Source organism: Lytechinus variegatus, chromosome 4 (assembly GCF_018143015.1).
Source record: "Lytechinus variegatus isolate NC3 chromosome 4, Lvar_3.0, whole genome shotgun sequence".
In the NCBI taxonomy this organism is placed as follows: Eukaryota; Metazoa; Echinodermata; class Echinoidea; order Temnopleuroida; family Toxopneustidae; genus Lytechinus; species Lytechinus variegatus.
The window spans coordinates 48,843,523-48,908,517 of NC_054743.1; the positions used below are offsets into that span (position 1 = coordinate 48,843,523).

Genomic DNA, 64,995 nt, shown 5'->3' on the forward strand with positions numbered 1-64,995 from the left:
ATATCGGCCTACTATTTTTGTTTTGTTTGTGATAATCTGACAAGTCTTATGTCAGCTTGGTCAAATTTAACCAAATGTAAAGCCGAATCAGATATATAGAAAACTTTTCTTCTGGACTTTTGTGGTCTAGCTCTATACTGAAGTCGAATTGTTTTTGTAAAAAAAATGCTTACTCTGACTTGGCCAATATACAATTTTATTCTCTAAGATGGGTATATATTATGATTCGATTACGTTGCGATGTTTCAACATGTTAGTTTCACGACTCAATGAATACAGTTTTTAGGTTGACCGTTTTGGCAGATTTAGGTTTCCAGTTCCTCATTTTATATAAGAAGTCTTTCCCACAGATGTATATTTGCAGGAATTTTCATATCTATAATCTGTCTATTTGACTCCATTTTGCTTGTATATTCAAATCCATATTGGTCGTCTGCCCTTCCTTTGACAAACATTTTGGATAAGTCTTTGCAATTTTCTCCTAAAGATGATTAGATGTATGGAAAATATAGTGTCAAATTCAATATGCTGGAAAATTTGATTAATTTTAATTAATTTCAGAATCGTTTCAGTTTGTTTAAGCGATATGAAACCTCATGAAATTTTCATTTTATACTTTCTGTCAGTGGAATTCTTGTAAAACCAAATTCCCCAGAATTACCTAAATTTGGTAGATACTAGAGAGTAATATTGTCATACTTTGACAGTTTATCTTTATCAGTTTAGTATTACATGAACCAAAGTTTCAACAGACAAGTACCATACGATTTCATATTGCATAAAAAAAAACATGTTGGTAGACTTTGATTTCAATGTGCCCATGTTAGTGAATTTGATAACCATACAGCTTTACTTGAACTTAATACACGCTACTCTTTTAATCAAGTATTGTGACCCATGTTCTTAGTGATAAACTCTCAACCATGTCAGCCTATACTCAGCATGTTCAGGGCATTATTGTATGAAGCTCTATTCAAGCCATTATGCAAGCCTCCTTTTGAATATTTGTACAAATCCAAACCCTTTACATTCATATTACTTACGCTGTAATCTAACAAACATTATTTAGATAAGAACCTCTTTCGGATGTTATTTTGATTTCTTCCATGCCTTTTGCTACCAATGTACAAAGCTGCCTGTATTAACTGTCTGCATACTTCAGTACGTTTACCTTTATCACTCACCTTTTGTTAAACAGTTGTTTGTGACCTTACATGTGGTTCCAACTTTAGGGACATTTACAATAGAGAGTCAAATTGCAATTTACAATATGTTGCATTACATACACTCTATAATTATGCCTTGTTGGTAAACTGCCTAGCTAGCTTTTATTAAATCAAACATTCTTTTTTATCGCAGTAATCTACAGAACAGGTTAACAACCTCATCACATGAATCTATCGTGACGCAAATACCTTTTCAAATGTGATTCTTGGCATATCATTGTTGTTTGCAATTTGACTTTCTATAGTCCATCTGTCCATTATGTAATTTTTTTTGCAACTACAATCGTTGCGGGAACAGGTTCATTTGTGCTAATGAGGATATCCATTGTGTAATGTCTGCTTAGAATTTGGATTCTTTTATACAAAGTCAATCTACACGACATATGACTTCACACCCCTGCTCAATATACAAGGTTTAACGAATCCCGGATGACCCCTCCCCCTTTTTTCACTAAAGGGCACACATGAGTATTACAGACCCCCATTCACTCACGTGTTAAATCATGGCTTATCAAAAAATCATTAAAAATCAATCCCTCGATAGATTTTGTTTTAATTCACTGACATGAATCACAATGAACAGTGGAACAAAACTAAATATGTTAATCAGGTACTTGTCCAGCTCAAACAAAAGTTAAATGGCCTGAAATAAGACTAACCATAATTTTGGTCAGTTCACGGCAGAAAAACCGGAACTGCATTGCCGATAATAATAATTAATATAAAATACAAAAATGCAATCTAGCCTCTCAAAACGCTCTAATTGTGAAAGGGTATGGACGTAGCATTATCTCTATCGTTTTTTTTTTGACATACAAACATTTTATCTATTTTTAATGAATTATTTTAATCAACAAAGTCATGTGATCTTTACTTACGCCTGTCCGGCATGCTTTGCGCGCGGATGAATTACTCTCATGTGCCCTATAAGCCCGGAGTCTGTTCGGCACATGTACGCGCTCATGATCGGACTCACTCTTCCATTATGTACATACACCCTCACTTGCACCTGTACACACCTTTCACTACAAGCTTTCAACACCGTATTGCAAAAGTTTATACCTTTCATGAACCTGGATGACGTATTGATTAATGCAGTATTTAGACCTCAGTGTAGATACTATACTGTCAACGAATTTAATTCAGTTTTTAACACTGGATGCACATAAACATTAGAAGCTTGCAAAATAACTTTGATACTTTTAGTGAATTTTTTTTCTATATTGAATACTTTTCCCTTTTCTGTAATCGCAATGTCAGAAACTTGGTTAAACTCAACCACCCCAACGATTTTAAACATTGACAATTATACATTTAAACATAGTGATCGTAATCGTGGAACTGGAGGAGGTGTCGCTTTTTATATCGACAATGATTTAAATTTTAAAATAAGACATGATATTCTTCTCCAAGGTATAGAATCCTTATTCATAGAAATTATTGATGAAAAAAATAAAATAAGATAGTCGGCGTAATCTACAGACCACCAAATAATATCGCCAACATATTTTTGGATAAATTGGAATCTTGTCTCGAATGTATATCACACGAATACAAGGATACGGCGATCTCAATATAGATATATCTATGCCTCATACTCCACTGGGCCAACAGTTTTTTAACTTGTTTTTATCATTTTCATTTAAATCTCTCATCAACAGACCAACACGGATAACAAGTACAACACACACAATCATTGACAATATATTTTCCAATGTAAGTCTATTAAATAATGATAATAAAAATGGAATAATTTACTATGACATTTGAGACCATTTACCAATATTCACAATTTGTAAAGATAATATACATTCACAAAAACAACACAATATAGAAAACATTACCCGTAGAAAAGAGACTAAACGTAACATAGAAACTCTTAAAACTGATTTGATTGCAGAGAGTTGGGAAGATGTATATAGAGAAGACAATGTTAATAAATCATATGATGTATATTTAAATAAACTTAGTCATTACTTCAACATTAGTCAACACCTTCGTCTAATTTGATCGATACTTTACATTTTGAATACATGTCACTGATGACTCTTAAAAAATTAAGAGTCATCCGTGACATGTATTCAAAATGTAACGTTTCGATCAAATTAGACGAAGGTGTTACCCCATACAGGGTGCGTAATTAGTCCAACTTTATTTATTTGTTAATGACATAACTAATTTTGATACATCAGTAAGCGATACAGTATTTAAATACTTTTTGATAAAGAACTAACTTGTATAATGTATGCTGATGATCTCGTTATTGTGTCGAAATCCCCTAAAGGTATGCAACACGGGATGCAACACTGTTAAGATAAATTTACCACATACTGTAAATCCTGGATGCTAAACATAAATGTATCTAAAACTAAGATAATGGTGTGCTCAAAATCAGGGAGATTGAACGAATGGAGAAACACTATGCACTGTTAAGGAAATTAACTATCTTGGTATTGTTTTCGCAAATAATGGATCACATAAAGTGGCAGTAAAGGGATTTAGCTGACAAAGCGAGAAGAGCATTGTTCAAATTGTACAAATATTTTGGTTCCTATGCTCCTAGCACTAAAACCGTGTTGCATCTTTTCGATGCAACGATACAGCCGATATTATTTCATGGATCCGAAATATGGGGTACTAATGTGATAGACATGGAAAAAAATCTACAATTAATTGATGGGAAAACAGGGCTATATTCTAAACATTAATCTGAAAAGGTGCACATTAAATTTTGCAAATATATTCTTGAAAAAAACCGCAAATGCAGTAATTTAACAGCGACGGCTGAAATTGGTAGATATCCAAAAGTCATCCAAATTGCCGTAAATATACTTAAGTATTGGATTCGAATACGTAATATGGACGAAGATAGTTTGGTTTACAAAGCTTTTGTTGAAAATGTAAGTCTATTGAATAACGGAAAAAATTGCTGGCTTAAGACAATTCATGATATCTTTAACATATTAGATATTTGTCGGAAAAATGACACCCCCATACTCGATCCAGAAAATATACCAAACCCCAAAAATAATTTATTACAATATGCAAAAACATCCTTGGAAAGAAGATTTGACGAACAGTTTAAATTGGATTTATTTAACGACAGGGACACTAGGGAAGGAAGTAAACTAAGAACGCTTAGGCAAGTCAAATTCAATATAATGCAAAAAAATTATTTATGTTCAATGCACAATGTCAATTTGAGAAAAAATATAAAGGCATGGTCACACCTCCCAAGCGTTGTTGGAGCAGTCGTGGAGCGGAGAGAAAAAAATCACCACCGCTCGCTAACGTTTACCACTTCGATTGTTGTTTTTTTGTTTTCGATTTTTCCCCCAATTTTGAGAGCGAAATTCGACCCTCTTTCCCTACCGCTCCACGACCGCTCCAACAACGCTCGGCCGGTGTGACCATGCCTTAACCGAGCTCCGACTGAGCGTTCGTAATTTACCAATAGAAACAGGGAGGTACAAAAGACCGGAAAAGATAACATCTAACCTGAGATGTTGTGAGGACTGTAATTTGAATTTGATCGGGGATGAGTTTCACATTATAATGAAATGTAACAAATATAAAGATTTTCGCAAAGATCTTTTTGAAAAGATAATTACCTTCAATATTAGGTTTACTGAAATGGAGTGCCTGGAAAAATTTATCTACTTCATGAAATTGGAAACTGAAGCCTTGATTAAATTGTTTTGTTCTTTTGTCCAAAACATAATTGCTATGAGCACTAAAAATATCAACCGGCAAACACTTTAAAGTATATATTCGCAATATTTTTGCACAATGAGTTTACATGTAATGCCATTCTTCTTACTCTTCCTCTCTCCCGCCCTCTCTATTTTCGAACTTCTTTTCTCTTTATTTCCCTTTCCTCTCCACTTTCTTTATGTTTTCCTTATCCTTTCTTGGACATCAGTTTTTATACTCATTGGTCAAATATCTATCCGAATGATTCCTATGTTTATAGTGTATAGTTGTATATATAAGTTGTTTTGTTATATTTTGTTTTGTTTTTGTTAGTTTTTTGACAAAAAATACTATTTTGTTTTTGTTTATCTGCTTATATTCCTTGCAAAGTATATTTTGTTTTGTATCATTTTGCATTTCTTGTTTTGAAGAAAATGTTAGCAATTGCCAGTGACCGTCTGTAATAAATTCAATTCAAATCAGTACAAGTAATTTAAAAATAATGAATGAATTAATTGATAATTAATAAAAAAAAACTAACTTTAAAATAAATAGAAGTAATAGAAAGTACGATGAAATACATAACGAATGATGTATGAATAAATTAGTGAATGAATAAATAAATGATTATAATAATTAAATAAATAGATTGAAAAAAAAAATTCTAAGTGAAAAAAATTAATAAATGTAAAAAAATGAAAACAAAATACAGAAAGAACATGCAGGGGGCGCGGTAAAAGAAAGAAAAGGCGCCGCTTAAAAAAAGATAAAGGAAAGAAAAGAAAAGAAAAGAAAAGGCGCTGCTTAAATAAATTATGCGCTGATATAATATTAGCAACAGTAAAGGAAAGACTTTCCCCCAGCAAAGCACAATCATATCATCTTCTTTATCTTTTCTTTTAACTACCCTTCTCCCAACAATTTCGCCGGTTAAAAATAATCAGCAGTGCGCTGCTTGCATATAACTGGCGCCATTCAAAGATAATCAGCGCCACGTTAATCCAACTCGGCACCGGACAAGAATAATCGGCGCCATCTGGTTATAAATCGGCGCCGGTAAAGAAAAATCGGCACTGCCTGAGTTCTTAACCGGCGCCGATCAATGATAATCAGCGCCACCTATATCTAAATCGGGGACGGTCAAGAATTTAAAAACAATGATAACGATACCAGTAAAACTGGAGAACTATTTCCAAAGCTCTGTCTTGAAGAATCTCTTTCTGAATTCAGGTCATAAGCATTATATCCAGTTTCATCAGAGTGATTAGATACAAATGATTTATCATAACTTTATTACAAATACAACAGACAAATGACCTTCCATTGTAAATCTTAGAATCTCCTCTTTCATCTGGAATTACTTAGATTATTTCTTATTCACGCATGAGTTAGCAAAAAACAATTTGAAGAGGGGATACCAAAAAAGTCATTTGGCGGGCTGTATCTGGGACTCAAAACATAAACCACATTTTTTTAAAGGTTCAATATCTGCTCTTTAATTTGATTTATCAATTACAGAAAATGGTCGAAAAATAACAAAGTTCTGGTTATTTGAAATAAGGCTTGAATTTCAATAATTTCATAATATGAAGAAGTTTTACAGGCTCGCGTTCAAACTCTCTCGACATTCTGTTTTGTTGGCGATGCAGCCATGCATTAAGTCTTTTGTTAACCGTTCGATTGCTTCTCTGGGAAACCGGTGAAAACATATTTATTTAATGAAATTATGGAAATACAAGCATTGTTTCGAGGGAACATAACTTTTTGTGATTTAGGTATAAAAAAAGGAGCAGATATTGAACTTTTTAAGCATGTGATTTTCTTTCTGAAATTCAGGTACCCCCCTCCCCCGCCAAATGATTTTTTGGTATCCTTTCTTCAAATTGTTTTTGCTCACGCATGCGTGAATGAGGAATAATCTAGGTAACATCAGATGGAAAAGGAGATTCTAAGCTTTACATTGATAGGTCATTTGTCTTTTGTATTTATGATTAAGTTATGATAAATCATCGCTAAATCTCGGTTTCGTTTTTTGGGGGACGCATAGGCCCATACATCATGTAATGAAAATTGAATGATGATATATAAACCTGGATTGGTGATTTATTCCAAATGTTTCATGATGTAGTATCATTGTATATATTGTAAAATAAACCTTGTATCTCAATTAACAAAAGTATTGGCCTCATCGCAATAAAAGGGTTACAACACGAGATTTTGATATCGCACGTAACATGTATATTTTTGGTTACTTTTTGCTTGTTTCTTTCTTTAATAAGTTTTTCAATCTCTCTGTCTCTCTATTTCTTTTTTAAGATTGTATGTTTAAATTGATGTATATTTTCTGTTATAATGAGATGTGTTTAAGTGGACTTCATGGAATGGTCGTACACAGCAAGGGGGAGGGGGGAGGCAAATTCCTGATCAGCTGTTGTGAAAACAAATTTTTTCCTTAACATTTCATGAAAACTATGAAAAATGTGTAAATGTGAGATGTGCACCAAATACTTATATCACACTTATAAACAAGAACAATCGCCCCATTGAGCAGCTCGGTCCGTTTACTCTATCGTTTCATTTTTTTATAAAATATGTTCCAGTCTTTCCATCCCCCCAGAAATATTATCTGCGTGTGGTCATGCAAATGGCATGACTGGAAATCCTACATTTGAAAAGAGCATTTGACAGGGTCAGACTTTACACCTTTTTCAACATTTTCGTTTATGGCGCCGGTGAAGTGCAAAAATATGTGCGCCGCTCGGCAGTACGGCTCGGTATAAAAAATTGCAGAGGTAAAAATGGCAGAGGTAATAATGGCAGAGGTAATAACGGCAGAGGTAAAATGAAAGAGGTAAAAATGGCAGAGGTAAAAGTGCCAGGGGTTATAATGGGAGCGGGGGGGCACTCAGTATATAATGCATAGTGGGTATGTGCCGCGGAGGGACCCCCATTTTTACACTAAAATTTACGTTCAAAAGGCATGGCATTTTTGTGAGAAAAAGAACAAAGAAAGCTGCTCCAAAGCATTGCATTTTCTTCTTATCGAGAAAAAAAAAGAAGAAAGAAATCCGCTCCAAAGCTTCGCATATTTCAGTTACGCCGTTCCAGTCGTAGGCATATTGAGCTCCTATAATGAGCCGCAGTTTTGGTGAAATGCGGCCGCAGAGCGCTGTCCGACCATCGCATCTGCGCTAGCGCACCCGTGCCGCCGGGCTATAGCTGCATGCAAGTATGCCCGTTCCATAGGGATGAATACGCAATCAAACACAGGCGACCCGTTCCAAGGACCCCCGTTTTCACAAACATTTGTCGTTTCGAAGCCCGTTTCGAGGACCCCAATAAGCCCGCTCCATTGCCCCCGTTTTTTGTCTCGCCCTCGGCACATACCCACTACTTTTTTGGTCGAGTGCCCCCCCCCCCGGAATAGGAGAGGTAAAAATGATAGCTCTAGGTAAAACATGGCCAGTCTTAATCCCCCATGCAATGAGTTGTCAAAAATCCCCCGCACTTACATAGATCAAATTAGAAGTGCATGTCACGGTTAAGCATTTCATCATGTCTCCATCGGCCTAACAATGCAATTTACGAATTCGTTGGAGGTGTGCCATGAACGTTTTTTTTTTTAAGAAATCAAGCGACAGATATTTTTTCATTCAATTTATCTGGAGCAAAATGAAACTGCACTATTCTCATTCATCATCTTATAACGTTCTTTTTTGTCTGGCTGTATTATCTAAAGTTTTGCCAGGTTTACAGATGCAAAAAAGGAGGAAGAGTACACATAAGAGAGGTGGAGAGACAGAGAGGGTTAGGGGGTGGGAAAACATACAGAGAATAGAGCTGGGAAAGCTTAGACCTTGAAATTGTCACGCACGAATTATTGTGGTTAAATATTATGCACTTATTTGTAAGGTCGTCTGCACTTTTCTTTTTGAATATTTGAATGACAATGAGCATGTGTATCAAGGCTTGGCACTAAATATGTACCTGATTATGAAAATCAATAATAATCTTGCTTTGACTGGTAAACCAATTCGGTGTCGATCGATCGAGGGGGACCGTCTGGTTAATTCAGATTCTTTGCATAAAAGAAGACCCTGAACCTTAACCACTGCGTCCAATATAATATAAACGGCTGGATGGTCGTAACCACTGGAAGCGGTGCTGTTGGGTATTTTGTACACCATAAGCAGCCAGACGCGCCGGAACATTTTCTTTTTTTTTGGGGGGGGCAAAATTACAAAGGGGGGACAATATTTTGGACAGCGTGAGGTACCAAAACTATCGAGCGGGAGAGAGGGTGTGGGACCCCACGTTAAGGACTTTGTGTAAAAATGGAGAATAAAAGTTGCGTTTCTAAGAGCATCCAACAATACATTTCTTGAGAATTAAACAGTCTTGGAGTTCTTTTTGCTCCTTCTGTTTCCTCCCTTCTAACCCATACTGGTGTTTCTCTCCCCCCCCCCCCCCCCACCGGGGGGAGCACTTATATTGAAGAGTGGATAACATGCGCGACCAAAAAACACGTAAAAAGGATGTCTTTTTCAAGATAGAGCATGTTATGTAACGTGATAAGGGTGTAAAAACACAAAAATATTGTAAAAAGGGTATCTATTTCGCTAAGAAAGATATACGTGTTTAGGGTCAAATATGCAGGGATGATAAAACAAAATCAAAATGTTTCATAAAGGATGTCCTTTTTGCCCCAACACTACGTGTTTAGAGTCCAATTTGCGCGAGGTGTGGAAGGTGGGGCCGTAAACCAAAATAATGGTGTCTATTTAAGGTAAAACCGACGACCGACGGACGCAAGATAAAACAATAAAATATCTCTGTACTTGCTTAGGGGTTCATTTCAGGGAATCTGTTTCTTTTTATGGGGTGCATTTTCAAAATATGGAAAATACTTGTTTAGGGTGCTTTTCAAGAACTCGTGGTCGCGCATGGTATCCACCGTCAATGGAAGTGCCCCCCCCCCCCGGGGGGTTTCTTCATGATCAGGGTAGCAGTTCCAGCAAATGACGAGCCATATTGCAAACAAAATTGTTTCAAACCAATTTTATATAGGCATTTTAAAGACTTTAAGATGACAAACATGACCGTACGCATCCTGGGGCCGCCGATCGAGAGGGCAAAATTCTCAAAAAGTGTGAACAAAATCCTTCAATATCATTCTGGAAAATGCAAAAGCTCCCCCACCACAAACCCCCTTGCTCTAGAGTCCTAAAGTTTCTTCGAAAATTTAGGTCTTGTAGCCCCACCCACCCCAGGGTTTTTTTTTGCACACGTCCATGAATAACAAAAGCTGAGATGAACCAGAGAACATAGCTGCCATCTCGATCTGATTAGTAACAGGTAATGGGAACAAGTTTTGGAATCTAAAATACATAAGTGCTATATCATATCAGCTGAAATAGTATCAGACAAAACGCCTACCAATCATGCCAATGAAAGGAATAGAGGAAAATACGGGGCTTTAAAAATTTCTCAAGATTTGTTTTTATAGAAGTGCAGTACTGTAACGCTTATTTTTTTTTTATATTCTTTATTTACATTTTTTTTCATATCTCGGATAATTTGAGTCGGGTCAAGTAGACACTTTCACAGATGATTTTATTTTTTCATGTCTGAACATTACCTCTAAGTTGTTTTCGAGTGGGATTCACCATTTTCACAAATTATAAATTATAATCCTCTACACATGATTATTCTGTGTGTAATTTCCTGATAACATGTCTATATTGAGTTGAAATGACCTTGGTATTTTCTTTAGGGCATTGACTTGTTATTGTATTAACTCAATTTATATTTAGTTGAAAATGAAATAACTGAAACAAGTTTTCATAATTTAAATCTGTATCTTTATTAAATTAAACTTACTATTTCAGGAATGACTTATTCAGGCAACAAGTATATGAGAAAATGACGATCTCGAGATGTTATGTCATAACATTTATGTCATAGCTTGACAGCTATGACATAAATTCCACATGTTGCTCGAATAACTAGTGTTCACTCGCGTTAGTGATATCCGGTCTGAGCGTTTCTAGGCGACTGCGCGTTTGTTAGCCGACACAGCCAGCATCATAGAGTTATAAACCTAATCACTGGTGGACCACTATCAATTTGCCATTCGGTTTTAGTCTGAAATGTATTTCATTGAAAGGGTAAACGTTATCACACTGTAATAAGATGGAAAAGGGGCTTATCATTTAAGGTATGTTTCACAGTACAGAGGAACATGTTCGTCAAAAGACGCGAGGCTTACTATGTAGTGAATTGCCCCGTCAGGGGCGAAATTTTTTCATTTTTGACAATGGAAATAACAAGTTTTAGGAAGAAAAGTGCCTTCATCGTTTACTTTTGTCCTTAAATAATTTATCATTTTTCTACTTTCAGGGGGGGGGGGGGCACATGGGGGGCAAAATCTCGTTTTGCCCCCCAAATTTTTTATTGGGGGCGAGTGCCCCCCTGCCCCCCCCCTTGTAAGCCTTGTAAACCTTGTAAGCAGCACCCTCTTAGTAATTAGCTTGGTATGCTAATTAATGTATGTATAGAGATTTGATACAAATCTCTTTTATTTTTCATCAAACAGAGGAAAAAACATCGTTTATTATCTAATTGTTATTACTTTTGTTATAATTCTTTTTTTACCTAAAATAACTTTATTTAGTTGAAATAATTTTTGTGTCATTTTCCCTCTTAACCAAATCCCTTTCATCTTGAAGTGAAAACCTTTTTTAACAAACCAGCACCCCATATCTCTTTCATTTTTGCCTCTGCCATCTTTACCTTTGCTGTTTCAACTCCGCCATTTTTTACTTAAAATTTATACTTAAAAATAAAAATATTCCCCGGGGGCCACTTATATTGACGAGTGGATACCATGCGCGACCAATAAAAAGACACTTAAAAACTTAAGGATGTTTTTTTCAAGATAGGGCACGTTACGTACGTAAGGTGATAAGGGTGTTAAAAAGAGAAAACTAATGAAAAAAGGGTATCTATTTCGCTGGGAAAGCTACCTGTATAGGGTTAAATTTTCGGGGATGATAAAAACAAAATTAAAACGTTTTATAAAGGATGTCCTTTTTATCCCAACACTACGTGTTTAGAGTCTGATTTGCGCGAGTTGTGGAAGGTGGCGCCGTACGAAGCCAAATGGTGTGAAAATGTAAATCCGACGACCGACGGACCATGACAACAATCAAAATATCGCTGTACTTGTTTGGGAATTCATTTCAGGAATACTTGCTAAAAGTATCGTTTTGTTTTCAACACTTGTTAAGGGTAGGGTTTGAGACACCAATACTTGTTAAGGGGTGCATTTTCAGAATATGGAAAATACGTGTTGAGGGTGCTTTACGATACCCCATGGTCGCGGATGGTATCAACTCGTCAATGGAAGTGCCCCCCCCCCCCCGGGAAAAATTCCTGCAACAGAATCTGGAGAACATCTGGAATCTTACTGCACTGTGTAATCTGACATGCATTTGTGTAAAATTACAGAAATTGACATTTTGTGGGTGTACCCTTACATTTTCTTTGTAATAAAACTACTTACAATAAGAAGAAAAGAAATATCCAATATCTTCCTGGAGATCTGGTTTGGCTCAACAATCCTGGAAGTAAGTTTGCAGCTAACTGGAAAGGACCCTACAGAATTGTTTCTTCTTCAATGGGGCCCACAGTTCAAATCCATGGTCTAGATGGTGACAGGAAAGAGTTGGTGATACACAAGAATCGCATTAAACCATATCGATCTTCCACAGACCCATCGGATGGTAACTCCTTCAAATATCCTACTTCAGGCAGACATCCTTACTTCAGTCAAAGTCTCCCTGATGGTTATACTCACAATATGACCAATCATCCTTACTTCATGCCTAGTGGTCATAGTCACAATATGACCTATCATCCTTACTTCATGCCTAGTGGTCATACTCACAATATGACCTCTCGTCCTATCTTCACACCTTTGTCTGGCTCCCTCCCACCATCTTGGAGTGGAGACCAGGCAAACCTCCCTAATGGTCGTCTCCATCCCGACGATCGACCCCAAAACTCTTCAGACGTACTACATCCACCCCATAGTCCAGCCACTTGCTCTGAGGGACATCGTCTACCTAATGACCAGTCCTTGGCTCAACCCCTGGATGATGACCAACCCTTGGCTCAACCCCCAAAAGATGACCAACCTTTGGCTCAACCCCTGGATAATGACCAACCCTTGGCTCAACCCCCAGAAGATGACCAACCTTTGGCTCAACCCCTGGATGATGACCAGACCTTGGCTCAACCTCCCCGCGATGACCAACCCTTGGCTCAACCTCCCCGCGATGACCAACCCCTGATGGTACCCACTATAAGAACTAGATCTGGTCGCTATGTTAAGAAACCATTGGGGTATAAAGACTATGAAAAATAACACTGAACCGGATCGATCAGCCAAATTTTACGACATTCGAATGTACAGACTTTAATAACAAATTTGTCATCAACAGAAGAATTATTCTACGCCAGTTGATTACAGACTTTGATAGAACAGTCTTATTTTACTACATTCGAATACAGACTTTAATAGAACATTCATCATCGACGGAAGAATTATGTGATGAGATTTTTGTTTTCATCGATCAGAGAATTTCCTCCCAATGTAATTTTTTTCCCCTTTTGGATATTCTTTAGAAGGAAAATACATATGCAGTCGTACTTGTTTGAAGTTTGGTTTTTAAAATCTTTACTTAAAATTAAACACATTTAATGTTTCAACAAAAACAAAACAATTGCAAGGAATATTAAAGTGGTATATTTTATGGCTTTAAATGGTGTGTTCATAGGACTTAACTCATTTTACCTTGATTGGCAAAAAACCCACCTTGATAAGTAAAAGATTGAAAATTAAATCAGATACAGAAAGCAGCAATCGGATTTCATGATTGTAATGCAATTTTGACTGCACTGTATTTACCCTCCAGGAATGTGTTGATACTGCATTTCAAGATTTTATTTCTTTAAAAAAAAAAGAAAAAGGTCTTGGCAAATTTTGAATGCAAAACAGTTTCTTTGAATGATATATGCATTAATGTCCTTCTCTGATTGAGATAACATCTATATGAAGGTGGCAAAACAATTGGTAAAAAATATCTTTAAATCAAAGGATAAAAGATTTTTGGCAATACTTTTGATTGTCATGTAGATTTCATGAAAATTTACTCTCAGTCACTCTCGAAAAAAAAAATGCAATGATATTGAAGATTGGATTGTTTCGTACAAGAAGGATTCAAATATTGATCTTGAAAGTATTCATTTACAGAATTTATAGTATATTTATGTGAATTGTGAATATTCTTTAAAATATCATTTTTGCAACTAACCATACTATTGATAAACTTGATTTTACACACACACACAAAAGCAAATAATTGTGTTCATTGTATATTAAATATGGATACTTGATTTAGGAAATACAATGAACCCCCCCCCCCCCCAAAAAAAAGAAGATTTTATCTCTATTCCATCAAACACGGCACAGTTTGTTTGGAAAATGGATTGGAAATCAATTTTGTTAAGACAATTGTATTTAAAAAAAAAAATGTTTACGAAACGAAACTTAGATTGGTCACAAAATTGGTAATTTGTTTGTTGATGCATGATCAATTTTCGCTTACGGCAGTTTGTTGTATATATTTTTTCCCCTTTTGGACAAACATAGTTTTTTTAAAGGAGAATGAAACCATTGGAACAAGATAGCTTGTATGAAAACAGAAAAATCAAAGAAACAGATCAACAAAAGTTAGAGAAAAATCAGACAAATAATGAGAAAGTTATGAGCATTTGAATATTGCGATCACTAATGCTATGGAGATAGCAAATTGGCAATGTGACAAAGATGTGTGATGTCACCTGTGAACAACTCTCCCCATTACTTTAGTATATATTTCACTTGAATTGCCTCTTTTATCACATCTATCCATAGATCATGTATTCTTTCTACATGAGGGCATGTATTACATATTTTTTAAGAATACATCATGGATAAAGAGTTTGTATCATCATTAGAAAAAGCAAAAAGAGACATTTTGAGGGTATTTTATAGTCCACCAAAGGGAAAGTTGTTCATCAGTGACATCACACATCCTTGTCGCATTGCCAATGGGAGGATCTCCATAGCATTAGTGATTGCAATATTCAAATGCTCATAACTTTCTCATTATTTGTCCGATTTTTCTCAAACTTTCTTTATTCTTATTCTTTGATTTTTCTGTTTCTACACAAGTCTATTTGTTCCAAAGGTTTCATTCCCCTTTAAGGATATTGGTTTTCAATACTTGTGAAAAAGTGATATTTTATCTAAATTCACAAATATCGCAAGAAATTAATTAAGTTTGGAAATAAAATGAATAAAACTAATTGTGTATTCAAAAATGCACATGCAACAACAATATGCTGATACATGTTGTATTAATATACATGTATACTATTTGTGCTTTTGCAACTAACAGTCAGATGGCCATTGGTAATAGTTAATACTGATTTAAATAATTCTTATTTCTCTTCGAAAGAAATATTGAAGTCGAAATATACATTTTTTTCATTCTTTGAAATCGTCTGTTTAGGGACAACCGCTATAAAAGCTTGGGTTTGGACATTTGGCAGTTCTGCTGATTGTTGTAAAAGTAATGACTTATTGATATTACTGTGAACAGTTGAAACGTAAGGTTCCTTCATTATTTTTTCTTATCCTCTTGAATTTTTGGCCCGTTAAAAAAATCATGCTAGCAAGAAAAAAAATTCGGAAAGAAAACATGAATCGAAACTTAAAACTTGGAGTGTATATTGAAAAATGAGGACATTTTTAATGAAGAGGGAATCTTATGTAATAGTAAATTTTGCTGGGTTTACTTTATTTAATCTGTACTCTTACATTTGGCTTTCCATACTTTATTGTTTACATTCAACTTGTTTATTTCCATTCCAACTCATCTCATCCTTCTTTCCATCCTCTCAATCCACATACATGTACATTGTCATGATCTCATCTTTCACTCCATCTCCACAATACATCTCACATAGCAACACAGGTTCATTGCATTTCATTCATTCATTCAGTTTCCCCTCAGTCATGCTTCCTGGTTTTCCATTAGCTTTCCACTCCACATGGTCTTATTGTTTAATTCTCATTAGGATTCAGTTTAACTCATGATCACCCTTCTCTATTCTCTGATTGGTTCTTATTTTTAAATAGGGTTAGTTCATTTTATAGTTCAGACCATTTTCCTAATATTTGATTGGTTGAATTCTATGATTATCCAATGTGGGTACATTGGCAGAAGATAAGATTGGAAAGTAAAGTCAGTGCTGATCTGGACTTCATCTTGTTAACTTCTAATTTATTCTGTGTTCACCCTATCTTCAGTTTAATAATTTTAGTTTAATTAATGGAGAGCTTAGGAGATTGAATGTACAGGAGAGCATTGGAGACTAAGTTTATGATTTTTACAAGAGTACAAACGGTCATGTTACCGTCATCAGCAGTATCCCAGTCTAGGTAATCGGGGTGGTCAGTGAGACGCTCCTGGACTCTGCGTATGAAGTCTTGGCGGAGGTGACCAAGAGATCGAGGAGCGAAATCCTACAAAGTGTTCTACTTTCTCGTCATATGATCGTATGCTTGGTTTTTACGATTGATTGTACATTGTATAGTCAATGTAATCAACCGTAGAAAAATGTTCTACGATCATTCTAAGTTTTGTGTTACGCGGGCATGATGGGATAGGAGCAACAGTGACAAGTAATTAGTTTCTATTAAAAGTACAAATCCTGCCCAATGTGTTTGTTAATGATTTGCATGATCATGCTATCTCTTTTTAACAACATTATTGTGAACAGTGGCAGATATAGAATTTTAAAATAGACAGCGGTGCAGCTGACAATTTTCCATTCAGCCATATTCATGATTCTCACTGATATAAGACGTCCCCACCTGGATCCACCACTGGTGACATAGCATGTATTTTTAAATAATTTATGAAATGTATTTAAATATATGTCATAATCTCATGAACGGATATTAGAAATTCATTTTTTGATGGCTATGAAACATGGAGTCTAAAGTGGCTATTGCTACTTCAAAAACCAGGAGTGAGTGAGACGTCAATATCGGGGAATATGATTTTCTTTTTTCCAATCCATGGTTAAAAGGGTCAAATAACACTTCAGGACAAGTTAAAAGGACAGTATTTGGGCAAGTATGCCCAAAATAAAAGATGGCTTCCGAAAATGGACTATAAAAAAGCAAGTTAAGTTACTTATAAATTGTCATAGTTCATTAATATCCATCTGGGACATAATGATCTTGATGTCAAAACCTTGGTTCAAAATGCATTGGGAAAGTCAGTGGCCCAGCATGTTCAAATATCAAAGATGCATGGCTTCTAAAAAAAGAATTTAAAATGACTGCTGTTACTTACAAATGGCCATTTTTTGTATTGTACTAGTGAGGGTTTTTTTTATGTTCTGTTCATGGTGTAGTAGTATTTCAGCAGGAGAAGTTCACCCTGACGACAATTTTGTTGTACAAATGGCAAACAAAAATGAATAAATAAAATGATAAAGAATATTGGTGAAGGTTTGAAAAGATCCATTTGAGATTAAGAAAGTTATTAGAATTTCAAGTTTGTTTATTTGTGACGTCATTAACAAGCAGTTGCTCCATATGTTATGTAGTATAAAATGCATGAATTAAATTTTTTCAATGTTTCGTGATGACTTTTTTTTTCTTTTTAGGAGCGGGTGTGAAATGATTTGTGTATATTTGATAAAGTGAAGGTTCATTAAAAGCCATTTACAATTTTCTGAGAAAATGACATTTCATGAATTTTTTTACCATTCAATATCTGGGAAAGCTGTTCGCATATGACGTCAAAAAATCGATTATTTTTTTCTCTGTGATGGATTTTCCCCAAACATTCGCCAATATTTTTTCCATTTTTTTCTATGTTTACAAAAAACTTATTTTCAGGGTGAAGTTCCCCTTTAATTTCATACGGCCCGTAATACATGGAAAACGTCATGGACCGAGAAATTAATACTTTTTTCCACTTCGTCTATTTATTGTCTTGTCGGTATAGGGACGGGATACAATGTAATGATTTTTTTTGTGAAGACACCATTTTAACAATGCTCTGTTTCATTTAAGATGTAAGCATGTCATGTTTTGAATTTCCGGCCCTGATCTGCACAGTTGCGTTATTTTATTTTTGAAGGGGGGGGCATTTAGACCTTTAAAGGTGGTTGTACCAAAGCGAGTGTAATTTTAATGGACAATATTGCATGAGTATTCGAGTTTGAAAACGATCGTTCGTAGACTCACTTGTATCTTTTTTCAAAGGAAATATATAATAGCCCTTCTATCTTGTTGTTTTCATGTTTCTATCAGTTAGCATCGGGACATACATTCATCTCTCAAGAGGCTTCTGTCTGCATTTGTGATGTTCACTTTCCCGCCCAACTGCTTCTAGAACGAGACACGCTCATTATGGCATCTGCATTTGACAATCCTGTGGCGCCCTCTACGTGTGACCAGTGCGGCAACCCTGCAGGGGACACCGTGCGATGCTCTGTCCGAGACAAAAAGAACTTGTGCCAGGATTGCTTTCGGGACCTGCCAAGCCGAGAAGATATCGGGGAACCAGAGTGGGTTTGCGACATCCACGCTACCCGGAAGGTGGAATTTTTTTGCGAACGCTGCAAGGTTGGTTGCTGCAAAGAATGCGCGATCGATGTCCACAATGATCATAAGGTGGTGGATGTTGTCAAGCTTACAGTAGAAATCCGACAGATACTGCAAGCGCAGCTGGAAGAGGTTAACGCCAGTGCAGAGGTGTTGTCAGAACTGCGAAATAAGGTAAACGATACAATGAATAAGATCAAAGAACCTCTTATGGTAGTCGAGAAAGTTGTTCGTGAAATCAAGGAACAAGTGCAACGTAAGTTGGATGAAGAAATACACCGAATCAAAGTCGAGTCACAGCTGAGTATAATGGAGAAAGAGAAGCAAAGGGACCGAAAATTGAAACTTGCGAAAGAAAGGGCAGATCGCGATATCCAGAGAATCCTCGCAATTCAGCATGATATAAATACCGATCCCAATATGCTTGGCAAAGTCGCAGAACGGTCAAATAAGATGGAGAAGATAACAGAGACACTCCTGGACAGAGAGCAGGCTTGCGAAAGCGCAAATCTAGAGATTAAATCAATGTCTGATGCAAGTCCAGAAAAACTTATTCGGCGCGGAAGGCAACTAAACAGCTTGGTAAAGACATCATCGGCGTTAAGGATTGATCAGATGGATATCAATGCCAGTTGCAAAAAAGTTGAGGCTGATATCCCAGAATGTGAAGTGAACATTGAAGATTTTTTCAAAGGACATCGACCATTCCCGGTATATAAACGGTTCGTTTCCTTCACCGCTATTATATTATACTTTGCGTGGATAGCGAGAGAGAATTACAGAAATGAATACAACAAGACTATGCTTTCATCTGAATCATTGTATAGCTTGACTTGGTCATGTTTATTATTTCCTGAATACAACATTTTGAAATTTGTTATGCTTTTTGTAGTATTCGCCCCCTACAATTCAGACTATCCTATCAAAATTAGAAGTAGAAAATTGAAAGTATACGGAGTTATATTATGCATGGGTCTACAATTTTGGCTTTTAATCACTTTTTTAACATTACAATTGTAAACTTCATGTAATTCAGCCTTTGGGCTGCGATATGTTGTTTTTGCCAATAAATACCATTTTACTTACTACTTACTTACTTACTTGTGCTCTTTATTGTGAGTTCTCCTTTTTATCTCTCCCAAGTGAAGAATGTTAGTAGAGATGTGGTATCTGTCATCTCAGTCTTTCACTCATGTTTGTGTATCTTCATCATCCATTATTTACCGTCTTTCAAAACCTTCTGTAGTTATATGAAGGTTACTAAATTTGAAGATCATAAGAATTTCATGTTAATAATATGTGTAATACTTCTTATAGCTTGTGAATATGCAAGGTTTGATAGACCTGAACATGATAGAGTATTCTGTATCTATGATCGCGTCTCTGGTGATCACATCTGTTCCAGATGGCCATGGGTGGAAATCTGTCCCCAAAGGTAGGCGGACCAGGGGCTTGAAACTTTGACAAGCCAAAAAAAAGGTTTTCACCCAAAATGTAAGGTCAATTAGTCCAAAATACATGTATTATTTCGACTGTGAATGACGTATTTTCCCCATCATAAAAGACCAAAAATAGTTGGGGACAATTGATATTGTGTCCCCCTACTATCTTTGGTAGGGTGACACGTCCCCCTGTCCCCTTGGGATTTCCGCCCATGCAGATGGCCATAAACCTAACTGTACTCATTACAACTATTGAAGTTTGAAGTGCAGTGTTTATCATTGCTGTCAATTTATTAAAGGACAAGTCCACCCCAATAAAAAGTTGATTGATTCAAGGAGAAAAATCCAACAAGCAAAACACTGAAAATTTCATCAAAATCGGTTGTAAAGTTTCGCTTAAATTTCACAAAACAGTTATATGCACATCCTGGTCGGTATTCATCCACTAACTATTTCTTTTGTATTTTATTATATGAAATATTCTAATTTTCTCCTCATTGTAAAGGTAAAAAATTATTAATTTCTTCCTGAACATGTGAAACTAGCTTTGTTTACTACTATATGGTTCAGTCAAGTTGGTCCTTATTTTCAAATTTGTATAAAAGGAAATATTGTTTAATTCAAATGATAAGAAACAAAAGAAATAGAAACTCTTATGGAGAAACTGTCCGTTTGCACCAAATTTCTGATTTTATAGTGTCCTCTTTTTTTTTCTTTTTTTTGCTTTGCTCCCCCCCCCCCCCCTCCCCGAGCATACGTTCCGCCGCCCCTGGCCCGAAACGTGATTTTATGTACGAATTCAATGCCAATTTCTGTTTCACTCCAGAGCATCTGCATCTGCACCATTATTTTGTATAAGAATAAGCAGCTCAAATGCTTTATTTATAGAATTTTATACAAAGTTTGTACAATTTGATTAAGTACTACTTTGTATTTCCACTTGTTTGATATGGTATCTGGAGGATATTTTCTTATTGAATTGTTATGTATAGGCTTATTACTATAGCTCATTAATTGTATGTACAATATCATTAACAAATTGTGTATTCAGTATTAAATCCCATGCATTATGCTTCCGTTGGGTTTAAGTAATCATTAGTTGTAAAAAATGGAGAATGCTATGTATATTCCTTAGTTGAAGAAAGAAAAATTGTTGGAGTTTTGTAGACCTATTTTTTTGTATTAATTTGTATCCTCAAATTAAATCTTATTCATCATCTCTGTCAAGAGGTTAGTCATCATTTTTACTATAAAGACTATAATTAAAACATAAATCATCCCTTTTTTAATTGAAAAAAAAATCTGACACAAGTCCTTCCCAATTGTGCTCGGTTTTTAACCTCATATATTATTTGTGTCTATCGTCTCATCTTTTTTCTCTTTCCTGTCCGCTTATCCGCCTTCCTACCGCTTATTTATTTAAAGCATCAATCACATTTTTCGCGCATTTTATTCTTTCCAGGTCATTTTATATATTTTTTTCTCCTTTTATACACATTGAATCCAGTTTGCTTGAGTCCACGATGGCATGTGTTCTACCTACGTTTAGCAGCACCCATCCATCTTCTCAGGGCATTCTCCCCTTTCTCTTTTTTTTATGGGGGGGGGGTGGGAAGGGTGGATACATTATTTTGTGGATATATTTTAGGACGGTTTGTTTTGTCCTATACAAACTATATTTTTTGATATCTTTGTATTTTATATTTTGTGAGTATTATTTCTCTCTCATTTATTTTTTTTCTCATTTGATTACATATGCCTGTATTAATGTACTCTGTTAATGGTTTTGTTATCTATTTTTGAGGGGCCCACATTGTACAAGCATTGCTCTTTAGTGGGTCCCTCCATTTCCATCTTAATTTAATTTCTATTGAAAAATAGTATACTTATTTAAAACCTCCAATGTGTTGCCCAAATCGTGTAAGTTTTTTTTTTTCACAACATATGTATTATTATTTTTGTTTCTTTGCAATGGACACAAATACTTATTTTTTATATATATGGTATACAATTTGTTTTTGTTTGATGGAAGTGAAATAAATAAAATTGAATTGAATTGAATTTTAGGTTACACTTCGTAATTCCGAAGGTTCTTTATTCCGAAGGTTCGTAATTCCGAAACACGTAAATTGCCTATACCTCGATGTTCGTTAATCCGAAAACGAAAAAGGGTTCGTTAATCCGTACATTTGTGGCGTTATTCCGACGGTTCGTTATTCCGAAGGTTCGATAATCCGAAAACGAAATAAGGTTCGTTGTTCCGAAGGTTCGATAATCCGAAAACGAAATAGGGTTCGTTGTTCCGAAGGTTCGTTAATCCGAAAACGAAATAAGGTTCGTTTTTCCGAAGGTTCGATAATCCGAAAACGAAATAAGGTTCGCTTTTCCGAAGGTTCGTTAATCCGAAAACGAAATAAGGTTCGTTAATCCGAAAACAAAATAAGGTTCGTTAATCCGAAAACAAAATAAGGTTCGTTAATCCGAAAATTGAAAACCGGGAAAGCAGAGGCAGAGGCAAGGGGGGGGGGGGTGGTGGACACTTGCCGTTCAATTGTTATGAGGATGGGAAGGCAAGGGCGGCCAAACGAATTTTCGTTTGGGGGGTAAAGCCAAAAAATGAAACTCATACGTCAAAATGGGCACTTTGGTGATATTTTCACCTTAAGATTATCAAAAAACTTTTTTGAAATGACTTCTTATTATGGCAAAATGTATATTTAGCCTTTATTTTTCAGGAGAGAGTATAATGAGCGAGCGGCTTGGTGAAAAAATCAAAGGTGAAGTTATAAAACTCGTTTTGGGGGTCAATTATTCTTTAATTGGCATCATTGCGAGGTGTTGCGAGCGTGAATCACAAGCTAAAACTTTAGGTAATTTCAATCAAAAATGGAAATAAGTTTTTAAAAATCCGAGCAGATTTCTGCTGTCACTAAAAAGATGTACATCTAACTAAAGAATTAACACGAGCGCAAAACGCGAGCTTAAACATACTGACCAGAAAAGGAATCTAGTGACCTCTTTAGGATACATATTTCACCAATCGAATAACTGAGAGTGCGAAGCGCAAGCTGAAAATTTGCAATATTCCAGCCTGAAAACTTTACTTTAAAAAAGTATTTTATTTCGAAAACATGAAAAACAGCATATTTATTTTTGAAAAAGGATCTTTCCCATTTTTGGAAAAATATGCATTTCCCTGTTTTTTATTTCATTTTTGGGGTGCAAGTGCGCCCTGCCTCCCTCCCGGCGGATCCAACTTTTGTCATATGGGGGGGGGGGATTTTTTTCAGCCATATTTTCTTGATCGGCAGCTTAAAGTTGATATTTGTTTGTTTTTTGAAAGGGTAGTCCTAACAGTCAATAATTAGCTTTATACTTATAAAATAAAGTAAATATGTAATAACATGATAAACCCTTTTTAAATAATGCGAGCGCGAGCTATATTTTTTTAAATGATGGGCAATATGTTTGTGATCTTCAAAACGAGATGCCTATGTAACTAGATAATAACTGCGAGCAAGAAGCGCGAACAGAAATTTTAAATATAAGCTCTGACCTGATTTAAAGGGGACATTTTAAGAACCTTTTGCAGTTAGCCATGAAGACGATGCGTGTTTCAACCAGTGGCGGCGGAACGTATTTTCCTTTGGGGGAGCCAAAAAAGGGGCCAATAGGGGCATTTTGGTGCAAACGGATATTTTCGCCATAAGATTATCATCTGTGTAAAGAAGGTTGTGTGTTTTGTAGTAATTAAGTTGAGCAAAAATTTTTAAGTGATCTCTGATTGGTAAGTTATATATTTACGTTTCATTTCTGCGAGCGTAGCGAGCAAGCGGTTTGGGGGAAAATTCAAAATTCGCCTAATTGGTCATTTACTGTTAAAAGGGCATCTTTGTGAGATGTTGCCAGCGAATCACGTGCTCAAACTTTTGGAAATTTCATGTAGGCCTAAAATTATAAAAATGATATTATTTACCCAGGGAAGCCACTTCAGTTCTGAAAACTGTTCTCCCAGCTATTATTATTATTATCCGTGTTTGTTACCAAAATGAATAATTTTCATTTTCGGAAATACGAACCTTATTCAATTTTCGGATTAACGAACCTTATTTCGTTTTCGGATTAACGAACCTTCGGAATTACGAACCTTATTTTATTTTCGGATTAACGAACCTTCGGAATTACGAACCTTATTTCGTTTTCGGATTAACGAACCTTCGGAATTACGAACCTTATTTCGTTTTCGGATTAACGAACCTTCGGAATTACGAACCTTATTTCGCTTTCGGATTGACGAACCTTATTTCGTTTTCGGATTGACGAACCTTCGGAAATACGAACCTTCGGAATAACCGAACCTTCGGAATTACGAAGCTTCTCGGAATTACGAATGTATGCGCTTTTTTATATTGCTTGTAATGTTAGAGCCGTACATGATCGTATTGAGACATGTGATTATTAGAGCACTTGCCATGGCCCTATTGGAACTTATTATTTTACAGTGGGTGCTGATGTTAAATTTACAATAAAAAAGGGGGGTTACAGCAAAATGTAGGCTATTTTGGTAACATTTCTCCATTTGGCACAATATTGAACTGTTACGTATAGGCCTATTACTATAGCTCATTAATTGTATGTACAATATCATTAACAAATTGTGTATTCAGTATTAAATCCCATGCATTATGCTTCCGTTGGGTTTAAGCAATAATTATTTGTAAAAAATGAAAAATGCTGTGTATATTGCTTAGTTGAAGAAAGAAAAATTATTGTATTTATGTATACCCGAATTCTTTATACTGCTTGTTAAAATGTTGACCGTACATGATCGTATTGAGGCCTGTGCCCTATGGGATTGGGAACTATTTAGTTTACACTGGGTGCTGAATAGATGTTAATTTGAAAAGCAAAAAGCAAACAAAAAAGGGGGGTTTACTGCAAAATGTAGGAGACAAAATTTTGGTAACATCTCTCCATTTTGCCACACCAGAATTCCAGGGGGTGCTGCCTATGGAGAGTAACGCACGCATCACCCCCAGGAAAATTCTGGGGTGATCCCCTTGTGTTGTCTTTTCGTACATCATGACTTTACATATATTATATATATATATATATATATATATATATATAGATATATATATATATATATATATGTGTATATATATATATATATGTATGTATATATATATATATATATATATATATGTATATATATATATATATATTTATATATATATATATATATATATATATATAATATATATATATATATATATATATATATATATATATATATATATATATATATAATATTTATATATATATATATATGCACACACACACACACACATATATATCCATATTTATTGTTCGAATTAGACATGAAATGGAATACTCCGAAAATTTATTTTATATAGGCTATATATTCTAGGAGACTGTATTACGAATTTTTGATTATTCTAGCTTTTCACAGCGGAATGAATTACGAAGTCCAACCGTAGTAATGCAATGTAAATATTTGTAAATAAACCATGAGATGAGATAGACTGCAGTAAAGCAAAAAATAAAATAAAAAACACCCTCAGATCATGGACCTACTAGGTCCATGCTCAGATATTAGAAGGAAAAGAAGGAGAAAACACTTCTGAATCATTGAAATTCCTTCGATTCATTTCGCTTTTGTGCATCTTATTTCATTTCAAAATGCTGTACATAAAATCATTTTCATTGGAGCTGGGCCAATTTTAAAAGTCATGCTTTTTAGCATACTTTCACTGAAAGGCTTGTACAGTGATCGCAAAAAAACATATATGACTGTATGATTGAACTAGATTCAGGACAGACTGTATACTTTTTCTGATATTTTCTTCTCTTTTATGAGTACGCGATGGGGTTGATTTTATTTCATTTCAAAATGCTGTACATAAAACCAATTGCGTTGGAGCTGGACCAATAACAGTAGTCATGCTTACTTGTTTAACTTTGTGAGCAGCAGCTTTAAAAAATTCTCAATCCAAGATGAAACATGTGCACAAGTGCATGTATTAGAACTAATAAACCCTGAAAACAACCATTATTGAGAATGAAAAGCTAAAACTACAAGGAAAAATCCCGATTTTGTAAATAGGTGTCTTATAGACGCCTAAATAGTACACATAAGTGTATGGGATGAAATTAAGATGGTGTTTCCGGTCACTTTATACTTCAATTTTTGAAGCACTCATTTTTCGAACGCAATTTTTTCTGGGCTTCATTTTTGTAACATATCACAGACACGGGTGACAAGTGTGACCTTCTATCTCAGATTTTTTAAAAGTCAAACCAATGTTAACCAATCACTTTAACTACACCAACATGACCAAAGACGCATGTAAAATAATTGTATGAACGAAAAAGATTAAACTAGATTCACGACAAATCCATTACTAATTCTGATATTTTCTTTTCATTTTGAGTGCGTGATGAGAACATGACTGATATGGAAAGAACGATTAGATAGACGTGGGGGAGGGGGTGGCCTGGATGTGTGTGGGGGTGCAGAAAATTAAAGGGGAAGTTCACCATGACAAAATGTTTATTGTAAAAACAGCAGGAAAAATACTATAAGAAACTATAGGGGATTTTTTTTAATCCTTCCAAGAAAACAAAAAGTTATTACAATTTCAATTATTTAATTTTTGACGTCATATGCGAGCAGCTTTTTTACACAAAAAATCAATGAAATGTCATTTTCTCAAAATATTGAAAAAACGTTCCTAAAAGAAATTATAAATAAATCACTAGGAACCATTAAAAATGAAATATATATATCTTATATTAAATAACATATTGGGCAGCTGCTCGTTTATGACGTCACAGATCAAAAACTTAAAATTATAATAACTTTCTTAATCTTCAGCGAATTTTCCTCAAACCTTCACCGGTATTTTTCTTAATTATTTTTTCTTGCTATGTTTTACAACAAACTTTTCTTCAGGTTGAACTTCCCCTTGAACATGTTTGTCTTTATGAAGTCTTTCGCAGAGTCGTCGCACAGTGGACCAGGACTCGGGAGTGAGCAAAAGTGCGCCAAATTTTGTTTTAAAACATGAAATAAATGCTGTTTTCTTTTTCATGTTCTATGCGGAGATATCCTCTCAAGTGGCGTAACTACGGGGGGGGGGGGGGCAAGGGGGGGCAATTCTCAAAGTGATTGCCCAATTTAAGGTCTTAACATAAAACATTTCCTGTCCGTGCTTACGTTCGCATGAGTGGATTGGTGAGATATGTCTGCTCTTCATGAATTCCTAAAATCAGTCCTTAAAATTATACTTTTTGATCTGAATATCAAAACTTTCAGCTCGCGCTTCGCGCTCGCATCATTTGGTTAGTGAAATACGTATTGTCTTAGTACAAATAAGCCTTAGAATGCCCCTCTTCAGGTCTTAATTTCCTACATTTTCAGCTTGCTGTTCGCCCTCCCAATATTTGATAAGTGAGATGCGTATGATAATCACGATTGTAATTACTACAAAAAGTGCTTCATGACTCGTGTTTATAAAATGCAATTCTAACAGAAAAGTCAGCAGGCTCTTGGCACTCGCCTTAGGTGATTATGGTGAAATATGAATACACTTAATGGATCCCTTAAAAAAATTGTCTTTAAAATATCCCTGTTTGGAGTCAATATACAAAAGTTTGAGCTAGCGCTTCGCTCGCATCTGTGAAATACATATGGTATTCGTGAACTTCCTAAAAACAAACCTTAAAATGCCCCTCTTCAGGTCTAAATTTTCAGCTCGCGCTTCGCGCTCGCAATATTTGATTAGTAAGATGTGTATGCTAATCATGATCACAATGACTACAAGTGCGTTTTGATGTAATTCTAACAAAATCAGCAAGCGCTTGGCACTCGCATTAGATGACTATGGTGAGATAATTGATTCCTAAAATACAGTCCTTAAAATATGTCCCTGTTTGGGGTCATTATGTACGAAAATTTCAGTTCGCGCTTCGCGCTCGTATTGTTTTCTTAGCGAGATAGGTACATATCACAATAACAAAAAATTGCTTACAATTTCCCTTATTTGGTCTGAATATCAAAAAATGTTCAGCTCGCGCTTCGCGCTCACATTTTTGTTATCTTTGAGATACATATCCGTTTAATGGCACTGTCCTTAAAATGTCTCTATTAGGTCAGTATACCTGCATTGAAACTGAGCGCTTCGCGCGCTCACTAAGTGACTCAAAAATTTTGTTGGTGCCCCCCCCCCCAATGCCGTGACCCACGGTAGGCCACTGATCCTCTCGAATATCTACATGCTATTTTTTCCATGAAATTGATAATTACTTGCCCTTATTTAAGAAGGAGGGCATGTATATATTTATATTTCCGTCTACTTCAAAATAATTTTGATAACCACAATTAAAAGGGCCTATATTCTTACACGAGATGGCTTGTTTGATTTAATTGACTCTTATTTACTTGTGCGTAATCGTCTTATAGGCCTATATTTCTTATAATTAAGATGATTAAGTGCAATTATGCCAAATTATAAACAAAATCTACACTAAATAATAAAATTGATTATATATATATATATATATATATATATATACATATATATATATATATATATATATATATCCATTTTTCATTTTTTTATCAGTACATTATAATTTACTTTATTATATATAGTTAAGTTACGAGTTTCGATTCCAGGACAACGGGCAACCTCTTTCATGAAGCGCTTAGCGGTACCCACGTATCGCCATGGCGACACCCACGTCACAAATTAACTCCTCGCACAAAATTGATTTTTTTTTCTTGTTAACATTGTTTCAAAAAGATTTATATACATGTTCGATGAAACTTAATTATAATTCAATATTTACCCTTTAGAAAACTTAAGTCGGGCTATAAGTTTTAAGTTACCCCCGGGGGCCACTTCCATGCATTCACGAGTGGATACCATGCGCGACCATGGGGTCTCGAAAAGCACCCTAAACACGTAATTTCCATTTTCTGAAAATGCACCCCTTAACAAGTATTGGAAACAAAACGATACTCTTATTGGTAATATTCCCTGAAATGAACCCCTAAACAAGTACAGGAATGTTTTATTGTTACGGGTGCTTCGGTCGTCGGCTTTACCTTATTTGGTTTAGTACGACCCCACCTTCTACACAAATCGGACTCTAAACACGAAGTGTTGGGGGCCAAAAATTACATCCTTTATGAAACATTTTAATTTTGTTTTATCATCCCCGCATATTCGACCCTAAACACGTAATTTTCCTAGCGAAATAGATACCCTTTTTTCATTATTTTGTGTTTTTGACACCCTTATCACGTTACGTACGTAACGTGCCCTATCGTGAAAAAGACATCCTTTTTACCCGTTTTGGGGGTCACGCATGGTATCCATTCGCCAATGTAAGTGCCCCCCCCCCGAAGTTACCACGTATATAAGTTCTACAATTCTTCTACCATATAGGGCCTACATGCTATCTTATTAATTATTTCGTGTTTAGTATCTTTTATGCCCCCAATCCTGAAGGCAATTTAGCTGTATATTAGCATAAACTTATTCCCTCGACTGAACAGTAAAATAGGCATGCGGATCGAGGGATAGACCTGTACATATCCCCAATCATTTGTTCCCTAAAATCAAATAAAAAGTACAACATCAATAAATCAATCATACAGGTAATCAAAAATAAATGAATGAAATAATCAATAATTGATAATGATAAATTTATAAACAAAAATATACAAAAAATAAGAAGCCTTTGAAAGTAAGATAAAATGCATAACGAATGATGTATGAATAAATTAGTGAATGAATAAATAAATGATTAGATAAATAAATAATTGAATAGATAGATTAGAAAACAAATTTATAAATAAAAATAAATAAATGTAAAAAAATGAATAAATGAAAAAATAGAAACTGGATGAGTGAATGATCAAATGAATGAAAGGATGCTCGATGGATGAATGAATAAATGAATTAAGAAAATGAATGAGTAAATCAAGAAAATTGCAAAGAATATCAAAACTAATAAAACAAAGGGGGGAGTATATGCTCTCAGCCAAGTGATAAACCTACTCCGAAAAAAATTCTGTTTCGGCCCGGTGTTTTGGCCTACGTGCAAAACTGATCATCACCATGGACCTGATAGTGATAGTAGGTGAGGACCATAGATAAATAACAACGACTGAAAATAGAATATTCTGCACGTCTCTGGCCAGCGCCTGGGGTGAAAAAGTGAGTATACATGTACACCTCTTCATACACGATTATTATTTTAAATGTACTTTGTTGAAAAAATGAAACTCTGATCTCGATGTGTGTGTGTGCATGTGTGATTTTTTTCAACAATTAACGACGTTAGGTTAGCAATGAGACTGAGAGAGTTAGAAATTTAGCTAACTGTAGACCCCTCGACTCGAGCTAGCTGATCGCAGATTGCCGACACCGTACCGGTCCCACCTATTAGTAAATGTGTTGGCCTAGATGATAAGCCTTAACTCGGAACGATGTCCAGAATGCCCAAAGATTCGACATGTTAAGCTTTTATGGATTTTTTTTTTAAATATCTTTTCACGAAATTATATGTGCACAAATTTTTATTAAACATAATATTGGGAAGAGTTCCTTTTGCGACATCCACCCAAAAGTAGATGGAGAAAGAAAGTAAAGTGCGGGATGCGTTTGTTTACTTTCAATGTTTCATGTCAACTTTATATTGTCTTTCCCTAGTCTTGAGGACGCAATGATGATGATTTTTTTAGATATGTCTTACATTTCTTCATCATTGACGTCTTGACACTCTCTCCATAGTGCCTTCAGCGAACGACCAAAACAAAGATGGATTATTTCGTGATCATAAATAATTTATATATATTGATATGAATTATTTATGATCACGAAATAAATTTTAATATTTGTTAAATAAGATTTTTTATCTCTAAATTGTTCGTTAAGACGGCATTGCTTTCCGGAAGTACGTTATACATAAGCGGTTCAAGGGTCGACGCTATTGTATTTCCGTTGTTTACATGTGGAACGAGAGGTCTACGCGGCATCAGTTAGGTAAGAAATCTTCATTTTTTTACATTTTTTAAAGTAATATTTAAAACCTTCCTACGCATAAGGCGTAGGAAGGTGTAAGAATTAATAAAATTAACAAAATTCTAGTGAGTTCGGTTTAAAAAGATGGATTTTGGGGGAAATCCATCTTTGTTTTGGTCGTTCGCTGAAGGCACTATGGAGAGAGTGTCAAGACGTCAATGATGAAGAAATGTAAGACATATCTAAAAAAATCATCATCATTGCGTCCTCAAGACTAGTCTTTCCCACTCAATCATAATGGTAAGAGTTCCATTAACCCAGGGGGCTCCCGGCCGCGTAGCGGTCGGGAGCCCAGGATCGTACGTGCAATTTGGCATACTCACCTAACAAGCGTGAAGTATGGTCAAAATAATTCTCTGAATAAATAGTTAAAACAGAAATCAAGCACTTACATGTACCACGATTATAATATGGATGATGGTCTAACGAGTGGCAGTTTTTCTGACATCTGGGCACAGACTGGAACCTCAAAAAACGAAAAGTTCTCTCCTACCCCCGTCTCGATCGGCCATTTTGTTACAATTCATAACAGCTTTAGTTTTGCTTTTTGACGGGGTAAAGGAAGACTTTGATATAGATAAATTTGTATTAGATACATTCAGTTTTCCACCTTTCCGAAAAATATGCCAGATAATAGCGAATTTCGATGACAAAGAGATCAGGATCAGCCAGGTTCTTCTATCGCTCCATTGCTGTCAGTGCAGCTACAGCTGAGTGTACGAACGTGCCAGCCAATCGATCCACTGGCATACATGTCCGTACGCACAGCTGTAGCTGAGGGTGAATGAAGAAGAACCAGGCTGATTCCGATCTGTTTGTCATCAAAATTCACTATTTTCCATCCTGTTTTTCAGAAAGGTGGTGAGATGATTGTATTTGATATAAATTTATCTTTATTATCTTCCTGTTTCCCTTGTCAAAAAGCAAAATTTAGGAGAAACGAAGGAGGATGCAAAAGCGCACCCTTTCTCCATACATGTAGACGCTGTAGTTAAGCAGCGGTTGTTTGCTCCAAAATTACAAGCCCAATGGGCCCCATCATCCGTCTGTGTACTGAGTTTGGTGCATCAGGAGCTATTTCTACCGGAGGAATTCATCAGGGGCTCGTCTTACAAAGTGTTGTGATTGATCCGATCAATCACAACTATGGACGGCCAGCAGCGTCAACATCTATTATGCATGTTTGTTCAAAATATTTTCTAAGTATGATGTATGTATTCATGCATGCATTTTTTTCTTGAAAATTCACTGTGCTTCTCTTTGTTTACAAAGGACATTGTGCAAATTTCCTGTAGAAAAAATTATGACACTGATGGATTTCCATGGAGTTACAATTGATTGGATCAATTGAAACTTTGTAAGATGGGACCCAGTTTTGCACCGTAATAGCAAATCGCTGTTTGATTTTTATGGGAAATTCGTGAAGATAGAGAATATTTCTTCTATGTGACCTTGATCGATTCCAAAAAACTAACACTAAGGCAACTTATTTTATATTTCCATTTAGACTGACTCAGATCCTGTTTGGCTTCACCGATTGCCTGTAGGAGAAAGAATATAGCTTAAACTGCGTGTCTACTTGTAGAAGTCGTCACACAAAACATGGCAACAAGAATCGGACTTCTCCTAAAATATAGGTAAGATGGTTTCTGTATGAATGTTTTCTGTAAAGCATAAAATATGCATTTAAATGCCCAAGTTAACTCTAACAACTGGTTACTTTTCTGAAATTTCTGAATTAATTTTTAGATAGGAACAGGTAGACAGTGTTGTGTAATTTTTGTTCATGCCATTTCCACCAAACTTTGCACAAAATTACTTACATGTAGGCCAAATATGAAGAAATTTGAAGCTTAAAAAAGGTTTGAATATGGAACTATTTAAGGTTCATGTGCACATATTTTCCTTTACTGGAGATCGCTGCATTGTTAATCATGAGGAATGACACAAGAGATTTGGCCCTCTGATTACAACAAAGGATCACAACATCAATTAACATCCCTTTTGTTCCCTCAAAACCCATTTTAACTTAAAGGTCAAGTCCACCTCAGAAAAATGTTGATGTAAATCAATAGAGAAAAATCAGACAAGCACAATGCTGAAGATTTCATCAAAATCGGATGTAAAATAAGAAAGTTATGACATTTCAAAGTTTCGCTTATTTTTAACAAAATATGAACGAGCCAGTTACATCCAAATGAGAGAGTCGATGATGTCACTCACTATTTCTTTTGTTTTTTATTGTTTGAATTATACAATATTTCAATTTTTACAAATTTGATGATTAGGACCCCCTTGCCTGAAGCACAAAATGTTAAAGTAATGGAATTCCACGTGTTCAGGGAGGAATGAAACTTCATTTCACATGACAATGACGAGAAAATCAAAATATTTCATATTTCAAACAATAAAAAACAAAAGAAATAGTGAGTGATGTCATCAGAACCTCATTTGCATACCGACCGAGATGTGCATATAACTGTTTTGTGAAATGAAGCAAAACTTTAAAATGTCATAACTTATTTTACATCCGATTTTGATGAAATTTTCAGTGTTTTGCTTGTTGAATTTTTCTCTTTTTGTTCAAATCAAATTTTTGTTGGGGTGGACTTGTCCTTTAATAAGAATGCCTATTACAATACCTACAGTTGAGGCCGAAAGTTTACATACACCCATGGAATTCAGTGAAAAATGTTTGCCAAACATTCTAAAATTTACTATAACTTCAGAAATATAAATACTACCATGACGAATTTGGTGTCAAATGAAAGAGCATATTAAGCTCTTTCACATGATTGGGATGCGGCTGGGATTAAAGTAAATTTCAGGTGGAATTTTTTTTTTTAAGAAAAAAAGTAATATTCATGTCAAATGTATTCTATTGTTATTATATTTTCAAACATTGTTTCATAGAAATATATGAATGTCCAATCTATGATTTATATTACTTTTTCTATCATGATACGTCACCACTGAACAAAAAGTGTAATCTGAAATATTTGTGTTGAGAAGTAACTAGCACAAATATGAAAAGTTTTTGTCAAGTTTTTATTTTCAAATTGTCTAAAATATGAAGATTTTTGGAGAAAAATTACACCTAAATATATAAGATACGGTAAATTTTATCATGTTTGGCAATTGTCAACTTTTTAGAAAAAATCATGAGTGTATGTAAACTTCTGGCCTCAACTGTACATGTACATATTGTTCAGAAAAAGTATTCAAAAAATGAAGAAATATTTATATTCCAGCCACTGTATTCTTTTTTTTAAAGCTAGTTGTGCCCTTGTATCTGAAAAAAAAAATATGCAAAATGTCACCTTAAAAACATATTTGCCCAAAGGTTGTAGTATCTAGACTAAATCAAATCTCATTCTTAATACATGTATTCACTTGTGCGCCCTGAGTATCTGTAATGAGATGGATAAGGTGCCTAATAAATTGCATTTATTATTATTATTATATTTATGAAACAGAAAAGTTGGAGCATTATGTGCTGTAGTTGGAGGAGGGATTATCTGCCATGGTATCTACAAGACAAAGGTACAGTATGCAATGAGCCACCCCAAAATCACCAATAAGTTTATTTATGTATTTATTTATTTATGTACGTACATGTATGTATTCATTCATTTATTTATTTATTAATTCATTCATTCATTTATTTATTTCGGTAAAGAAAAACATTGCACATAGCAGCCTTACGGCTGAATTGCGAAAAATTCCCAAAAATAATTAATACATACAATACACATACAATAGTTGATATGATATAAGATATTGAGATAAGACTAAACTCTGATCTCGATTCAATGGTAAGGATTTAACAAATGAATTTACTAATGAATATTTTTTAACATATTTCAAAATGGTTGCTTTGGGATGTACATGTCAAATAGATATGGCATCTTTCATATAATTCATGTACCCAATGCCAACCAATCACCTCTGCTGCCATAATTATACTACATGTATATGATCATAGGAGAGGCAGCCAACTGGCCTGTGTGTATTAGGGCATTTTTTCGGTGCCCAAAATGAATTGAGATTCTTATTATTAAGTTTGTATCATAAAGCACATCCCGAGCTTTCAAAATGGTACATAACTTGTCAAAATTGATCAACAGTGTTGAAGGTAAACAACAACACTACAATATCCAGCGAGCCTTGAGAAACAACCTTATTAATGTAATAATTATGTTTTATCATTTGAATTCACAAGTATCTAAAAGATGGCATAACTTGGAACATTTTTATTTATGTTCATTTTCTGTTGGGGTTAAGGCACTCTTGGCACCACTGTAGTGAGAAAGCATGATATTCAAGAGTTCATGCATCAGCCTTACCTCATAAACCAAAGCATTTCATGCCTGAATAGGTTTGAGGCTTGTTGGAAATGGATTGACAACATTTATGACAAGCCCATGCTTTCATTGTGTTTATGCCAGTCAGCCAGAACATTGCTTTACCTGAATAGCTGTGGGCCAATCATGACAATTAGATAACTGAACAAAAGATATTAGGTAGCATAAAGATAGCTTTGCCAGGGTAAAAAGCTATTGGCGAATCGTGATGTCGCAACTGTTATTACAGTTTTTGGCATATACCCAAAAGTTAAAGGGCAGGGCCCCGTCTTACACAGAGTTGTGATCGATCTGATCGATCGCAACTATGGACAACCAGCAACATCAACATCTGAAATGCATGTTGTTTCAAAATATTTTCTAGATATGCTGTGCATTCATGTACTCATCCTTTTCTCACAAGTTCAGTGTGCTTTTCATTGCTTACAAAAGACATTGAGTACAAGTTCCTGCAAAATGAATTATGGCATTGATGGATTTGCATAGAGTTACGATTGATTGGATCAATCGTAACTCTTTGTACGACGTAAGACATGATTGTACATGTATACTGTGCATCTCAGTTTTTTACAACCATAGTCTAAAAAACAGAAGATGTGTACTGTGCGTTTCAGTTTTTGTCTCACCTGCGAAGCAGAGTGAGACTATAGGCGCCGCTTTTCCGACGGCGGCGTCAACATCAAATCTTAACCTGAGGTTAAGTTTTTGAAATGACGTCATAACTTAGAAAGTATATGGACCTAGTTAATAAAACTTGGCCATAAGGTTAATCAAGTATTACTGAACATCCTATTAGAGTTTCATGTCACATGACCAAGGTCAAAAGTCATTTAGGGTCAATGAACTTAGACCATGTTGGAGGGATCAACATCGAAATCTTAACCTGAGGTTAAGTTTTTGAAATGTCATCATAACTTAGAAAATATATGGACCTAGTTCATGAAACTTGGACATAAGGTTAATCAAGTATCACTGAACATCCTGCACGAGTTTCACGTCACATGACCAAGGTCAAAGGTCATTTAGGGTCAATGAACTTTGGCCGATTTGCGGATATCTGTTGAATTCCCATCATAACTTTGAAAGTTTATGGATCTGATTCATGAAACTTGGACATAATAGTAATCAAGCATCACTGAACATTTTGTGCAAGTTTCAGGTCTCATGATTAAGGTCAAAGGTCATTTAGGGTCAATGAACTTTGGCCGAATTGGGGGTATCTGTTGAATTACCATCATAACTTTGAAAGTTTATTGGTCTAGTTCATTAAACTTGGATATTATAGTAATCAAGTATCTCTGAACATCCTGTGCACGTTTCAGGTCACATGACCAAGGTCAAAGGTCAATGAACTTTGGCCCAACTGGGTGTATCTGTTGAATTACCATCATAACTTTGAAAGTTTATGGATCTGATTCATGAAACTTGTACATAAGAGTAATCAAGTATCACTGAACATCCTGTGCGAGTTTCAGGTCACATGATCAAGGTCACAGGTCATGTAAGGTCAATGAACTTCGGCCATGTTTGGGTTTTTTGTTGAACAACCATCATATCTCTGTAAGTTTATTGGTCTAGTTCATAAAAAGTAGACATAAGAGTAACCGTGTATCACTGAACATCTTGTGCGAGTTAGAGTAGTATTCAAAGTCAGCACTGCTGCTATATTGAACTGCGTGGTGCAGGTGAGACGGCCAGAGGCATTCCACTTGTTCACATCATATGTTACAAGGGTTTGTGGATTGCTGTAGAATTGAAAGAGGCATAGTTTATCTATCTATATATATTTGAACTTAAAGGGGAATGAAACCTTTGGAACAAGTAGGCTTGTGTCGAAACAGAAAAATCAAAGAATAAGAACAAAGAAAGTTTGAAAAAAATCCGACAAATAATGAGAAAGTTATGAGCATTTGAATATTGCAATTTCTAATGCTACATGGAGATCTTCCCATTTGCAACACGGCAAGGATGTGTGATGTCACACATGAACAACTTTCCCTTTGATGGACTATGAAATACCCTGAAAATGTGTCTTTTTGCTTTTTCGTATGGTGATACAAACTCTTTATCCATGATGTATTCTTTAAAAATCTGTATTACATGCCCTCCTATAGAAAGAATACATGTTCTACTGATAGATGTAATAAAAGAGGCAATTTAAGTGAAATATATACTAAAGTAATGGGGAGAGTTGTTCAAGAGTGACATCACACATCTTTGTTGCATTGCCATTGTGAGGATTTCCATAGCATTAGTGATCCAATATTCAAAAGCTCGTTACTTTCTCATTATTTGTCCGATTTTTCTCAAACTTTGGCGTTGATCTGTTTCTTTGATTTTGCTGTTTTCACACAAGCTATCTTGCTCCTAAGGTTTCATTCTCCTTTAACCCTAAAAAGACTGGGGGGGGCTGATTCAGCCCCCCCCTCGACATTTTTCGCGATAAATCCGCCATGCGAAATTTTTTGACCGCGTTGCTCGCTGACATTTTACTTTCAAGTCTCATGCAACTTTTGAGACCAAAATTGTGACCCCCGGGTACGCGGTTCCGAAATTACGCAACATTTCGTAAGTGCATGCAGACCCAAAATTACTCAAAAATGTGAATTTGTGTACAAATCCAATGCAAATAGTGTTCTTAGCCAAAATTCATAAATGTATCATTATTTTTCCTTTTACTGCTTAAAATCAATCAATTTTATCTTTTTTATGGTCAAAATAAATTCCCCGACAATTTCCATTGAAAAAACAATAAAAAACAAAAAGTCAAAAAACAAAGAAATACATAAGAAATTTAGAAAACAATAGAATACATAAGAAAATAAATGTGATTTTTAATTTTTTTAAAATCAATTTGATCAGATGCCTATCTAGAGTATGTGAAACAAAAATTAGCATTTCAGGGGCATTATTTTATTAATTAGAGCAAACTTATGATTTTACGCATAAATTAGCATAATTAATGAGACATGAGATTTTTTGCAGAATTTGATGTTATAGATTTGTAGATAATGCCATGGGTAACGCGTGTGCCAATTTTCGTCGCGATTGCGCGATCGACGGCCGAGATCATAAGGGGGGGCTGAATCAGCCCCTCCCCAGTCTTCTTAGGCGTCGAAATAGCCCAGTCTATTTAGGGTTAAGCATGTATTATTATTCCAAGATGAGACTTTAATCTTTATCTCTTTTTCCTCAAAGAATAATTTGGTACTGGCCAAGACAACATTGGGATCATCTTCTGTCGCCCAGGCCAAGGAACTTATGGCAGATCCTATCACTGATATCACGATTCTAGAAAAGGTAATACACATGTAGAAGTCTCCAAACAATGTTCATGTACATGTATGTATTGTTGTAAATGGGGTAAATGCATTAAATAGAATTGCATTTACGTGGCTCATCTCTATTGGTGTTTTATTGAACTGCCACTTTGTCTTCTGACAACTCGCCCAATCACCACATGGCCTGATTTCATTTAGTCTAATGCCATTCCGTCCATTAACATTCCGTCCAATAATCATTTGGTCCAATCATCATTTCATCTGAACACCATTTCGTCTATGACCATTTCGTCTTATAACCAGTTGGTCTAATATCCATTTTGTTTTCATTCATTTTGCGCAATCAATGCTTAGCGACTAACGCTTACCAATTAGACCAAATGGTATATGGACTAAATGGCTATTGGACCAACTGGTTATTAGACGAAAATGGTGAGTGTACGAATTGGCAATTAGACCATGTGGATAGTGGACGAACTGACAGTAGATAAAATCATAGTAGACGAGTTGGCAATTGGACGAATTGGCATTAGACCAAATAAAAATAAACCGGTGTTTTGGCATGCACTTTAGCAGCAGTAAATTTTATGGTGCATGGCACATTTGATACTATGTTTACTAAACCCATTTTTTTTTGGTATGGGTTTCATGTGGTGCAAAGTTCAAATGCATAGATAGGGGCATTTACGAAAAGCATTGAGCAAAATTATGTATTTCGACCTCTACTGTTGAACCTCATACAGTTTAGTTGCTTCCAGAATTAATATATTCTACCTGTAACTATATATATACATATTATATTTGTGGACAAGTTTACAAACATACATCATACAGAGCTCGCAATTAGAAGGATGTTATCCTATTCAGTAGGATATTTTACGGGGAAATTGACAATACATGTAAGTAGAATTTCCCCCCAAAATATAATTTTTTAACTTGTAGGGATGATGATTTTGGGGGGTAATTTTTTTTCAAAATTAAAAAAAAAAAGATTTTATGCTTAAGAATAAGATGAAAAGAAATAACGAATGGGATTTTTTCACAATTAACTTTGGCAGCTCAGGTAAATGAGAGGTTACCAATGAATGGTAGTACGGTTTATTTTCATGATGGATTGTACATGGTGGCCAATGCAATCAATCGTAAAGATATTCTTATACGATGATTTCTGGGCGTTGTGTTACGGGACCCAGATCTAGTTTGTAAATTATTTAAAGGAAACCAAAACCCAAGAAAAGAAGCAATCTTATTGGAAAGAGTAAAATGAGGGGAACAATTTTTAAAAAGTTTCATCAAAATCGGTTATGAAATAAGCAAGTTATGGACGATTAAAAAGTCTTGTTGCGCTCACTTGTGGATCCTCAAGTTGGCAAACGTGCTTCAAAATGGCTGATTTTGTAGACAACTCTCCATTTGTTTTGTACACAAATTTTCAGATTTCCCCCATTATTTTACATATTTCACATTATCTCCTGACCTTGACTGTGAATTATATGTCCCCATGACATATATTGTGCTCAGAAGGAGGCAAGATGTAATTTGAAAGATAATGAGGAAAATCTAAAAAATTGTGTACAAAACAAATTGAGAGTTGTCCACAAAATCAGCCATTTTGAAGCATGTTTGCCAATTTGAGGATCCCCATTGAAAGTACAACAAGAGTTTGTTAGAGTCCATAACTTGCTTATTTCTTAACCGATTTTGATGAAAGTTTTTTTTTTAAATTTTTCCTCTCATTTTACTCTTTCCAATAAGATTGCGGCTCGTCTTGGGTTTTGGTTTCCTTTAATTTGAACATTTTCTTTAAAGGCCCGTCTCCTTTATGCATGATGAAATCTTGGGATCAAATGGTCGCATGTACTGAAATTGTACAATTTATGGATGAACCATTTCTTACAGGAAGTTTGATGCTGGGCATACATGTAAGGAAATTCAGGATTAAAAGGTATAGGTGTACGGTGTGGAGCGTTGTGACCCAGTGGATTAGTCTCCGGACTTTGAAACAGAGGGTCGTGGGTTCAAATTCTAGCCATGGCGTAGTTTCCTTCAGCAAGAAATGTATCCACATTGTGCTGCACTCAACCCAGGTGAAGTGAATGGGTACCTGGCAGGAATTTATTCCTTGAAATGCTGAGCACTGGAAGCTACATGTACATGCAGCTGCTTGAGCTACAGCCGGGTAATAATATCCAAGTCCTTTGAAAGCGCACGGAGACGTATTCATAATGTGTTATGCGCTATACAAAAGTGGCTATTATTATTAAAAGTATACAGTTAAATCTTAAACCATATCTGTGTATGAAGCTATTGTTTGACGTCTCAATTCTCTTTATATCATGGTAAGGAAAAAAATTTGGCAAATTTAAATTTGTCACTTTAGGCAGGGCTCGACACTAGCGGCGGTCCGACGGTCCCAGACCGGTAAAAATCGCTGTCGGGCCAGTAGATTTTCAGAAATTGGAAGATTTACTGGTCCGACATGACCAGTAAAAAATATCATTGTCGGGCCAGTAATTTTTCCAAAAATAGCAAGATTTAAGGGTCCGACATGACCAGTAATAAAAACCATTGTTGGGCCAATAACTTTTCCAGAAATGGTCAAATTCACAGCAAACCATTCCCCCCCCCCCGTTAAATTCTGCCATTCACACACAGAATACACACAGAATGAATCGCACGTAAGTGTTACTAGAGTACTATACAGCATGCATACAGTGTACATGTAGTCAGCCACACAACTCACATGGTAAATTCTCCACTGGCCGCACGAACGAAGCCTGGCTAAACTCTGGCAGAAATCTCACAGAACTGTCAAAATTCAAGGTTCATACTCATGAAAGGCTCTTATAATGTCCATATTTCCTAAAAATTGGAGCAACTCTGTCATTTGTAAGCAGTAAAAGGAGAAATTTTCACTTCTGTTTTGGTTCAAACAGATCGGGTTTCGGGTGATATCGTCTGAATACATAATAGCCCCACATATGCATTTATGTGTGTGTTGATACACTTGGTATCTGACTTTCTTTCGTAGCTATTTTAATTGAGCCAAAAAGAAACTGATAAATTATTTATAATAGTAGTTTTAGCTTTCTTCCTATCTTTCTTTCCTTCTTAATCTTTCTTTGTTTCTTCCCTCGATTTTTTTGTTACTGTCTTTTTTTTTAATTTCCCTTTTTTCTTTCTATCCTTTAGTATTTCCTTTTTCTCTCTCTCTCTTTCTTTCTGATATTTTCTTTCTTTAGTTTTTGAGTCCATCCATCCTATATTTATCTCTTCTTCCTTCCTTTCCTTCCTTCTTTTTACCCCTTTCTTCATTCTTTGTTTCTTTCTTCCATCCATCATTTATTTACCCTTTCTTTTTTTATTTCTTTTCTCAGCCCTTTCTTTATTACATTCATTCCTTCCTTTCTTCTATCTGTCTTGTTCTTTCCTTTTTCCCTTTGTTAATTATATCCTTTTACATGTACCTTCCTTTCTTTTTTTTGACTGCTTCCTTTATTCTTCATTCCTACCTTTCTTTGTCTCTCGGTCTTTCTTTTTTTTCTTCCTTTCATCTATTCTTTTTTTATAATTGCTTGCTTCTTTCCTTCCCTTCCTTCCTTTATTTCTTTCCTTCTATCTATCATTTTACCTTTCCTTCATATCTTCCTTAATTCCTTCCTTCTATCTATCATTTTACCTTTCCTTCATTTCTTCCTTAATTCCTTCTATCATTTTACCTTTCCTTCATTTCTTCCTTAATTCCTTCCTTCTATCTATCATTTTACCTTTCCTTCATTTCTTCCTTAATTCCTTCCTTCTATCTATCATTTTACCTTTCCTTCATTTCTTCCTTAATTCCTTCCTTCTATCTATCATTTTACCTTTCCTTCATTTCTTCCTTAATTCCTTCCATCTATCATTTTACCTTTCCTTCATTTCTTCCTTAATTCCTTCCTTCTATCTATCATTTTACCTTTCCTTCATTTCTTCCTTAATTCCTTCCTTATATCTATCATTTTACCTTTCCTTCATTTCTTCCTTAATTCCTTCCTTCTATCTATCATTTTACCTTTCCTTCATTTCTTCCTTAATTCCTTCCTTCTTTCAATCCTTCCTTTCTTTCTTTTTTCCGTCTTTCCATCTCTCCTTTTACCCTTTCTTTCTGTATAGCTTCCCTCCCTCCCTTCCTTCTTTCTTTCTTTCTTATATTTGTTCCTTCTTTATTCCTTTCCTTTTTTAGTTCTTTCTTTTTTTTCTTCCTTCACATCTATCCTTTCTTTACCTTTTTTTCTTCCTTTCTTTTATTCTTTCTTTTCCTTCCTTCCTTCCTTTCTTTCTTTCTTCGTTTCTGTCTTTCTTCGTTTCGGTCTTGCTTTCTTTTTGTCCTTCATTTTTATTTGGGGGGGGTAACGAAAGGCTAGAAAAATAAACTTGCGCCTTTTCTTAATGTTTTCTTTATTTTTTGGGACCAGTAGATTTTAGGTTCGGACCAGTAAAAATTTGAAAAACTGGGTATCTACTGGTCCGACATGAATAGGTTGGACCAGTAGAAAAAATTGTTAGTGTGGAGCCCTGCTTTAGGAATGCTTTATTATATATTATTGCTTTATTTTTTTTATTTCAATATTTGAAGTATTTGATATTTGCAGCCTTACCAACATTCTAATGAATAATGATAAATTAATTAGGATTTTTTATTTATTTATTTTTTCCCCAGGAGGACAAAATGAAAGCAAAGATGGAACTCTTCATTATGAAAACACAGGTATGTGAACAAAGTATGTTGCACATTATCAAGGAAAAATGGCCCAGGGGCGGGGGCCTCTTGTTGTGTACATGCACTACCAGAAAAAGGTCATAAAAAGGTAATTCCTGGGGCCCGTAACATAAAGCTTAGCAATGATCGTAGAACATTTTTCTACGATTGATTTTGTTGACTACAATGTACGGTCAATTGTGAAAATCAAGCGTACGATTAATCTCTAACCTTTGTGTTATGGGGCCCTGGTTAAAGGGGAAGTTCACCCTGACAAAAAGTTTATTGTAAAAATAGCAGAAAAAATAATAAAAAATATTGCCGAAGGTTTGAGAAAAATTCATCAAATAATTAAAAAGTTATTAGAATTTCAATTATTTGATTTGTGACGTCATATGCGAGCAGCATTTATACATAGCGAATGGTAAAAAATCAATGAAATGTCATTTTCTCAGAAAATTGAAAATGGTTTTCACTGTAACTTTTGTATATCAATAGACAAATCATTTCACACCTGATCATGAATAGAAAACAAAATTAAGTCATCAGGAACCATACAAAATTTGAAATTCATACATTTTATATTACATAACACATGGGGCAGCTGCTCGTTTATGACGTCACAAATCCCAAATTTTGAACTCTAATAACTTTTTTACTCTTTAACAGATTTTCCTCAAACCTTCACCAATATTTTTTACTATTTTTTCTGCTATTTTTACAACAAAGTTTTCTTCAGGGTGAACTTCCCCTTTAAGATACAATACTTGCAAAGCACAAGGATGCCTTTTTTCATCTATTGTTCCACCCCTTTGGAACTCCCTCCCTTCTTTTTTAGCTTTGTGATTGGTCCCTTATAACGTCCCTTATAATCTTCCCTTATAACTCACTTATTTCTAGATTAATCGAATGACCCTGCCCCTATGAATTTTTTAAGCAGAAATATTGCGCAATACAAATGTAAGTTATTGTCATTATTAAAAAAAAAACACTAGAAATGTAGAAGAGGGTATTTTTTAAGAGGTCCAAAATAAGGTAAATGGTAATATTTGTGGAATTTACATGTATTTTATTGGAATTTAGGGTGCATGGTGTTTCTTCTTCCCAATGTTGGTCTGGATTGATTTTTGTCTCACATGCATAGCAGAGTGAGACTATAGGCGCCGCTTTTCCGATGATGGCGGCGGCGTCAACATCAAATCTTAACCTAAGGTTAAGTTTTTGAAATGACATCATAACTTAGAAAGTATATGGAAGTAGTTCATGAAACTTGGCCATAAGGTTATTCAAGTATTACTGAACATCCTATAAGAGTTTCATGTCACATGACCAAGGTCAAAGGTCATTTAGGGTCAATGAACTTAGACCATGTTGGAGGAATCAACATCAAAATCTTAACCTGAGGTTAAGTTTTTGAAATGTCATCATAACTTAAGAAAATATATGGACCTAGTTCATTAAACTTGGACATAAGATTAATCAAGTATCACCGAACATCCTGCATGAGTTTCACGTCACATGACCGAGGTCAAAGGTCATTTAGGGTCAATGAACTTTGGCCGATTTGGGGCATCTGTTGAATTACAATCAAAACTTTAATTTTGGATCTGATTCATGAAAATTGGACATAATAGTAATCAAGTATCACTGAACATCCTGTGCAAGTTTCAGGTCACATGATCAAGGTCAAAGATCATTTAGGGTCAATGAACTTTGGCCGAATTGGGAGGTATTTGTTGAATTACCATCATAACTTTAAAAGTATGTTGGTCTAGTTCATAAAACTTGGACATAAGAGTAATCAAGTATCACTGAACATCCTGTGCGCATTTTAGGTCACATGACCAAGGTCAAAGGTCAATGAACTTTGGCCATAATGGGGGTATCTGTTGAATTACCATCATAACTTTGCAAGTTTATTGATCTGACTTTTGAAACTTGGACATAAGAGTAATCAAGTATCACTGAATATCCTGTGCAAGTTTCAGGTCACATGATCAAGGTCAAAGGTCATGTGAGGTCAATAAACTTTGGCCACATTGGGGATATTTGTTGAATTACCATCCTATCTCTGTAAAGTGTATTGGTCTAATTCATAAAATGTGGAAATAAGAGTAACCAAGTATCACGGAACATCTTGTGGGAGTTATAGTAGTTTTCAAAGTCAGCACTGTTGCTATGTTGAATCCCGTGATGCAGGTGAGACGGCCAGAGGCATTCCACTTGTTTTTATCTAAACTCCCTTGAAAAGGGGCACAATTTTTTTTGTATTTACACTTTACAGAATGCTGGTGAAGATGTCTTAATAGGGTGTTATTTTACAAATGGGACATATTCATGTTTATGGGTGTTTGACAAAAAGAAATGAGTGTATGGGTGCAGCGATATAGTTTACCCCCCCCCCAACCTGGGAGAAACCGGTGTGTGGGCTCAGTTGGTAGAGCATCTGTCTCACAACCGGGAGGTCAGGAGTTCAGGAGTCCACATCCCGGCCATGTCAGACCAAAAAGACATTTAAAAGATGGGAATTGCTGCTACCTTGTTTGGCGTCCAATAACACAACAGATAGAGATACATCAATCTGGCGCTGCAAAAGGGTGAATTATCAAGTTTTCAGGTTTAGTCTTTTCCCATGTTTTTTCACTGATTTCACTACAACAGGCTCTCAATTGTTACGTTGAGACAAATTTGTAAAAATACTCTTTTTTGTAAAAAAAAAACTCTTTCCCTTCTAAGAATACTTTTTTTTTGCTGTAGAACGTTGACACTGCTTCTCACTGGCAAACATGTTGGTGCATATTCCATGGTCAAATTTGCCTGCACTCACCAAAGATGTGATAAGAATTCATTCTCTGCAATATCTCCAGACAAGGTTATAGAGAGAGCTGTGGAAATACATGTAGGGGGTGAAGGTTTGAATTGGGATGGAAATATATTCAGGGGGTATGAATGAAGATAGTGTCCCGGGGGGGGGGGGGGGGGGTGATGAATGGCATAGAAAAAGAAACAGGATTGGTTGGGTACTGTTGAGATCTGCTATCTATCTCACATTTCTGTGCACACTAGCATGTACTTTGTTTCTATTGTTGATATTTCAGGGGTTTCATTTTATTTGTGGCATTTCCTTTATTGCTTTCAGGCCAAAATCTGCAAAGCTCTGGAGGAAATAGAAGGAGAGAAGAAGTTCAAGATTGACAGATGGGAAAGATCGGAGGTACGTTTCACCGTTTCTTTCTAATCCCTTTGAAATTTGAATATGATTGGGCCTGTTGCAGATTGAACTTATCATCATTCTCTGTATCAATTTTAATGTAGGGAGCAGACTTTTAGACCATCAATTTCAAAATTTGTTTATAGTATAAGTACCCTGTTCTATGAGGTGAATATTTCTGTAATATTACATCATAGAAGACATGGTAGAAGCAAGTGGAGGGGGAGAGTAGGAGGGTTGGGTTGAGGATGGAGGAAGCACTGATTGGGAAAGTGGAGGGAGGGGGTAAGGGTGATTGCTGTGAGTGGGAGGTGAATCCAGCCACCCCCGTTCAAGGGAACACAACTGGATTTAAATCTTTGGCATGATGATGATGATGTTTATGATGATGATGATGATGATGAAATGGGAAGGCTAATGAAAGGACATCATTGGCGCCAATCAAAAGGTCTTCTGTTAAAGGTCATGGCTATGGTGGCCTTGGGGTGATTTGGATCAATTTCTCCCTCTTTTTATTTCGTTTACTACTTGAACAACCAAAGGGGAAAGGGTGATCACCCTAAGCCCCCCCCCCTTGTGGGACCCATCGTGACATTTGCTCAAGCGACAATTGCTTCGATGGAAAATCTGCATGTTATTGCCAAACATGAAATATCACCTCCAGAAGTAAATAAACCATAATCCTTATCTTCCATTATTCTGAACCAAAAAGTCTATTATAATCCTAACTGTAACCCTATGCCCTCTGCGATATTAACTCTTTGCCCACTTTGTTCGGCTTGAGTCACATACAGTAGGCTGCCAAGTTCGACACAAGTCACAGTCTATTCACAATACACACAGAGTGTTTTAAGTCAATTGTTCATGCACACATACACAATAATGATGTGTGCATCGACAGCATCGCATCGTACTATACACACACAACAAAAAAAGACCCTACAATCTTATTTACCCCCCCCCGCCCTCGACATTTTTAATTGAAATTTTGATCGCGTATGACGGCCAAGATTATAAGGGGCTGAATCATCCCACTCTCCTCCCCCCCCCCCCCCCCGGCCATCTTCTCAGATGTCGAAATAGGCCAGTCCATTTAGAGTTAATGTTGCACCTTGAAATTCATGTGGCACAAGAATGATTCTGTCCGTGGCAGGCAAAGATATGACAGGAAGAAAATGTTGCAGGAGCATAATCATGTAACCATGGGGCATCACTAAACTCTCACTATAAGTCCACTCTGGGTTATCCCTTCTCTTTTGCATGTTGTAGGGAGGAGGGGGTATCACCTGTATCATGGAGGATGGAGAGGTGTTTGAGAGAGCGGGTGTTAACATCTCGGTCGTACATGGCAAGCTGTCCTCCAAGGCCGCTGCACAAATGAGAGCAAGGTAGATATGTGGTCACCAGTCTGTATCCTGTGGTTTATTTTCAGTTGGTCTAAAGCCAATTCTTCCAATTGCCAACTCGTCTACTATCATGAAAATCAAAAATAATGAAAATCCATAATTTATTGTTCGAAATAGACAAGAAATGAAATACTCCGAAAATTTGCTTTGCCCAACTGATCGTGGGCCCGGCAGCCACCGTACAGCGCCAGATCGACGAGGCTCTATCCCTTTAATTGTTGAACGCCAAACAGGGTAGCAGCAACTCCCATCTTTTAACTTCTTTTGGTCTGACGCGGCCGGGGTTTGAACCCCCGACCTCCCGGTTGTGAGACGGACGCTCTACCAACTGAGCCAACACACCGGTTTTGGTCTACCATCAGTTCATTGACTATCCACATAGTCTACTTGCCATTTTGTCCACTCGCCATTTATTCTAACAACTAGTAGGTCCAATAGCCATTTAATGAATGAGAAAAAAAAGGTATCAGACCAACTGGTTATGAGACGAAATGGTCGTAGACGAACTGGTGATTAGATGAAGTGATGACTGGACCAAATGGTTGATACACAAAATGTTGATGGACGGACTGGCATTAGATTAAATGAAGGTAGACCATATGATAAGTTGATAGTTGTCAATTTACCTATCCTACAGCACCATTCAATATAACATAATGGACGGTGGTGATCCTCATACATCAAAATCAATCTTATTATATTTAACCTGAAGCTTTGTAGTCTTGACAAAGTTGCATTGTGTGACATTCCATGAATTGGTTGTACTGTAGGAAATAGAGTAGGGTGATGAGGAATTTCGCCCTCATCAACGTCAAAATCGCCCCCTGAAATTTGCCAAATGAGTGCTTTTGGGCAACTTTCTTCTCTAGAGTTGCCCCCTAGACCTGCCATAAACATTCAAGAAGAACCTTTTGAAAATTGATACGCATACAATACAACAGAATGATGATATTTGTATTTTGATACCGTATGATTGCATGTTGCATAAAAGTAGCCCTTCAAATGAAAGGAATAGCCGCAACTATTCAGCAACTGTTCTAGTGTGTAATAGAATAGCACCACCCCTCCACTGTAGGAAATATACAAGAGTGATTTGCCCTCATCATCGTCAAAATTGCCCCTAAAATTCCCCAAATGGAGTGTTTTGCGGCAACCATCTTTCTTGAGCAGCCACCAAGATCTGCCCAAAATGTTCAAGAACATTTTAAAAATATACATTCTACATACAAAAGAATACTAATATTTGTATTCTAATAGTGCATAATTGCATGTTTCACAAACAAGTAGCACTTAAAGTAAGAAAATGGTCCCAACTATTCAGCAACTGCCCCAATGTGTAAAACAGCCCCTACCCCTTCCCCTAAAAAGTACTACCCAGCTGGTTTAAACAATGTTCTTATTAAAAAAGCAGCAAAATGTAGTGATAATGCATTATCAAGAAGATTGATGAATCATTACAAAGATGCTGTAACACTTGTTGCTATGTCAGATGGTGCTTGTTTATCTCTAGAATAGTGTTGGCAACGATGTGCTCACAATGCTTTATCTTACTTTTCATTTTATTTAGGGGGAAGCCCCTGACACCTGGCAAAGAGCTCCCATTCTTCGCTACAGGTATCAGCTCTGTCATTCACCCAGTAAGTACTCTTTTTGTTTCTCGGCTACCTTCTTTTTTTCATTACTGACTTTGGCCCGTATTCTGGTTTAACCTAATAGGCCATGGTTTAACCCGGAGCTAAAATTATGCGAAGCAAATAGAATCAAAATTTTTCTTCTGTTTACTGTGCTCTTTTCTGATTCCTTGATGGCGAAAGATAATTTAATCCATTCCAGACAATGATTTGAGTGTCAAACATTGTCAAACAAGTTTATTCATTGAATCTTTACTTTAGGGATCTATGCCATGATTGGCTATTCATAGTTTAAAATCAATTAAGACCAGGGGCCCATAACACAAAGCTTAGCAATGATCGTAGATTGACTACAGTGTACAATTAATCGCTTACCTTTGTGTTACGGGACCCAGTTTGTATTTTGGTATTTTCCCAAACCATTAATACACAGTCCTACATCTGCGTATGCCCTTTTGTGTTAGTGATCATCAGAATTATCGGCTTTCAGCTAAGATTCCATGATTTCACAAAGATAAGTGCATTTCAGTGTCCCAGACCTAGCTCTATAACAATATGGTGGCAATTAACCTTGTTTTTGAAGACTTTCTCATGAAATAATGTCTTGCTGCTACTACTTTCTTTTACCTTTATTCCACCTTCCACAGCGCAATCCCATGGTGCCTACCCTGCATTTTAACTACCGTTACTTTGAAGTGGAGCAAGACGGAGAGTCCCAGTGGTGGTTTGGCGGGGGTACAGACTTGACCCCCTACTATTTAGATGAAGAGGTATGTATTTGAGCGTTGTGGCCCAGTGGATAAGTCTTCTGACTTTGAAACAGAGGGTCGTGGGTTCGAATCCCAGCCATAGTGTACATGTAATTTCCTTCAGCAAGAAATTTATCCACATTGTGCTGCACTCAACCCAGGTGAGGTGAATGGGTACCTGGTAGGATTAATTCCTTGAACAAATGAGCGCTGAAAGGCAGCTCGAGCTAAAGCTTTTGTAATAATAATAATATCACCTCGTCTTTGAATAGAATATTTCTAGATAGATGGCGCTATATAGATGCCTTTTATTATTATTGTTATTATTATTGAAAGGGATCACTTCAGTGGTTCTTGATTCATGCTATCCTCATTTCAGGGCCCCATCTGACAAAGAGTTCTGATTGATCCAGTCAATCGTAACTCTATGGAAATCCAATAGTGTCTTATTTTCTTCTTACAGGAAATTTGCAAAATGTCCTTTGTAAACAAAGGAGAACACACCAAATTGTCAAGAAATCAATGAATTTATGGATATACATTCATATCTAGAATTTTTTTGTCAAACAAACATGCATTTTATATGTTGACTTTGCTTGCTTTCCATAGTTGCGATTGATCAGATCGATCGCAACTCTTTGTAAGACGGGACTCAGATGTTTTAGAAGTGGTTGGAGGCAACAAAGACTGCACCCACAACAATGTGTGTGTAAATTTAGAGTAAGGTGCAAGTGATAAAAAGTCTCAGCTGTTGTTTGGACCTTCTTTGGAGGGGTACAGACTTGGCCCACTTATGTTGGAGATGAAGAGGGAAAAGGCTTAAGTGCGATATAAAGGGGTACAAACTTGACCCCCTAATATCTACATGAAAAGGTAAATCACTGGGGAAAAGGCTCAGTGGTGATATGGAGGGGTACAAACTTGACCCCCTAATATCTACATGAATAGGTAAATCACTAGGGAAAAGGCACAATGGGGATATGGAGGGGTACAAACTTTACCCCTACTATCCAGATGAGGTAAAAGCATTAGGGAAAAGGTGAATTGGTGATATGGAGGGGTACAGACCTGACCCTCTTATGTTGATGAAGTGGTAAGGCATTGGGGTAAAGGATTGTTGATGGTATTGAGGGGTACAGACTTGAACCCCTGTTATCTAGATGAAGAGGTAGAGACTTAGGAAAAAGACTCAGTGATTGTGGCTTTTAAGGGGATCCAAACTGAATCGATCATCTTGAATAAAAATGAAAAAGTTATGTCATACATGTACACCTTCAGGATAAGTGCTTGATATTTTTGGAAAAAAAACATCTTCACTTAGTTGAATCTAAATTATCCCCCCTAAAATTTCACTTGGAATCATGTAAATGGTGCTTGTAAACAAACTAGAATTTTGAAATAAATTTCAAAACTAAAAAAAAATCATTTGCTCCAAAGTTTTAACACATTCATTGTTAAATGTCTTCCAAATATATATACATTCAAATACTTTGACAAACACATATGACATTTTAATGAATATATTCTAAAGATTTTGCTTTGAAGTATGTTCATGTAGATGGTTGTGAAACTAGCCATCATTTTGAAATGCATTTCATAACTAGAATAGTAATTGGTTTACCCAACAATTTGAACTTAAAGTTTGATGTCTCCCAGATATAAGAACATACATGTACAGTCATGTCATTTTGAGAATCGATCTTGTATTTCCTCTCCCAGGATGCAACACATTTTCATCGAACGCTGAAGGCGGCCTGTGACCTTCACGACCCCGAGTACTATTCAAAGTTCAAAGAATGGTGCGACAACTACTTTGTTGTGGAATTCAGAGGTAAAACAGAAACTGTTCAGTTTAAAGGGGAATAAAACCCTTTAATGGGTATGCTTGTATGAAAGCCAAAAAATGATAGTTTGAGAACAGTTGGACAAATAATAAGAAAGTTAAGAGCATTTGAATGCTGAAATCACTAATGCTATGGATATCCTCCCATGGGTAATGCGACCAAGATTTGTGATGTCACAGAAGTACATGTATACCTCTCCCATTTGTTGAAAATGCTGAAAATATACCCTAAAACATCTGTTTTGGCTTATTCTTATAATGCAACAAACTCTTAATTTCTTCATAATATATTTTGTGGAACCCCCATAATGTGCCATCCTATGGGGGAAAAATTTTGGATCTGAGTGCACTCCTGTCAAGACGTGCACACTGGGCTTTGATGCATGTAACTCTTGATTGTGATCAATTTTTTATCACTCCCTAGGTGAAAGGAGAGGTCTTGGTGGAATATTCTTTGATGACGTCGATCAACCATCTCAAGAAAAAGCATTTTCATTTGTCAAAGTAAGTGAGAATTACCTTCTTTCTCTCGCTCTTTCTGTAAAATGACTGCTGATCATTTATTTCATTTTGTATTGATTAGAGTGTCTGCATGTCCCCAACAGAGAATATAACTGATGATTTATCATTCACAGATATCTTGTAAATGTCTGTAAATTTTATTTTCATTTCTTCATGTTTTTGTTTAACCATATGAAAAATACTACATGCTACATATATAGTTCTGGACTTTTAAAGAGGAATTATTAATAATAATGTTAATATAAGTATATTTACCCAGGGACGCCACTTCAGTTCTGAAAACTGTACTCCCAGCGGGTCCTGCTATTATTATCATTACCCCGGCTTTAGCTTGGCTGCCTAGGCACTCAAGCATTCAAGGAATTTCTTTCTACCAGGTACCCATTCATTCACCTCACCTGGATTGAGTGCAGCACATTTGCTGCATTAATGTTGACATATGTATTTAATTCTATTTTATTTGGTTTGATTTATTGATTTGATTGCAGAGTTGTGCAACGGCAATCCTACCTTGTTACATTCCTATTGTTACCAAACACATGAAAGATCCATATGGATACAAAGAAAGGTGAGTACATTCGATTTCTTACATCCATGAAGGTACAGAGCTTTCCGGAAGTCTAATTATCACCTTTAAAGTGATTGGTTAACATTGGTTTGACTTAAAAAATCTGAGCTAGAAGGTCACACTTGTCACCTGTGTCTGTGATATGTTACAAAAATGGAGCCCAGAAAAATTGCGGTTGAAAATAATTAAGTGCTTCAAAAATTGAAATATAAAGTGACCGGAAACACCATCTTACTTTCATCCCATACACTTATGTGTACTATTTAGGTGTCTATAAGATGCCTATTTACAAAATCAGGGTTTGCCTTGTAGTTTTAGCTTTTCATTCTCAATAATGGTTGTTTTCAGGGTTTACATGCACTTGTGCACAAATTTCATCTTGGTTTGAGAATTTTTTAAATCGGCTGCTCACAAAGTTAAACAATACTTTAATCCTCAAATTGGCAACAGCTATAATTATTCTGCACATACATTTAAATAAAAAAGAAAAAATCACAGAAGGGAGCGATCCAAGTGTGAGACATGGGGGTGGGCTCTAAAAGAAGACGGAAAAGTGTCGGACATCACCCAAATGACACAGCATTATGGCAGAGAGCCATGAAGGAAATGAACAGCCCAGGGGTCGGTTTCATACAACTGTTATGACTTTGCCATAATGGCAACTACCATGGTAACAGGACTCAGCAGGCAATCATAGTCAAGGTTACCATGGTACATGTGGTTGCCATAATGACAAAGTTACAACAGTTGCAAGTCCTTTGTGAAAGTGGCCCCAGATCCGGATTTAAGTAGTCAGATCGCTACGGGCAGGTGGCTGCCATAGAAAGGTGGGCCATTACTCATGTGCGCCTGTACAGATATAATAATACCAACATGCTTATATAGCGCATATCACTGCCAAATGCATCCCTATGTGCTCAATTGGATATTATATTACCCTGGCTTTAGCCCCGCAGCTTTTTACAGCGCGGTGGCATTTCAAGGAATAAATTCCTGCCAGGTATCCACTTACCTCACCTGGGTCGAGTGCAGCACAATGTGCATGAATTTCTTGCCAAAAGAAATTACGCCATGGCTGGGATTTGAACTTACGACCCTCTGTTTCAAAGTCAGGAAACTAATCCACTGGGCCACAATGCTCCACATGTATGATATGTATGAAACAAAGTAAATTTTCACTGTAAAATCAAGGCAAAGCAGGAATTCAAATGCAGAAAAGGTGGTAATTTGTTATTCATTGCATTACGAATATAACTTTTGAGGATTACCTCAGAAAATTGCCATCCTATTAAATTCATCTAAGTGAGAAATGCAAGAAACTTAGTAGCAAGAACTAAAATTTGATTTTGTCGAATTAATTGATTTTTGGGGAAGGGGAAAGGCAGGGTAAGTTGAACATAGGGGCAAGTTGAGCTACCACCCCCAGGCCAATAATGAATGAGTCAGATGTTATGGTGGTGTCATGTATTGATGACCCATTACATAACCCTTAACCCCACCACATTGTTCTCAACTTTGAAACAAAAAGTACTTTTTTAGAGGGAAAAATACAAATTTCAGCAAAAAAAGTTTTTAAAAAGGCATGAAATACATGTAGATCAGTGCTTTTTACCCACACACGTCTTCAAATATAATAAAGAAATAAAAACAATATTGTTAGTCCAGGTATGGATTTTCATTCTTGTCATAGTCGTTTTACATGATGGATGCATAAGAAATGTGTGGATGTGAAAATATCACATGAATTTCAGACTGGGGCAAGTTGAGCCATGGTAATTCTTATGGTAATGTGTAATATAAAGAAATAATAAAAACTTAAAAAGCCATTGATATGCAGGCGGAAAGGAGCAAATTCACACGACAGTTCTTTTACTTTTAGAGGATGTTGGTATTTATAGAGAATTAGCAAGTGAAAAGACTTTAAATCAAAAATTGACATGCTGGTTCTTCCTGCATACATTTCGAACATAGTTTTTGTGGCCCAACTTTATACTCCAGAAGGTGGCACAACTTACCCCACAGATGGGGCAAGTTAAGCCATTTCACATCATTTCTTTCAAAGGTCACAATGACTTTCATTTGCTGGGGTAGAAAGTTATATATAGGTAAAAAATATATCCCAAGAATCAAATTTAAAGGCAAGGTACTTATTTCTACAATATTATTAGTGATATCAATTCTTACATGCAAAAAGTGTCACAACTTACCCCGCCTTCCCCTATATATGATAGGGATCTACCATTATGTCAATCATTCTTCTTTTCTGAACGTAAATCTAATTCTAAATTCATTTTTCAATTTTATTTCAGGCAATGGCAGCTTTTAAGGAGAGGAAGGTAAGAATATTTGTGCAAATCAAAAATGTTTAACAACCTCCGTACTTTGTAGCTTTTCTCTACAATTGTGACATCTCCTGATTGTTTCACGCACGTCTTTATGCCAGTACTATAGCCCCTCACATCAATCGGTTTCAGAATCCAAATTCATGAAATGGCAAAAGAAAAGACCGATGAAAATAACATTGGATTAAACAAAATTCCCAGTTTACCGCACATTTCCTTCACAGGAATGTTTAAGTGATTGGCTTGATCATCACAAAGAAGCTACAAGAAGTTGAAAAACAAAATTTCAAATGACTAACAATCTATGTAACTATTTCTGTGGTCCTCGCCAATGCTGAAACTAGTTTAAAAAGGCAAATTAAAGCGGTCTTGAAAACTACATGGCGTGGTGATTTTCCAAACTGGTTCGGAAGATCACTTCTAAGACCGCTTCGAGTATTCCTGCTACACATTAAATTTGTTTCCACTCAACTGGTTTCCACTAGTTTTAGCACTATGCAGTGGCGGACCATGACCCGGAGGAGACAAAGCATTGGAGAGGGGCACAGCATTGTTCACAGACAATACAGTACCCCTCCGGGTCACGGTCCGGCACTGGCACTATGTGATAACAGTGTCTTACATTCTCTCTCCTGTTTGGCATACAGGTATGTAGAGTTCAACCTTGTGTATGACCGTGGTACCAAGTTTGGTCTGTTCACTCCTGGAGCAAGGATAGAGAGCATTCTCATGTCGCTTCCTCAGACGGCTGTAAGTACAAATATTGTTTTTTAGTAAATATGGGTATGGAAATGATGATAATCGTGATGGTGTTGTTGGTGGTGGTGATGATATAGTGATGATGATTATAGTGATGACGATGAAGATGATGATTATAGTGATGATGATAGTGATGATGATGATGGTGATGATGATGGTGATGATGATGGTGATGATGATGGTGATGATGATAGTGATGATGATGTTGATGATGATGATGACGGTAGTGATAGTGATGATGATGATTATGATAGTGATGATAGTGATAATGATGATGATAATTATGATAGAGATGATAGTGATAATGATGATGATGATTATGATAGAGATGATAGTGATAATGATGATGATGATGATGATGGTAGTGATGTTGATGATGACGGTAGTGATGTTGATGATGATGGTGATAATGTTGATGATGATAATAATGATGATGAAACGTGGTAGTGGTAGTGATGACAATCATGTCACTTCCTCAGACGGCTGTACCAATATTTTTTTGTGTAAATATGGCTATGGAAATGATGATAATTGTGGTGTTGTAGTTGGTGGTGGTGGTAATGAGGTTGGTGGTGATGAGGATGATGATGATGATGATAATGATGATGATGATAGTGATGATGATGATAATGATGATAGTGATGATGGTGATGATGATGGTAGTGATGATGATGATGATGATGGTAGTGATGTTGATGATGATGGTGATGAGGATGATGATGATGGCGATAATGATAGTGATGATGAGGATGGTAGTGATGATGATGATGGTGATGATGATAGTGACGATGATAGTGATGATGATAGTGATGGTGATGATGATGAAAGTGATGATGAGGATGGTAGTGGTAGTGATGACATTCATGTCACTTCCTCAGACGGCTGTAAGTACCAATATTGTTTCAGGAAATAAGGGTATGGTGATGATGACAATGGTGCTGGCGGTGGTAGTAATGAGATTTGTGGTGATGATGATGAGGAGAAGGATGTTAGTGTTGGTGATGAAAACAGTGTTGGAAATGGTGATGATAATGATGATACGGTGATGGTTGTGGTAACTACCAATATTATTTTAGGAAATAAGTGTATGGTGATGATGATAATGGTGGTGGTAGTATTGAGATTATTGGTGGTGATGATGATGAGGAGGAGGATTTTATTTTATTTATTTCCACATTCCAATAAAATCATATACAAGTGAAATCATTTTTTTTCTTAGCATAACATAGGTAAATGATATAATTATACAATCTAATAATCTAATCAAAATATATTTATACCTGATATTATTTTATTGTTACAAAAAATAGCAGAAAATACACATATATATATATATATACATACCAGGTATATCAACATAGTACATTTTGAAATGTGGGAGACCTTCATCTTATGCTTAGAGCTTGAAATTGATGAAGGCCTCAAAAGGAAAGGGGAATGAAATCAAACAAACAGTGCAATAACAGGATGGTAGTGTTGGCGATGACAACAGTGTTGGAAATGGTGATGATGATATGGTGATGGTGGTGGTGGTTATGACAACGGTGATGCTGGGGTGATGTTGTTGATGATGATGGTGGTGATGGTGATGGAAATAATGATGATGTTGGTAGTTTTGAAGATCAAGGATGATGGTGGTAATGATGATGATATTGAAGATCACTTTCGGTGTTCTTGTCTTGATGATGAGGATGATGGTGGTGGTGATGGTGGTAATGATGATGATGGTAATGATGTTGATATTGAAGAACACTTTCTGTGTTCTTGGCTTCCACCAGCATACATGTACATAATTATTGCTACAAATGTCTGTACAAAACCTGTAGAAAATTCTATTTGAGGTGCTTTGTGTAATACATAGTCCATTGGAGGAACACTGATATTAAGTTCATATGATGCATGACAAATGTGCTCTTGCATCATCCTGGGGTGAATGTCGTTATTAGCATATGTCAGGTCTGTCCATTTTGAAGAATACAAATTTAAAATGAATCTGAAATTTCCCCATCTTTGTGTCTGAACAGAGACCGCAGAAGGAAGCTAAGCTAATCACTTTTTTATCGTAAACTGGCAATTCGAATTATATAGAAGATTACAACTTTGAAATGTATCTCAACCTTTCAAATCTTGGTGTCTCAACAGAAATGGCAATACAAGCACTCGCCACAAGAGGGCAGCAGAGAGGCAAAGCTGATGGAGATCTTAAAGAATCCAAAGGATTGGGTCTGAGTGTGATTCATTTCAAATCTTTGTGCAATCATGATTCCAAGACAGTGCTGGGTGATATTTCGATTTTATCAAAAATTATGCGATATTGAAGAAATATTTAATAATGGTTTTATGATTATGTTCATATATTGCAGTAACACGATATTCCCAAAATATTGATGATTATAATTAGTTAATCACTGTTTTACACAACAAATTCTGTTCAGTACCAACTCATAACTTTGTGAGTTGGTACCCAAATGTCCGCTTTTCCTGGACAAGCACCAAAGAGAAAAATTAGAATCATTCCCCTTTCGTATAATGTATTTTCAGACACGGCGATGTATTGTGTTATCAACAATATTTTGCTACTGATAATCGATCAACGTGAAATTGAATATCAACCTGGGGACGGTTTCATAAAACATGTTACGATAACAAATTTACGATGACAGTTATAAACTACTGAAATACTTCAATTTGATTTGTTATAGAAATCTTGCATTTGTTATTATAACAAGTCTTTATGAAACGAGATGCAGCACTACCTAGACATTATCACTTAAACCGTGTTTATTCAGTTATCTGTGAAATGATTCAAAGTATGATGTAGAGTAGATCCAGTTTTAGAGTGGAGGGCAGGAAATAGGAAACCTTTGCATTAGACCTTTTACAACAATGATTTATCACGGATCGATGCACAGGTTTTTATTGTATGTCCTCCAGCATGGCTGCTTGTTAGAATACTCTGAAACAGTTGCAGAGACTGCAATCTTGTATTTTTTTCCCCAGCATCAACACCAAACACCAGGGGGGTGTTTCACAAAGATTTAAGTATGACTTAGAGTCGCACTTAAATGTCTAGTTGCGCGCAGTATAAAAGGCATGACAGCATTGGTCAGATCATGCCAAGAGGACGCGCACTACTGCGGGTTGCATATCGTGTACGCGTCGACATTTAAATGCGACCTCAGTCATACTTAAATCTTTGTGAAACACCCCCCAGACTTGAGATCATACAAGTTGTTAGTGCCTTCATGTTATGAGAGTGTTAGAGCTTGTATTTAGATTGGATGTCATTTTGTAGGTTTTCTACTCATTAGAGATGATATATTAACACTGCATCCAGTAAGTCAGTCTCATGGCCTTGGGGAGCGGGGGTGCTAAAGATTCTGTGGGGGTGCTGCATGTATAGAGAGCATCCCCTACATTCTACATTTGTTGATCAATTTCAATGTTGTTTGTATATATGATAGCTCGAGGTGGTGATACAAAATTTCAACACAGAATTTTGAAATTCATTAAATATGCTAATTCATTCATATATTTTCAAAACTCACAAAAATTATTTATTTGTTGATTGATTTTGATTATTTTTGTTCCATGTGAGAGCTACATAAGGTTCACCAAGGTTCTACACAGAGTTAAGAAATTTTGACTTGAAAGTTATTTATGCTTAATTTATATGAAATTTATTCATAGATCACAAAAAAATGCTTCTATGTCATTTCTTCATCAATTTCAATTCTATATCCTCAATTTATGTCACCAATATAATTCACTACAGTGTCAACTGGGCTGAAATTAAAATTGTGTTAAATTTCGCTGCGAGATGTCGGATGAGCTCCACATCATTGATGTGCTAGTTCAAAATAGAGAACTGGAAGACAGGTGATCTCTGGATAAATTATCTAATCATTATCGATCATAATATCATATGACCAACTATCCCCAAACTAACAATATTTTGCCAGAGAACTTTCTTTGTAAGTGTCCAAACTAGACTTTGGTAATATTCAGTAAGTCAAATTTTGATAATAGGCTCATCTGAAAGGATAGTTTTTCTTCATACTGCCACAATGTGAAGTTGTAAAATTGATTAAAAGACATTGTGTACATTTAAAAAGTGAACATCCTCTATCAACTTAAACAGGGAAGAATGTTCCAAGTGGGAACAGAAAAAAAAATATCAGCCAGCACTTCATGACTACAAATGATCTTTGATCCTACCATGTGACCTCCACACCCTTTTGAGTTAATTACGCTCGTTTGAGGACAGGCACTACTGAAGTCAGTCATTTGTTTGCATTCACTTCCAAGGCAGTGATGCTTGCCATCATTTCTCTGGCACGGGCTGGAACTGCTTCTTGTCCACTTATGCCGTAAACAAAGTTCTGTATGAATGCAAAAAATCCATAGACTTCATCTGCGTAGTGGATGTTGAACAAGAATTGGACCTTTAACAGTTTGTCAACAGCCTCTGTGATGTCACCTTCACAGGGGATAGCTAGATCATCCACAACAATGAAAAACTGAGTTGGGTTGTTGCGTTCTCCTATGCCCAAAAGGTATGGTTGTCTCCGCTTCTTGTCATTCCTCTCTTCAGCCAGGTGGGATTCCACACTTGTACCGATCTAAAGGGGGATAATACAGGTAATATAAATGGAGACAAAAAGCAATAAGTCGAATGTGAAAGGCAAGAGCTCCTAGAAAATGCCAAAATCCGAAATAGAATACAACAGATTATGACAACACTTTGGATTCAAAGTCAGCACAAAACCTGTGACCCTGCTGAGAGCATTCCCATAGCTACAAGATTGCTTTACATGAAGTAGTTTGGGAAACCTGTTCATGAGATTGTGATGAGAATGCTAACAATCATCAATGCGATCTTCAAAACCTTGCTTTGCAAAGCAGGTTTATAAGAAACATCAGTTCAAGAATGTACATCAGAATAGCAGTCTAAAAACCATGTTCGTGTTCACAATTAATGGTCCACTGAAAGTTATCATAGGTCTATCAATATTTGTATGTTAGGAATTTAGTGGATTCGCATAACTTACTGAAATGCCCTGAAGCGAAAACAGAGCCTGCGACGCTTGCATTTCTTTTTTGCAGTTTGACTCTCAATTTACACAGATTTTACCATGTAACCTCTTGTTTTTATTAAAGGTCAAGTCCACCTCAGAAAAATGTTGATTTGAATCAATAGAGAAAAATCAGACAAGCACAATGCTGAAAATTTCATCAAAATCGGATGTAAAATAAGAAAGATATGACATTTCAAAGTTTCGCTTATTTTTAACAAATAGTTAAATATGAACGAGTCAGTTACATGCAAATGAGAGAGTCGATGATGTCACTCACTCACTATTTTGTTTTTTATTGTTTGAATTATACAATATTGCAATTTTTACGAATTTGACTTGCCTGGAGCACAAAATGTTAAAATAAATGAATTCCACGTGTTTAGGGATGAATGAAACTTCATTTCACATGACAATGACGAGAAAATGAAAATATTTCATATTTCATACAATAAAATACAAAAGAAATAGTGAGTGAGTGATGTCATCAGATCCTCATTTGCATACCGACCGAGATGTGCATATAACTGTTTTGTGAAATGAAGCAAAAATTTAAAATGCCATAACTTTCTTATTTTACATCCGATTTTGATGAAATTTTCAGTGTTATGCTTGTTGAATTTTTCTTTTTATTCAAATCAAGTTTTTGTTGGGGTGGACTTGTCCTTTAATAATTATAGAATGGGTATCATGCATAAGTAATTACCCACGCATGGTCAGCCATGCATCCGGTAAATTTGCCATGCGTCTGGTAATTACTTGTGCATGGGGTTGTTAAAAAAAAAAGATTTTTAGCCAAAAAAAATTGTTTTCTATAAAACAAATGATACACAGGTTTGTTCGTGTATCGGTAGGACTAGTGAGCATGTGGTAACTATGGAAACTAGTCCAAACCAACTCATTCCATAGTTACCTTGTGCTCACAAAGCCTACCTATGCACTCACATCTGTGCATCGTTTGTAATACTGTTCAAGGATTGTGACTTCTGTAAACAAATCAAGCCACAGGAGTTTAAAGTAGGATGGTAGTTATAAATTTGATGGTCGATATTCCGAACGCACTCGAAATAAACAATTCACCTGAAGCTATATATTTCTACATACATATCTAAATCACAATGAAATATTTGGCTCAGAACAAAACTCAGAAAAGATAGCATTCACTATAATTTACTACAACATAAAATAATTTACCATTATCTAGGGAGCACCCTTCCCTTCCTCCAAAAGGCAAAGTTTTGAAATTGGACGCCGGAAATATTTTGAACCTATCCTAACCTCGACCTGCCTTACCCTACCTTGCTTGTCTGGATATGTGGCGACAATTTTCCCCAAAGGCCATTGCCCACGAGGTGCATTATCGTCTGCCACCAAGACGAGGTCGTCTTGCTCGAAGTTTCTTTTTTCCCTGGTCCATTTTTGTCTTGGTTGAAGGAGTGGAAGATATTCCTTAACCCATCGCTTCCAAAACTGATCCGCGATAAATTGGACATGACGCCATTTCCTCCTGCCATAGCTTTCATCCTTTGTGAAGATGCCGGGTGGCAAGGATGGATTATTCCTCAATAGCAGGAGATGGTTTGGTGTCAAAGGCTCTTCATCCTTTGGATCCATGCTCAATGGGGTGAGTGGGCATGCATTCAGGATAGCCTCTACTTCCGTCATCAGCGTAGCTAATGCCTCATCCGACATAATTTGTTGATGAAGTAGGCCTCCTAATATTTTGCGCACTGAACGTATAACACGTTCCCACACTCCTCCCATATGGCTGTCTTGAGGAGGATTGAAGCGCCACTCAATGCCCTTTAGGGTTAAGAAATTCCCAACCTTAGAGTCATTGAGTGCAGCCAGACCTTCCTTCAATTCTTTATGTCCGCCCTTAAAGTTTGTTCCATTATCGCTGAATACCTGATCCGGTTTTCCTCTGCGATTAATGAATCTTCTCAGGGCACAAATGAAGGAATCTGTTTCAAGACTGACTCAAGAGAACAGGCGATCTCTATGTGAACAGCTCTCGACGCAAGACAAGTGAATAGACATGCATATCTCTTCACCTCACTGCATCCCCTCTTAACCATGAAAGGCCCAAAGAAGTCCACCCCTGTAGAGGTGAACGGTGGTTTATCTGGTGTTACCCTCTCAGCTGGGAGATCTGCCATGAACTGCTCGCCTCGACGGGAACTTCTCCTTTTGCACTTCATACACCTTTGAAGTACCTTGCGAACAGTGGCTCCACCTCTGACGATCCAGAACCTTTCTCTAATGGCTGATAAGGTTATGACCGCTCCTGAGTGCCCAACCTCTTCATGATAGTGTTGAATAATCAAGTCAGTCACATGATTATCTCTTGGGAGTATAGCTGGATGTTTTGCATCTTCTGCAAGAGTAGATCTTGAAAGTCTACCACCAACTCTCAGTACTCCATCAGTGATGATGGGATTCAGTTTGTCCAGAGGACCTGAGGCCTTTTGCCGCCTTGTTGGTTCCCCTGATTCAGTCTTCACTTCTGAAGGAAATGATCTCAGCTGAACTTGTCTAGTAATTTCAAGTTCTGCCCTTTTCAATTCCTCTGCAGTGAGTCCTCGAGGTAGCCTTGCTGCTGTATCTCGATTTCTCAAGAACATCTTATACCGAAGTAGCCAAGCGAAGGCTCGCTTGAGTCTATTCCAGGATGAGTACCTGGTCAACAGTCCTTGCACACTGTCTTTTGTTACGACAGTATTTACATGAACTCTGTCTTTCTTTACTTCCAGGTCATCTTTCTTCAGTTCTCCCAAGATAGCTGGAGAAGATGGCCAGTTTTCTTCCTCTTGATTGAGGAAGTCGGGTCCTAAGAGCCATCTTGGATTCGTGATAAGCTCCCGAGCCTTCAAACCCCTTGATCCATCATCAGCTGGATTGAGTTTAGTGTTCACGTGTCGCCACTGGCTTAGTTCTGTTGCCTCACGAATTTTAGCAACTCTATTTGCCACAAAGGTATGGAACCTTCGGCTCTCATTTTGGATGTACATAAGAACAGAAGTTGAATCTGTCCAGAACGTTGTGGTAGCAATCGGTAACCTTAATTCCTCTTGAATCATGTGATCCATGTCAACAGCTAGTACGGCTGCTGCCAATTCAAGCCTTGGTATTGAGGTGACCTTCAAGGGACTGAGTCTAGACTTACCACAAACAAATGAGCAGTGTATGCGACCAGCAGAATCCACTAAGCGTAGGTAAGCCACAGCTGCATACCCAAGCTCTGACGCATCGCAGAAATAGTGTAGCTGGTAAAGTACTTGATCTCCAAGTAC

At 36.2% G+C, this 64,995-nt stretch overlaps 1 protein-coding gene across 1 annotated transcript; it reads left to right on the forward strand.

The window, feature by feature from the left end:
• The first annotated feature begins 30,260 nt into the window (after nucleotides 1-30,260).
• On the forward strand, nucleotides 30,261-59,678 carry LOC121414225 (oxygen-dependent coproporphyrinogen-III oxidase-like). The gene is made up of 15 exons (XM_041607328.1): nucleotides 30,261-30,346; nucleotides 32,721-32,850; nucleotides 34,690-34,756; nucleotides 38,776-38,877; nucleotides 43,558-43,605; nucleotides 46,736-46,810; nucleotides 48,077-48,195; nucleotides 49,781-49,850; nucleotides 50,492-50,614; nucleotides 52,313-52,424; nucleotides 52,861-52,940; nucleotides 53,447-53,526; nucleotides 55,836-55,862; nucleotides 56,516-56,618; nucleotides 58,770-59,678. The coding sequence occupies exons 2-15, from the start codon at nucleotides 32,816-32,818 to the stop codon at nucleotides 58,854-58,856; spliced, it is 1,128 nt and encodes a 375-aa protein (XP_041463262.1). The 5' UTR covers nucleotides 30,261-30,346; nucleotides 32,721-32,815; the 3' UTR covers nucleotides 58,857-59,678.
• Nucleotides 59,679-64,995: the final 5,317 nt, after the last annotated feature.

Bases quoted from the DNA above. Each gene is read 5' to 3' on its own strand.
- LOC121414225 (XM_041607328.1), top strand. From the start codon at position 32,816: ATGGCAACAAGAATCGGACTTCTCCTAAAATATAG. The intron at 49,851-50,491 runs GTAAGTACTCTT...CACCTTCCACAG, and splicing joins TCAGCTCTGTCATTCACCCA to CGCAATCCCATGGTGCCTAC. The intron at 50,615-52,312 runs GTATGTATTTGA...TTCCTCTCCCAG, and splicing joins CCTACTATTTAGATGAAGAG to GATGCAACACATTTTCATCG.